The 70,441-nt window shown below is 40.5% G+C and overlaps 7 protein-coding genes and 1 non-coding gene across 9 annotated transcripts in view; 5 read left to right on the forward strand and 3 right to left on the reverse strand.

The window, feature by feature from the left end:
* LOC149298151 (H(+)/Cl(-) exchange transporter 5-like) overlaps nucleotides 1-8,609 on the reverse strand; it is an 11,914-nt gene extending 3,305 nt beyond the window's left edge. The window contains exons 1-8 of one of the 2 annotated variants that reach the window (XM_089487704.1): nucleotides 8,465-8,609; nucleotides 5,283-5,428; nucleotides 4,167-4,266; nucleotides 2,722-2,909; nucleotides 2,246-2,368; nucleotides 1,752-1,958; nucleotides 1,201-1,281; nucleotides 391-933 (exon numbers count right to left, since the gene is read on the reverse strand). In XM_089487704.1, coding sequence (XP_089343830.1) covers nucleotides 391-933; nucleotides 1,201-1,281; nucleotides 1,752-1,958; nucleotides 2,246-2,368; nucleotides 2,722-2,909; nucleotides 4,167-4,266; nucleotides 5,283-5,428; nucleotides 8,465-8,609 — 1,533 coding nt within the window. Of the gene's footprint in view, nucleotides 1-390; nucleotides 934-1,200; nucleotides 1,282-1,751; nucleotides 1,959-2,245; nucleotides 2,369-2,721; nucleotides 2,910-4,166; nucleotides 4,267-5,282; nucleotides 5,441-8,448 lie in introns of both variants that reach the window. The other variant, XM_089487705.1, reaches the window with a different exon arrangement.
* Nucleotides 8,610-12,106: 3,497 nt separating this feature from the next.
* Nucleotides 12,107-17,572, forward strand: LOC149298152 (NKAP-like protein). Its single transcript, XM_089487790.1, has 9 exons — nucleotides 12,107-12,369; nucleotides 13,277-13,357; nucleotides 13,452-13,525; nucleotides 15,472-15,540; nucleotides 15,932-15,974; nucleotides 16,071-16,186; nucleotides 16,498-16,576; nucleotides 17,031-17,180; nucleotides 17,398-17,572. Exons 1-9 carry the CDS (start codon nucleotides 12,107-12,109, stop codon nucleotides 17,570-17,572), a joined length of 1,050 nt encoding a protein of 349 aa, XP_089343916.1.
* Nucleotides 17,573-25,033: 7,461 nt separating this feature from the next.
* On the reverse strand, nucleotides 25,034-29,348 carry AKAP14 (A-kinase anchoring protein 14). The gene is made up of 5 exons (XM_089487637.1): nucleotides 29,300-29,348; nucleotides 27,228-27,322; nucleotides 26,575-26,754; nucleotides 26,025-26,077; nucleotides 25,034-25,118 (listed from the first exon to the last, which is right to left on the reverse strand). The coding sequence occupies exons 1-5, from the start codon at nucleotides 29,346-29,348 to the stop codon at nucleotides 25,034-25,036; spliced, it is 462 nt and encodes a 153-aa protein (XP_089343763.1).
* A 5,070-nt stretch (nucleotides 29,349-34,418) lies between these two features.
* LOC149298154 (NADH dehydrogenase [ubiquinone] 1 alpha subcomplex subunit 1-like) lies at nucleotides 34,419-36,735 on the reverse strand. The gene is made up of 3 exons (XM_089487803.1): nucleotides 36,634-36,735; nucleotides 36,354-36,443; nucleotides 34,419-34,439 (listed from the first exon to the last, which is right to left on the reverse strand). Exons 1-3 carry the CDS (start codon nucleotides 36,733-36,735, stop codon nucleotides 34,419-34,421), a joined length of 213 nt encoding a protein of 70 aa, XP_089343929.1.
* A 1,234-nt stretch (nucleotides 36,736-37,969) lies between these two features.
* On the forward strand, nucleotides 37,970-43,175 carry LOC149298155 (regulator of nonsense transcripts 3B-like). The gene is made up of 10 exons (XM_089487638.1): nucleotides 37,970-38,083; nucleotides 39,194-39,300; nucleotides 39,387-39,493; nucleotides 39,895-39,993; nucleotides 40,621-40,731; nucleotides 40,924-40,967; nucleotides 41,265-41,453; nucleotides 41,638-41,783; nucleotides 42,123-42,423; nucleotides 43,029-43,175. The coding sequence occupies exons 1-10, from the start codon at nucleotides 37,970-37,972 to the stop codon at nucleotides 43,173-43,175; spliced, it is 1,365 nt and encodes a 454-aa protein (XP_089343764.1).
* Nucleotides 43,176-45,706: 2,531 nt separating this feature from the next.
* Nucleotides 45,707-48,707, forward strand: LOC149298156 (large ribosomal subunit protein eL39-like). Its single transcript, XM_089487779.1, has 3 exons — nucleotides 45,707-45,747; nucleotides 46,362-46,465; nucleotides 48,582-48,707. Exons 1-3 carry the CDS (start codon nucleotides 45,745-45,747, stop codon nucleotides 48,628-48,630), a joined length of 156 nt encoding a protein of 51 aa, XP_089343905.1. The 5' UTR covers nucleotides 45,707-45,744; the 3' UTR covers nucleotides 48,631-48,707.
* Nucleotides 46,619-46,747, forward strand: LOC149298157 (small nucleolar RNA SNORA69). The gene has a single exon (XR_016272448.1). It is a non-coding gene; the product is annotated as a small nucleolar RNA SNORA69 (small nucleolar RNA).
* An 11,020-nt stretch (nucleotides 48,708-59,727) lies between the features above and the next one.
* LOC149298158 (septin-6-like) overlaps nucleotides 59,728-70,441 on the forward strand; it is a 21,874-nt gene continuing 11,160 nt past the window's right edge. The window contains exons 1-4 of the mRNA XM_089487810.1: nucleotides 59,728-59,757; nucleotides 68,016-68,130; nucleotides 69,245-69,440; nucleotides 69,999-70,185. Of these exons, the coding sequence (XP_089343936.1) occupies nucleotides 59,728-59,757; nucleotides 68,016-68,130; nucleotides 69,245-69,440; nucleotides 69,999-70,185 (528 nt within the window). The remainder of the gene's footprint in view (nucleotides 59,758-68,015; nucleotides 68,131-69,244; nucleotides 69,441-69,998; nucleotides 70,186-70,441) is intronic.

Raw genomic sequence — 70,441 nt, forward strand, 5'->3', positions numbered from 1 at the left:
TTACATGATTAAAGAATAATTTCTTGCATGCTTGAGTAGCCGAAATATACCTGATTTCTTTGGTAACACCTAGCACATTGCAAAATAATAAAGATTGTTTGAATTTTCAGCGCAAAAAGGTACTAATGCAGGACTAATTAGGAAACGGCAAAGATTTAAAAAAATCATCCAGATATAATAGCATAGAAAAGTTAGTCTCACAGTTGAAGTGGTAGAGGCCAATACAGTGAGGGATAAAGCTATCCTGAATCCAAGACTTTACCAAGGACTGATCAAGGCTTTAGTCTTAGCAGGAAAAACAGGCATGGTATGTTGGGTAAGTGTCTTCTATTTTAGACAGTTACCTTTTGCTTTCTATCACACCCATCTCCCCAATATCCATGATCTCACCTTCATTCCAAAAGTGAAGATGGTGATTACTGCCTTGAAGATCAGTGCAAGAGAGAGCTGCCACAAAGCTGTATAAACCCCTTTGCCAGCTGAACGGTCAGGGAGGATTCCTCCATTTGTGATGTTGAAATCATTATTGTAATCACAAAGTTTTGATGTGTCGAGCAAACTACAGTCATTAAAAAGTTCAGATATCAGCTCACTAGAGCTCATCCGGGTATAGTCATTGGGAAAAGCCAAGAGAGCTGTAATACCTGTGACAACAAGTACTTCTATCACTGGATACCGACCCAATTTGGTCGTCTTTCGTCTTCTGCACCAGGCAATGTTGGATCGAATGAAGAAAGCACCCCAAAGTCCCCCGAAAATTCCCAGCAGGATAAATGGGATGAGCTCCAACAGGTGCCAAGGTGTATGAAATTCAACATAGAAGAGAACTAGGCGGCTATTACCAAAAGGGTTGATGGAGCGCAACGTGAAGGCTGCTACCAGGGCAGCGAAGAATGATCTCCACAGAGTCTTCAGTGGGAAGTAATAACTGACCTATGGGAAATAGGACAGTTAATTTGTTTGCTTGGATTAACCCTTTGAAACATTTTTTTAGATAAGTAATTAGATGGTATAAAAAAATAGCAAATATAGAACATTTATTTTATTGCAGTTTTTCACCTTTGTGTAAAGTTGTCACAAACACAGAAATATTTAGAAACAGGGATGGGGGGAAAACAATGACAAGAGCGATACATTTAGAAAGGCACATCGAATCTGTTTCGCAATCTCTTCCACCGGATTAAGAGAGAAATGCATTACCTCCTCCAGACTGAAAAGAACTCCTCCGATAGGGGCACCAAAAGCCACAGACACTCCAGCGGCAGCTGCAGCGGAGAGTACCTGTTATTTTAAAGATTGTAAATATCCGTTACCACTGAAATGTGATTTAGCCAGTAACAATTTTCAACTACCCAAGCAGGTTATTCTCTTTGAAGGAAGAGCTTGCACCGGGTGTGAGAGGGCATATCATGGGGAGCATGTGTGTGTGTGTGTTTGATAGTGATGTGTATGTCTTAACGTGTGTCATTTGATCAACCAAGCCATGTCTCAGTTTAGTTGAGTGTAGTATACGTGCAGCAGAGTGCGTTTAGGGTTGAGTGTGTGCCAGTATTGAAATTTCCCACCCCATTTTTAAACCCTGGATAGTGAACTACAAGCAAAATAGAGTAAACGAGATGCAAAGTTAGATTTAGAGGCTACACAATTCTCAGATAACAGGACCTCTGTATATAGCATGTAGCATCCCTGGTACAAAAGCCAATGACATGAAAAGACACAAAATTCAGATTTGGCCCATATGCCTTTCTTACCTCCCTTCTTTTGGCTTCATTCTTGCGGTACTTGGTGAAAAGATGGCACAAGATGTTCCCACAGCAACAGGCCACATGGACCAAAGGACCTTCCTTCCCCAGGCTGAGGCCAGAAGACACAGCCAGCCCCAGGGTCATAGTCTTAATTATCAGTGTCCATTTTCCCAGGTAACCACGGATTATAAATCCACTTAAAATGCTTTTAATCTGCAATATAAGTAATGCAGATTCATGTAATAAACAACACATGAAATCTAATTTCCAGCTTTTATTATTTTAAAACATGTAGTCTTTTGTGTGCTATTGTGGGCAGTTCGGGAATCGTACAATTATAGTGAGTATTGAATCGATCATTGAACATTATATTAAAAAATCTCCGCTGGTAAACATAAATTGTCGAAAATGAATGTAAAGAAATGTAAAACTGTCTTAATCCACAAAGGGCTAAATGGAAAATACCCGCAGTTGCTCAGTTAAACATTTAATGTACTTGCCTCAGGGATTCCGGATCCACATGCATATGGTGCAAAATTACGAACCAGCAACACAGAGAGGAGCGAGAAAAAAAGAGCCCACGCCACATACAAGAAGTAATTCAGGATGTAGGGAAAAGCACCCTGTCGGAAGAAAAAGAAATCTGGAATGTAAATTTAACCAATGATTATCAGAAAACCTTGTAAATATTAACGGACACTCCAGACAAGACATGCACTTTAATCAGTGGTGAGAATCGTTGGGCCATGGAAGAGGTGGGGAGCGCCAGAGCTGCAGCTTCTACCCAAAGTGCTTTTATATTTTGTTTTTCTTAAGGTATACATATTGCTGTAGAATTTCCACTCCTTCATTGGGCCACGATCAATATTTTTGTTAATTAGTTTTGGGGTTTTTTTTTTCCTTTCTTACACATCCACAAACATTTTATTTTGCAGCTAATATATAAACACCAACGAACAAAGACCGGATACATCACCTCAGACTGGCTGATCAGGAGCTGGGACCAGCTTCTCCACTCTGGACAGTTATTTGGGTCTTCAAAGGTCACATTGTCCGACTTCCAGCAGCACTGTTCATGATTGAACCAAAACCACTCCACACAAATGCCCTCTTTAAGGTCTGTCATCCAGTGAGAGGATATGTCAATCAAACCTGCCAAGGAACCTACAATTTCCAAAAAAGTTATATTATAATTAATTGATATATTTATTATACATAAACATACAGATCTTATTTGTTGTCATATTTTTATTTCATTGCCATAAACCTATTGATAAAGCATTTTAAAGATCTCCAGTTTCTTACTTGACAAAGGTGACACATCTAGGGACCCAACAACCAACCTCCTTCAACAAATGGTCTCCATATGTTTATGTTGTGTGTGTGGGTGAGTGTTAGTATGAGGGGCTGGGTGTGTGTGAGTGTTAGTACCTGGTCCTGGGTATGTGTCTAGTTGTGTGAGAGTATGTGTGTTAAGGTGAGTCTCAGTGTGTGTGTGTGTGTGTGACACGCATGTGTTTTGGTGCCAACATGTCAGCGTGTGTGTAAACTTGTCAGGATGTTTTGGGGTGTGCATGTGTTGGTGTCAACCTGTCGAAGGGGGGGTGGTGGCGCCAATGTGTCAGCGTGTGTGTGTGCCAAGAAGCGTTGGCATGAGAGTCAGTGACTGGGTTTGTGTTTAAATGTGTGTCTGTGTTAATATGTGTGTGTTGGAGTGAGTATGCAGCTGTGTATCACCTGTCTCTCTCCTTCATTCTTCTCCCCTTCTCACTCATCCCCCCTCCTTTACCTCTACTATTCCCTTCCCTCTTTCCTTTATCTCCTCTGGCCTCCCTCTTTTTTTCTTGTACCTCTCCTAATTTTTCTCTCTTCTCTTCCATCTAGTCTCCATTCTCTTTCTATCACTTCTTTTCTATTAACCCCTCTCTCCTCACTCGTTTTTCACCTTTTTTCCTCTCTGATGAACAAAATATGAAACCATTTTTGCTCTAAATAAGGCATCAGTCCTTGTCTAGGAAATGGCTCAGTAAAAAACCTGCTAAGTTCTTCCCATGCTCCTCGACTGCCATGCCGGCTGCATCTTTACCACACTGTTGGATCCAATATAGCTTTAAATAAACCCCCTTCCAAAGTACGCCTGAAAATTAGAACAAATCGTATGCACTCCTGTAGGGTCTCTGTTACAGCAACGGATCCCTCTGCAGATTTTAAACGCAACAGCACTCGGCAAGTGCCGTTACATATAAACAACCTGGGACACATGGGACAATACGCTGTCAACATATATCCAACAGGTTTACGTACTGGCCTAGTTATAGCTGTTACCCTGAGATAGCAACAGCCATAGATAGCCATGACTTGAGTAAGAGAGAGAGGAGGCCGATCTATTCTATACGGATCATTTTAGTTAAAGTAGCTTACCAGCAAAAAGGCCAATTAGCAGCATGAGCATCCATCCAGAGAAAGCGTCGCTGACACTGTGTAAGAGGGCCCATGTGGACTCTTTACTCTTACTCAGGATCTAAGATAAAGATCAAACCACAATTTAATACACAAGAAAGGGAAATGGCGAAATCACATATTGCAATGGGGAAAGTCAGACAAGAACAGCCTTCATTATATTTTGCTGTAACTGGACTAATCAATTCAAGAAATAAAGATCTGCACCGCATATCTTTTGGTTTCTAGTAGACTACAGCAGTGTTATTATCGTTTCCTCTATCACTAAAAAAAGAGAAGAATAAGAAAATATAAATGTTAAAAAGTAAAGCGCCCTTTTTGCATCCCGCGTGCACTCGCACCTGGCTAAGGGTGGCGGGAGTTGTAGTCCACACCAAAAAAAAGTCAGCCTTTATCAAAAAAATTAAAATCTTGGCTAGTGTTTATTGAGGAAAGCCAATTTAGAAGGTGGCTTAGAAATACGGTAAAATAAATGTATTTGGTGCAATATTTTAGAATATTTAATAATTTATAGCTGGTCAAAATAAGCTGACCCTTTAAAACAAAAAAGTGAATAATGTAGCAAAGGCATATTTTACTTATAGCAAGTGTTGCCATGGGATAAAACAAAGGGGGAAAAAAGCATTTCACTGTAATAGTCACTGCTACCGATTCAGAAAATGTAATGGTTAAGGAACAAGGGATTTCACATGAATTACGTATGAATGAGGTCCATTCACCGAAGGAGGCAGAAGAGTTTGCATGGGAGTTGTGGTTTTAATGCTCACTGCGTTATGAAGAGCAAATATTATTATCAAGTGTCTCCAGCGTTAAAGGGATGTTTACCTTGCATTATGAATAATCCAATGCGGAAGGAGACATCCGACTGACCGGACAATACATTATCCAGAGCCAGCCCAGATCATCCAACGGCAGGAGCTCACTGGCGTTCGCGCTTCATTACGTACAATGAAGTAGAGGAGCTGAAACCGCGACTCTCCTGCCAACTTTAGGTATCACGAATAAACCTCAAAGTCTATGAATGAATTATTATTAAAGGCGATTACATAAAAAAAGGATAGTTTATTGGACACTCACTTCTCTGTGCCTGTCTCTGTCTCTTGACTTCTCCCTCATCCAGTCTATTGTGTTAAAGTCCTCATATGTACCCACACCAGGTACGTCTAGGAAGTCCATGACTTTATTTGACCCGTTTACTCCATCTCCATTATATGATGCAAACCCTGCAGGAAAAAAAATATCTACAATAAACAAACATATGGCGTATTATGCATTTTGGGTTCAGTAGCCGATTTGTAGCTAATTGTACCAAATTACCTAAAGAGAGCAATCCATATACAGAATGGTTCATTTTCTGACAATGAAGATACTTTCAATACTCTTCAGTAGTATATACTCTTTACTTATACATGTCTGCGTTACACCAGACTACATCATAGTCATTCTGCTTTCCGTTAATAAATAAAATTGTGGAAAAAATAAAGTTTGCATATTAAAGAAAAATATTTAGAAACAAATAATAGCACAACCGAAATATTTATTATTTCTTTGTTTCAATCATTTTGAATATTTGCAACACTATCAATACAATCTACAACCTGCACATTTGCTACCAGCTTCCGCCAATTCCATATTTAAAAGTTCATTAAAGGAGGGATGTGCCCTGCAAACAAAATTCTCATTAAACATAAAATACTCAGCTTTTTGTAGTAATGTCGGTTACTATTAACAAAAAAAAGTTGTTCCAGTATATTTCGTAATCGGCAGACCTCGAGGCTGCCATTTTTGACAGTCGTGTCATATTTCAGGTGGCTTTCCTGCTCAAACACCACATTAAGCAGTTCTAACAAAGTCCGGCTGGGTGATTAACAACGAGCCATTCCATTGTTTACGCAAACAGTCTAATAAGGGTGTTTACTCTCCAAAGAGAAAGTGGGCATGAGAGTTTGCAGGAGGGCAATTTCAAGTCTTTGGCTTCATTATAGATTATGAAGGTCCACAGTCCACAGGGCCATTCAAATCTTATTGCTGGAGAAACTTGCCAGCTGGCTTCATAATGAATAGTGAAGGGAGCCGAAAAATCAGACTGCAATTATTTTACTTTTTCACAAGAAAATACTAAATTCTTTGTGTGCCCTTACTGTGTTCACAAGACGCCACTGAAAGTATGTCTCCAGCTATATATATATATATATATATATATATATATATATATATATATATATATATATAGTCATATGACCTTGGTTTATGTGGCTTCTGCCTCCCTCCCCTGGACCATATATACTGCTCTGTAATAAACTGTTTATAAACTCCCGCTGATTGCTCCAACATGTTTTTTCACTCACCTCTAATCCCTGTGAGGTCTCTAAATGAGCACAAGAGCAAACTTTATCTCACAAGGCCAAGTGATTTCCTGCTTGACCAAAGGTCTTTGTCTTGCCCGCCTCCTTTTTCTTGTTGCATTCACAACCCTTTGATTTTAGAGCAGATTTACTATCCGATTGCCTGTGAAAGCTGCCTCTTCCCATTTTCCTTGATCCGCTCATATAACGAGAGTACATTTTGATAGAAGGGATTGAGTCATTACATTTATGGTAGCCATAAGTGACCCTAAGAGGGGCAGCTTCTTTGTCTTGTTGTAGGTTAAAGAGATGAATTCTTGAAGCACTGCAGTCACTGGTAATGGTCTGGTTATATGTTACTTATTCACCAGCAGAAACGCAACAGTGGTCAGCAGAACGTATCATTGTTTAATGATTGCCTGTGAATGCATCTGATAGCTACGTGGACCCATACGCATTTGCCCCTCTCCCAACCCTCCACTAAACACAGTGCAGGATAAATCTCCCTGCAAGGGATATACTCACCTCCAGTCAACTCCAACACAAGCTCAGAGAAAGCTGGGGGACAGGAGTCTGTTCAGAGCTCAGTGTGCATGCGCAGAAAGCACGGCCATTGAATTTAATGCGAGCACTTCTCTGCCAGCTTCAAGCAGCCAATCAGATGCATTAGAGGAGATGGCTGCTGTCGCAGGGCAGCCTCCTCTAGATCAGGTAACAACTTAGTTTTTTTATATAAAATTGCATATTTAAGAAATCAGAGTACTTTAATATGTATTCTTTACAAGTGGCCTTGGGGACAGTAAACCGTCCTTTTCAGTTGTCGGAAAGATAAATCGAGCAAGACTTGTATTGGACTTTACGTCAGGAGTAGTCAAACTGTGTCCTCTGGCTGTCTTGTTACACCATATAAACTGGAGAATAATGGGCGCAGTAGACCATTGGAGGCTGGAGAGCCAAGTTTATTACGTCATATAATACAAATCTATTGCCCCTATAATGTTTATCTGTCGAAACAGCTACTCGATTCTCAAAACCGCCATTAATTAGCATCTACTATTCTATTCTACGCAATTGCATTAAAATAAACTGAAATGGAGAAAACATTAAAAAGGCAGAATTGTTTTAACAACATTTAACAAACCGTTATAATATAAAAATGTTTTGTACAATACCTTAAAAATGCCCATGCAGATGTAGTTAGTACTTGTAAGTATATATTTTACGTATCTTATACATGAACGTGTAGGTATTTAAGGAGTTGTGCAAAACATTTTTATTATTGTGTTTTCGTGCTGTGAGTAGGGGCCCATGATTTCGCTTTAGAGTTAATACTGTTACTACTGAAGGGTAATTAACCATTCTAGCGCCATTCGCTATAGTTGGTTTATTAATTGCCTCGGCTGGATCAAGTAAACACAAGTCTGAATTCAGATGCCTGCCTAAAATACGCAATGACGCGATTAACATTTACTGTGTACCCTAACGACATTTGTGCTTTTGTGACCTAGTTGAACATATTTTATACGACTGGCTTCCACTGGTTCCGCAGTCTCCTGGCCAAGGAACCGGCAGGATGACATTCCACCTAGCTTCTGGAGATCACCTACTCTACATATAGATAAAAAAAACCATTAATATTGTGTAAAAAAAAAATAATTACTTTTAACAAGCTCTATATGACAAGCCGGCAGAAAAGGGTCACAGATGAACTGGTGGTTTGTACCAGATTTACAAGATGCCACATGTTTAGAAATGTACCAAGGTGGTAAAACGACGAGCACACTGCTGGTATCAGTATTTAGAACTGTAAAGGACTATATGTAAGAATTAGAAGCCTGCTTTACATGAGTGTTATGGAAACAGTTATTTGAGCTTCATGCTCTGAAGAAGCATCACAAGGTGCCTCCCGGTTACCTGAAACCATCTCTTTGTCTATAGGAGGTACATCATCAGATGTGGTGAAATCAAGGGTGGCTTCAGTGATCTCAACCATATCCTCATCGCTCGTACTGCTGTCGAAACTATTAAGGCTGGAACGGCGGAACCCTTTGTTGTCCATCACCACTTTGTCCTGGAATAAACACAAAGGGAAAATAAGAGCCTTCAAGGGAACACCGAAACAGGCTGCTAGGACACTGTACTGATCTACCGCACAGCTGCCACGCAGAAGGTACCACAACACATCGAGCTTTCAACCGCCCCGCGCCTAAAACGCTTATAGGCTTTACAGCACTAGGACGTACTTTTTGCCAATTACATAACGTAACACGCTCCTAAAGCGGAAAGTGTGCTTCATTATTTCTTCTAAATCTGACACTGATTAACACAGCTAAAACCTGGCAGAATTAACACCACGTATTATTGCCTTTTAGAAGCATCCTGGTTAAAAATAATTTAAGATTAAGTTGACGCTTTAGCGTTAAAGGTTTTTTTCTTTAATTTGGAATCAGAGGAAGGAAACAGCGTTTACCGGTACGGCCAAAAACAGTGAAACAGCTTCGTGAAAAAGCAAAAGTTTAGAAATGAAAAAGATATATGGGATATTATAATAACGTTGCTGAAGTTCCTAGCCATGATCCTCTAAAGCAGAATTATAGCTCCATACACTTACTAACCGTGTTTACAGACGAACAAAAACACACAAAATGTATACGCATTTGAAACCCACCTCACAGGTAGAACTGTGGAAGCAGAGACTCTAAATGACTATTCTCACAATTAATGTGATTGTTTCTATTCACGTTCCTTGTTGGAAGCTGTCCCATTACATACTGCCCATGACATGCGTGTGCCGTCTGCTGGATAGCAGCTACCACACACGTTTTGCTTGCCTGGTGCGCCCGATGACGTACATCAGGAGATGAGCCTTGGGATGGCGAGGCTCTATAGGATCTGGACTGTCACCAGGATAACAGCTACAGGTATATAGCCAGTGGTCATACACGCTGTCTTAGGGTATGGGGACGTCTGTAGTCCCGTACTCCCCGACAGATCAGATATCTGTATTAGGGCACACAATACATAGATTTGGGTTATTGTGTTGTATATGGGTTCTCAGCGAAGGTCATGGCCAGAAACTGCATGTCACTACCTTAACAGCTGCTGTATCATACAACTCCCATCACGAGAACCCAGACGCTGGTCAGGGACAATCGCAGCAAATGGAGCAAACAGAGGTATTAAACAGGCCAAGGACAAGCTTCCCCCTAACACAGACCACTAGCATTTCCTCCACAGTCTGTGTGCCAGGAGATATATATATATATATATATATATATATATATATATATATATATCACACATACATACATACATAAATATATAATCAAGGGTTGGTAAAGAACTCAACAAAAATACAGATGATGCCCCCTGATGACACTAGAGGGGCATTCACCCAAAACCTATTTAAAGCCCAAGCCCCAATTTACTTACTAGATATGCATTAAATCAAAGCATTTATTTGTTTAGACTCGGTGTTTACTCGGAGTCTCCATCAGCTGGTTTCCGTACAGGTGCAGATCATCCTGTGTAACCCGGAACTGCAAACTACACCGCTATCTGACAACGTTACCACAAATGGCATTACCACAAATGGCATCTATTTCCAAAGTGAATATTCTATATGTTTAACTGAGTGACATTTTATTTCACAGCTGCGGTAATTTAGTAGACACTCGCCACTCTACTATCTTCAAGCGAACACTCACCAATGCGCATGCACTTCCGACGGACGAGCAAAGGAACGGGATGATTCGCCATAGACGCGAACGCGCAGGCCGTACTAGTACGCATGCGCCAACCTGGCACTTTTCGGCAAATGAAAAGCGGGCAAAAATACAAACTGCGCATGCGGCACAAACACTCATCTCCTGATGCAAGTATCGGTCTATTATGCAACATCCTGGTTCGTTCTTGGAAACAAAACACCTCTTGTGCAGAACATCTCTCTAAAAATTACCGTGAACGCCTTGCACGTCTCGCTGCAGTTTCTGTATCGTTGCTTAATATATTCTAAACCCTCATCTCGGTTTGTTACATTTATTCTATATTAACACACCGTGACAGACCCGAATCTGCCTTATACTACTTTCCCAGCGGCAATTATCCCGCTGATCGCTATATTTATGTCACTCACCCCTAATCTCTTTAACGTCTCCAAATGTCTCCATGAGAGCAAGTTGTATCTTTTGCTCATGAGGCCAAATGACTTCGCACTCAGTGAGAGGTGTCTGTCTCGCCCGACTCCTATATGCTTTTATGACCCTTCAGTCACTGCTATAAAAAAAAAAATCTGTTCTCATTGTCATTTCCGTGATTGCTCTTACTTCCCATTTCCATGGATCTGTGATATAAACTTTTTTTGCCAGATTCGCGGCTAGTTATCTCCGTTTATCTGTTGTACGGTGTTGTGGAATATGACGGTGCTATATACACCAATAAATAACGTTAAAGGTGTTTGGGTCAATTAATCACATCAACCACAACAGCGGCATCTTTACAGTATTATTAGGGAACATAAAATTCATAAAAACAGCACATTTTTACAACTTTAAGTGCTAATGGTCCGCTGATCTGTTACTTATAAAACATTCCTATACTCTTTGGGAGTCTACTCTTCCGCTGTGGTCTTTGCTTACTTGTTCAATGTTGGATCGCTATTTTATTTTCTTTTTATAGTGAAGCTCTGCACCGCGTGCTCCCTTAAAATGTGCTGGTTTTATAGATTTTTCATTATTATTTAATCTGAAATCAGAGGAAGGAAACAGGTTTTTCTGGCTTGCTCCGAAATGCTGAAGTGGCTTTTAGGAGATAGCAAAGACCCAGATAGCCTCGCCGAGTAACAACGTACGGTATACTACGGTACTTTATGAGAGCGTAACGTGCATTCTTTCAAAGGATACAAAAATACTGTCCAAGCCATAGGAAGTAGCAGCAGCTCCCCACCTTTTTTGGGGTCCGACAATCCTTGCCGCTGATTGGCTGCTATTCAGTGCCAGCGCTAGAGCTGACTGGCCTTATGTATATCACCTCAGGTGGGGAAACGATTAACACCCCCCATCTATCTGCGGGGTGCAGTTATCATATACATTAAAGTGCATATTACAGTTGGATTGTATCTTCACATAACATTAGCAATGTTATATTACCATCATTAGTTGTGGGACTAAGGGGTTACAGTTTGTCAGAAATAAGTATATATTTATATAAATATATATATTCATAAAACCATTGTCATATATCTATATATATAGATATATATTACAGTTTCCGGGACCTTATTTAGAGGAGAATAAGACTGAACAATGTGTGTCTGCGATGCCCCCTCTGGTTTTGGCGGATGTACTGTGCATTCATTCGGCTTTACAGTTCTACTCTTCCCTGCGTGCTTAAGTGTGCCAGTAACAATGATGGCCGCCACGTTTTCAAGTTAGCACGTGATATATACAGGATGTTACTTTATTACGACAAAAAAGTGCGTCGCTTTCTATGGGTTTCTAGGTATACAACTTCCGGTTAGCTTGTTGGTAGATAGTTGAGTAGGGGATGGTGTAAAGCATGCCGCCGGTTTATCGTCCGAGGAGCCGGAGCTCCAGTGCTTCTCCAAGGAGGAAGCGCTACGGGACTGTCAACAGATCTCCAGATAAGCAACCACGGAGATCCAGATCTCGCGAGCGGGCCCATGCAAATGGTCACCGCCGGAGCCGTTCCAGGGACCGGGTTTCCTCAAGCAGACCTAACCACGTAAAGCAAAGGGATGATTACTACGAGAAGGAAAAAGAGGAGATGCTGAGGCAAAGACAGGAAGCCTTTATCGCGAGGTATGGAGCCATTTCCATGTCTGTGGGGATTCTGCGCTTGTAACTCCTTGGCTCACTCCCTTTAATGGCAGCCAATACTTCAAAATATTATGCTCATCACCGACCTCTTCTTCTTCTCCTCCATCTTTCTCCTACACACATTCTTACCGCACCAGCCATTGTGTTGCTAGGACACACGTACTTCTCATTATGCTGAGTCCCAGCTGTGATGGCATGCATCTACTTCCGGTAGAGCAGCACTTTACATGTGCTGGGCAGGAATATTAAAACTCAACAAACAATGACATACGTGGTCATCCTCCCTTTTTGTCTGTTGCGGTAGAATATGAGGGTAAATACGAGTTTTTGAATGAGGGCTGGTTATCTTTGGTAGTCCGTCTTGTTCTGCGTCCTCTTAACTTGATGGTACTGGCTCAGTTTGTGTTTCTTCCTGTATAATTATTGCTTTATTAAAATTAGAATTTCTCGCTTTCATTTCTACGTTTAGCTAGGAATTAGCGTCATTTCCTTTTTTTAGGGTGCTGGACAGATGTGAGTGTTATGGTGCAGCCACTGAAAGAAACTGCCCTGAGTGTTTCTCAGTGCCTTGTTTTTTGTAGGTAATTCGTTAAGCCCTGCTTTAATTAATAAGTTAATTTCTATTCTGTTATGTAAACAATTTTGGTTTTGTAACTGTAGAAATAAAATAAATGTAACTGTGTGGTATGTATTTTTGAGAAGACCTGCCTCAATGTGCCAGTAGACATGGCCTGGCCATGTTGGCGTGTTGCCATGGTCTTTATCATGTGTCACCTTCTCAAAAATAAATTACTGACCCAGTAAGGTTTTCCTTATACCATATAGTTGGGCAATTTGGTTCTCTAATCTGCTTCCCATTTTAAAAAGATTTCATTTTTAATTTTTTCAGACGTTTAAATGAGCGAGAGAGGATCGGAGAGCTTGGAGCCCCAGAAGTTTGGGGTCTTTCACCAAAAGTTCCGGAACCTGAGTATGTTCTTCTCCACTTTATCTAGTAATAAACAATTATTGAGCAAAACAACTGTTTTATAACAAGCTATCATTTTCATTCTTCTAAAATGAAGCTCCGATGAACACACTCCTGTGGAAGAGGAGGAAAAAGCCAAACAGAGCAGCAGTTCAGATTCCTCTCCAGAAGGTAAAATGATTGTTTTATGGAAACAGATCTATCAATAGTTAATGTCTAATGGACAGTATTAAAATGTCATTTTAGTTGTTGGAGCTTTACTTTGTAGCTTCGGCATTTTAGGAAGGTTAATTGTTATTTTTTCAGAAAGTATTAAATGCATATTAAAGTACTTAAGTATTCTAACATGTATTCTGTATGGGTGGGCCTGTATAGGACATACATTTCAAAAGTCACAAACCATGACTGGTTATTTTCTGGAATTACAATTTAAAAAAAAAAAAAGCACAATGTCACTTGTATAGAGGTGAAGGTTACTTTGGGCAAGTAGTTAGCTGCAGTGACTGAGATAAAGTCTGCCTGGAAGCAGCAAGGATTACTATGCAACAAAGCGACTACTAAAAAGTTGGTGAGGCCTGCGTTTTGTAAAGTTTAGACCCTGAGTATTAGGGACATCTATGTTAGAGTTTAGATGAGCTAGAATTTTGTTTCTAGGAATTCTGGGATTTATGCTTATGTTTACTGGTGGATTATCCAGTAAGCAGTGGCTTACCATTAATTCACAAAGTCTGTGCCTTTTAATACCCTAGAGCAGGGGCGTCCAACCTGCAGCCCTCCAGCTGCTGCAGGACTACATCTCCTATCTTCCTCAGCCAGCCCCTGGAGATGTAGTCCTGCAGCAGCTGGAGGGCTGCAGGTTGGACGCCTGTGCCCTAGAGGACCGTGCTGTTTGCAAGGACGTGGTACATTGTGTGAGTGCAGGATCACACTGTGTGTGTGTGTGTGTGTGTGTGTATATATATAATATACCGTATTAGTTCGATTATAAGACGACCCCCCAAAATCTGAATATTAACTTAGGAAAAAAAGAAAAACCTGAATATAAGACGACCCTAAAAGAAAAAAGTTTTACCAGTAAATGTTAATTCATGTAAACTATTTTTTTAAATAAAAGCTATGATTGAGAAAAATATTTTTTTTTGTTTTTATTTCCTTGTATTTTCCAACCTGTCCCCCAGTTACGCACATCTGCCCCCAGGCTTGCCACACCAATATGGCACTGTGGCCCATGATATGCCTTTTAACCCTCTATATGCCACTGTGCCCCATGGTATGTCTTTTGACCCCCCTATGTGCCACTCTGCCTCCAGAAATGCCTTATACCCCTATATGCCACTCTGGCACTTAGGGGGTTAAAAGGCATATTATGGGGCAGAGTGGCATATAGGGAGGTATAAGGCATTTCAGGAGGCAGAGTGGCGTTAAGGGGGCATTTAATAGAGCACTCTGCCTCCTGAAATGCCTTATACCTCCCTATATGCCACTCTGCCCCATAATATGCCTTTTAACCCCCTAAGTGCCAGAGTGGCATATAGGGGTATAAGGCATTCCAGAAATGCCCTATGCCCCCATTTAACGCACACACGCATACACACACACTTCCAATTTCCTGCTGTATTGCCGGGGCAGTGGGTTGACGTCTCCTTCCACTGCAGCCGGAAGGAGGTGGAGTTGGCAGCGGGGGTTTGTCTGCGTCCGTCGCGGATACCTTCCCCGGCTGTCGCACCGGTGCGGGGAACTCTGATCTCTGACAGTCGGGGAAGGTATCCGCGACGGACGCAGACAACCCCCGCTGCTAGCCACACCTCCTTCCCGCTGCAGCGGACGTTGTCTACGCGGATCGTGTAGACGTCAACCCGCTGCCCCGGCAATACAGCAGGAAGCACCGGTAAGTGGGGCGGGGGGGGGAGACAGGAGGATCCAGGTCCCCTGCAGCGGTGCGGGGGATCTGGATCTTAGTCTCATAATCAGACCTCTATTTGAGGTCTGATTAGAAGACGACCCCGATTAGAAGACGAGGGGTATTTTTCAGAGCATTTGCTCTGAAAAAAACCTCGTCTTATAATCGAGCAAATACGGTATATTAAACACATCAACTTATTTTTGTCATCTTGTAGAAAGGAAGAAGAAAAAGAAAAAAAAGAAGAAATCATCCAAAAAGAAGCACAGAAAACACTCAGAAGATAGCGACAGCTCCACCGAGTCAGAAAACAGTGGTAAGTTATTAGCGCTTGTTCGGCTGTTTGTTTTGTTAATATTAAAATGAGATTTCAGTTGTGTGATAGTTATGTTCTCCTGTATGCCAACCAGTCTGTGTACTTGTTTTTCTAATTTTCTGATCTGTCATAGTTTTAGCATATTGGTACCTGAACTATAGAGAGTCAACTTAGTCCTTCTTACAGAATCCTTCTTCGTAACATATAATAACGTTAAAATAAATGTGGAGTTTATAATTTACGATATACAAATATCTTTCATGAGGTTTACCAGGTATCTGGTGGGTTTTTTCCCGTTTTTAAATGTAGAAAAAAATGTTTTGACCATTTATATCCTAAACATCTCGTTTTGTAGATGAAGATAGTAAAAAGAAATCAAAGAAAAGGAAGAAAAAGCACAGAAAGTAAGCGACTATTTAAATCAGGTTCTTCGCTGTACATTTTATTGGTTAAAAGTTGCCAAAACACAACTCATTATCAAAACATTATCTTCATTACAGAAAGAAATCTAAGAAGAAGAAAAGCAAGAAGACGAGAAAAGAAACCAGCGAATCAAGCAGTGAAGAATCCAGTGATGAACAGATGGAGGAAGGGGGAGAATGGGTTGAAAGAAAAAGTATGCATTGGAATTGGGCAACCTTCTTTTGATAAATCTGTGTCTTGAGACAGTTCACTTGGCCAATGCCTGTTGGGGCAATTAACGTGTGGTGTTTTTTTTCAATTCCAAAATGTCTTAAATGAACAACCTACTTGCACATCTAAGTGTCATTTTCTGACATGCCTTACTTTGCATGTGGGGTTTTGGGGTCCATGCCAAAAAGACTGACTTGCACTTATTTAGTTTGTCTCTTGTACACAAGAATATTTCATCTACACCATACGGTTTACTGTTTTAGAGTAAATGTTTTCTGTTTGTGTGCCTCACAGAAATTGACGCAGATGACTCTGGTTTTGTGGGTCCTGAGGCTCCAATTACACACCTATCACAAGATGATAAACCCCTAAAGTAAGTAGCCTATTGATTAGTGAAGGTTATGCATACATCGCAATTGTGGTCAAAGTGGCGTCTGTTGTTATGGTGACTGCACCACACAGTTTTTTTTATATCATAAAAAAAAATCATTGAAATACATTTTCAAGCTGCTGGATACGTGGTACACGGTAGAACTTTTCACGGTAGAGTTTTCTAATAACGTTGCTGTATACACAGGGACCCAAATAAAATCAGCCATGATTCAATGCATATGTTTTGTTCTTACACACTCCTGTTTGTACAAAATCATTGCACCTTCTCCCTGAAGCTGATTTTAATGTTTTTTTCATAATTTACCATTGCTCAATGTATTTACTAGAGCACGCAGTGACGATTCAGACTCCGCTTAAATCATTTGTAAAACAGAACTACCCTTCAATTGTACTTACATTACCTGTGTGCGTTAAAACATTTCTCCCTCTTAAAGCTACGGACATGCTCTGTTGCCTGGTGAAGGTGCAGCCATGGCAGAGTATGTGAAGGCTGGAAAGCGTATCCCAAGAAGAGGAGAAATTGGTTTAACCAGTGACGAGATTGCATCATTTGAGAAGTCTGGCTATGTGATGAGTGGTAGCAGGTATGTATTAGATGCCAACCTCTGGCTTTTGAAGTCTTTGATCTAGAATATGGGCAGACTGGTGAATCTCTGTAATACAAGTACATGAGTCTTAACATATTTAAACGTAAGTTAGTGAAACATTTTCAAACAAATTCTATATGAGATTTTAAGCAGGACGTTAAATGTGTTTCCACTTTCAAATTTATAAAAAGCTAAATGATGTATTTCTGTTTAGACATCGACGTATGGAGGCTGTGCGTCTGCGTAAGGAGAACCAGATTTATAGCGCAGATGAAAAGAGAGCCTTGGCTTCCTTCAACCAAGAGGAGAGGAGCAAACGGGAAAACAAGATCTTATCCAGCTTCCGGGAGATGGTTTACAGAAAGACCAAAGGGAAGGAAGAAAAATAGGCATTGAGACATAATCGGCTTATACATCCTAGTATGGAGCATTGAGTAAGATGATTCCTCTAAGAAAAAAAAAATTTACTGATTTGTAATTGGTTTTAGCTTTTAGGGGTTGGGGGGGTGCAAGGTCTTAAACATACTACATCACCACTCTAGAGCAGTCGAGTAGAAGATTTCATTAAGTAATATGTTGTAAGAATATCTGCTGTTAATACTGTAAATATTTGGTGAAAATAAACTTTTTAATAAACTGCATTATTCATCTTAGTAATTCTTTATTTTTTGCAAGTTAAAGAGAAAACACATGGAACAAATTCATATCACCGTGACAGCTTCAGACACACAAAACCTGCAAGCAACATAATAGAGGAGTCCAAAGCCCTCCCAACGTCAAACGGCAAGCTCCAACAAAACAGACAGAGCAACATGTGTCTAGAATTTTGTCCATCTGGTGACCCACTTTTAATATATATTATACACACATATAATAAAATGGAATACATAGCCAAATGTAGAGTGTCGGGGTGTAAAAATAATTGATAAACCTCTTGACATAGCCACTGTGTATATTTGTTCCTTGTTTTTTGGTTCCTTACATTAAGAAGCAGGGGTTTTTGTTTGTATTTTATTAAGAGTGCAGTTAGAAATGCGAGCGCAGTTAAAATGTGATATTGTCCATCATATCTGGCTTTCGATAATATCCTTCTGCTTTCTCTCTCGAAATCTTGTTTGTCCAGGCCTAATGGATGAAATAAGATGAAAATTCACATTAAAATGGTAACAGAGGAGTTTAGTTCTGGAATCTAGGCCATTTCATGCTAATTTACTTTCACTTCTGCAAAATCTTTGGTAAAGACTGAATTGGAGTCCACTGTAAGCCAAAACTGGAAGTTGTAATCACTGACCTTCTTGATGGAGACTCTTGCCAGTGGTGGCCCTTCGTAATGAATAGTGGAGTGAAACATTTGAAACGAAATGTCTCTCTTTAGTAAATGAACCCCTTTGCTAGGTTTACACTGGAGATTGTTTCACCATAAAGGTATTATCACAAATACAAACTATCTAAAACGTGATGGTGCAGCAACATGTCAGTTCTCATATACAGCACAACAAAAAGTTAATGATCATTTGTAGTTTAATAGAAAACAAGTATTTTATAATTCTAACATGTAGGGTCAGCTGTTTGCTTTGCAAAAAGTCCTCAAAGTCTGCAATAGCCACCTTCATATTTCTCACAATCAACCGAAGCCCAAGCAAACCTGCATACTTTGCTAAAACCCCTTCACTCTACTGAATCAGCGCTAACAAAAGTCTCCAATGACTTGCTCTCTGCCAAAGCTAAAGGTCACTAAGTATTCTAATACTATTGGATCTCTCTGCTGCTTTTGATACTGTTGATCACCACCTTCTTCTAGACTCACTTGCTTCTACAGGCATTCGAGATACAGCTCTCTCCTGGATCTCCTCATATCTGTCTAACCGTTCCTTCTCTGTCAACTTATCTGGCAAGACATCATCACCCGCTATCCACTTTCAGTTAGCGTCCCCCAAGGTTCAGTCCTTGGCCCTCTGCTGTTCTCTCTTTATACTTCATCTCTTGGCAAACTAATCAACTCATTTGGCCTCCAGTATCATCTGTATGCAGATGATACCCAAACCTACCTGTCTTCTCCTGATCTCTCTCCATCTCTCATGTCCCGTATTACCAATTGCTTGCCTGCTATTTCTTCATGGGTGTCACAACACTACCTGAAACTTAATCTTTCTAAAACTGAACTCATTATCTTCCCTCCCTCCATCTCCACTACCTGAATTCTCTATCACCATTAACAACACGACTATCTCTCCTACTAACCAGGTCCGATTCCTTGGGGTCATCCTTGACTCTAACCTTTCCTTCATCCCTCACATTCAGTTCCTTGCCAGATCCTGCCTCTTGCACCTAAAAAACATCTCTCGCATCCGCCCATTCCTCACCCAAGAATCCACAAAAACTCTGGTTCATTCACTTATCATTTCCCGTCTTGACTACTGCAACACTCTTCTGGTTGGCACTGTCTCGATTTTCTCCTCTGCAGTCTGTCCTAAATGCTGCTGCTAGGCGTATCTTCCTTGCACGTCACTCCTCTTCTGCTTCCCCACTCTGTGACACCCTCCACTGGCTCCCAATTACCTTTAGAATTAAATTTTAAATCCTGGTACTGACATATAAGACCATCCATAATACTGCTCCTCCGTACATTTCTGACCTCATTAGCAAGTAGGAGTGTGATTGCTGTTAGCAATTCTATATATATGTACAGGGACTTTTTTTTCCTGAGCTAGTCAAGTATTGTACAAACACACACAGAAGGGCAGAAGCATTGCAGATCACATAACACGATGTTACGTGATCCCACGGTTATATTTTTTTCTTGAGTGATGTGTGGTTGATTGGGGGATAAGCCTAATGTGTGATAGATGTGATGAGAGTGATTTGTGGTAGGTGTGAGAGAGTGAAGTGTTATGTGTGATAAATGTGAAGTAGTGAGGAGTTACGTGTGAGTAAAGATATGTGTGAGTTGTGAGAGAGTGAGTAAAGTTGTGAGAGAATGAAGTGTGATGATAAAGTCAGGATGTTTTGGTCCATCTTTCATGGTATGTGTGCCTTCTACTGCATATATTGGCTACAGGGTGGAGAAAGGAAGGGACCTAGAGGGCCACTCAGATTGACCTATCCAAATGCCAGAGTGTGCCAGCCCTCCCATGGTTGATGCCATGTGTGTCGGCAAAGACCAGCACCAGACACTCTACCAACATGCTCATAGATGTAACACACATTTTAATTTTCAATACAGAACACACAGTCTCAAAACCATTAATATGCTTTCTTATTTATTATCAACGACCATATGAATTATAAAACAGTGCTATACTAAAAACTCCAGCGCTGCTGTCATCATCAAGTACTCCCTTTAGATGGCTGAGTGGCGCTGTGCCTTGTGTTTGTGGTTTTTAACTGCACCACTTCGGTATTTATGTCCAGCAGGCACTGATGACATTTTACAAATCTGCTTGATGGCTTCTGCTGTAGGAATTGCAAGAAAGGCCAATGGTTTGGGCTGCACCGGGGCAAGATCTGGTAATCTGGAGTAAATGGTTACAAACTTGTGTGAGAGATTGCATACATATAATGTTTTTTGATACCATTCTGTAATAATGTCTCACTGTAATTCGTAACCCCTGTACTTCTTTATAAAAATAATATCACGGAATAAGGACAGCAAAAAGTGTCTGAAAGTACAGGTGTGTGGAAGGGGAGATAATATTTGGCTAATTTACCATAAAATTGTTAAACCTGTGACTACATACAAAGTGACCAAATACTATATATCACTGTGTAATATGATGGTGCTATTTGAAGCAAATAATAATAATAATATAAATGAATTAAGTAAAGGGCCGATCACAGAAGACTCTGACATTTTTAAGACAGATGTCGCCTTTTACAATTATTTTAAAGACATAAGAACAGCTGTGGTGCATATTTCTGGAGTGGTCGACTAAATGTACAATTACTTGCTCTGGAAAAAGGTTGTCCCTCCTATTGCCTCCTAACAATCGTATCAAAACAAGACAAAATAATGTATTACATAAAAGGAACAGCACATACTTTGGCACAGCCTGAGGCTCCTTCGTTGGAGTAGTCATCCTAATTCCCTGCACCGGCATTATCTGCCGCCATGGTGGTAATTGCGGCTTGAAGGGCAGGTATCTCGGGCATCTACAAATAACAGATAAAGATTCTGAGTTGTGAAAGGGCAAGCGAACTGGGTATCAAACTATCATAAGTGTGGTATTATCCAGCTGCGAAGACAGCGTGAATACATAGTTACTCCATATTAATGCAGTGTCAATAGAAGAACTGGTCTAATACCCCAATGATATTAGTGAGCATATGACATCAGAGCCCTGACATCATGCTATGGTGCCACAAGCAGACTAAGAAGCTGGGAAAGTGAAATAGCTATAAAATGTGTAGATTTGGTTTAGTCTAGTGTTTCACATTACACTTACCTTCTGTTCTCTTCATATAGGATTGCACTCCTGCTCATGATTTCTGTGCCACACCTGTTTTTAGTGGGATATACCGTTATCACTGGTGGATGTTTCACTCCAAAACGAGGTGGGATCAGGGCTCTATAGCTATAGAAAGAAACAACCATCAAAGCTAAGAAAAATGTCACTTTTAAGATCTTAAAACAATGTTGAGTCTTTTAACTGCTTAACTCCATTCGATCAATCAAGTTAGCATCAGAATTTTAAAACAATATTTACCTAGTAAACTCAGGTCCACGTTTGTCCAAAGGAGCCTCTATCACCAGCCTTTTAAACATGTGCCCTTCATCTTTAAATGTCAGCTTTGCCTTTTTTGACTTATACAGCGTCAGTCGTCTCTGGGGATTTGGATCTAGGGTCAAGCCGCTAATTTGGAGCCAAACAAATAGTATTAGATAATATTGAACAAAAAAAAGATATGTTTTCTTTAAAATCTATATTATGTGTTTGGGGCATCAGAGAGAGAACCCATGCGTAGCACATTCACAGCATACAAGATTTAAACAGCTTTCATAAGAGAGGACACAGGGGGCAACATGATACAATGTTGGAAAAGAATACCTATTATATAAAAGTAAAAATTCTTCAACTTATAGGGCATGAATGTGATTCTGAAATGATTCTTGGTGAACACTATAAATGACCTAGAATGTTGACTGTGGGTATTTTCATGATACTTTATTAGATGTTTCATAGAAAGTTAATATAGGTTAATGGTAATTCTCTGTCACTTACATTTTGTTCTCTTCAAATAGACTTCCCCACCGACTTATGGGTCCCGTGCCACAGATGTTTCTAGTGGGACATAGCTTTATTGGAACAGATGGCGCTGGTGGACTTTCCGCTCCCAAATCAACATAAGATGGGATCCAGGCACTATAGACATTGAAAGAAACGACCATCAAAGTCAAGAAAAAAGCCAGGTAAAGCACTTTAAAATGTTCATTTTAGTCACTTGAGTTTTTTAAACAATATTGTGTCTATTAGTGATTTAACAACATGTGATCAATCAAGTTCCCATAAGAATGTTGAAACACTATTTAATTAGCAAACTGAGATTGATGATTGTACAAAGGAACCTCTACTGCCAGACTTTTAAATATTCTAGTTTCTCCTTCGACATTCAACACCAGCATAAAGATTTGCTATCATACTGTAATGTCAGGTAAATCATCCCAATGGTTATCCCATCAACCTTTATATTCCAGGATTTTATGTTCCCTCCTCTCAATATATCACCCCAATCACCTCTTCTCTTACCTGGCTGAAGGAGGCTGAGTGGGGTTTTCCTTCTTCTGGTATTTGTTGTTCCTCTTATTAGAACAATTTTTGATTATGTCTCTAGGTGAAAAAAAACACCTCATTAGCCAACGGAATACCGTCAGCAAAAAATTGAAAACAATCTCCATTTTCACATCTCCTCAAGTCAACAGTTTTCACGTCTCTTGCAAGCAACACGACAGAGGTAACTGAAACGCTCCGTGTAACAGTTACATTGTGATGTCATCTGTACAGGAGAGTTCAAGTGAAGATTTGTGAACATCATGGCTGCTCAAATAAACAACAATGTTAGATTTCAGGATCCGCTTAAATCATTTGTAAAACTGGACTACCCTTGAATGATACTTTGATTACCTGTGTGCATTAAAACATTTTTTTCCTCTTAAAGCTACGGACATGCTCTGTTGCCTGGTGAAGGTGCAGCCATGGCAGAGTATGTGAAGGCTGGAAAGCGTATCCCAAGAAGAGGAGAAATGCGTCCAAGCAGTTACGAGATTGCATCATTTGAGAAGTCTGGCTATGTAATGAGTGGTGGTGTATTAGACGTATAAGACGCCAACCTCTGGCTTTTGAAGTCTTAGCACATTTTTCCAACCTAACATATTTGAATTTTAGTCAGTGAAAGAGAATTATTTGTTTTATATGTATGCGTCATTTTAAGATAAACTAAAAAAAAAAAAAAAAAAAAAGAAAATGTGTAACAAAACTTAGCTTTTAATGCATATCTTACTAGAAAAAATGTCATATTAGATAACCATCTCTATGCCAAGACTAAACTGCAGTCCTAAAGCTAGTGAGGATGGTAGTAAACACAGGGGTCTCCTAGTAAATCTAACTCACCTCAATATAGTCTTGACTAGATTCAGCTTGCACTGCCTAGGAACTACTCGTAAGGGGAGGTAGACATCAAGTCATAAACCCTGCCTAACTACCCAAACTATTCTCTGGACTGCCACATCTGAGACTCAGTCAGGAACATAAATCATGTGCTTGCCGCACGTTTCACACAGCTCAGTCTGCTGTCTCATTAGAGGAGCAGCAAGCAGCCGCAGGCAGACTGCTGCAAACTTAAATTACCCCCAATTTGTCCTGATTAGATGGCTCCGTACACCCCCCTGGCCATTGATTGGATAATGAAGGCTCACTTGCTTCATTATCCAATCTCATTGTGAAAGGACCTCATGGGAAACTTCCCTGGTACCATCAGCTGCATGGAAAGTGTATCAGCTGAGATGCACGTTTATTCAAATCCACACTCATAGTCATCACACGGATCCCTTTCTTTGTTACCACCACAACCATCATCTTCACAGCTGTTTATGGCACCACTCTTTTAACGATAATTAGATATGCCTGTATATATATCTTGTCCAGCTTCTTGAAAAGACCAAGGGCAAGGAAGACATTGAGACATAATCAGCATATACATCCTAGTACAGAGGCCCCGATGTTTATAGACTTGTGTGGCTTCACACTTTCCAGGTTTATATGTAAAGAAAATTGATTATCAGATCCCCTATTCTCCTATTTTCATTGAGTAAGATAATTCCTCTAAAAAACATGTACTGATTTGTAATTGGTTTTAGTTTTTAGGGGTGGGGGGTACAAGGTCTTGAAGATACTACATCACCACTCTAGAGCAGTCAAGTACAAGATTTCATTAAGTAATATGTTGTAAGAATATCTGCTGTTAATACTGTAAATATTCTGTAAAATAAACTTTTTAATAAACTGCATTATATATTTTAGTAGTTCTTATTTTTTGCAAGTTAAAGAGAAAATACAACACATGGAACAAATTCATGTCTCCGTGACAGCCTCAGACACGCAAAACCCGCATGGAACACAATAGAGGAGTCCAAAGCTGTCCCAACATCAAACGGCAATCTCCAACAAAACAGACAGAGCAACATGTGTCTAGAATTTTATTGTCCATCTGCTGACCCACTTTTTAAATATATTATACACACATATAATAAAATGGAATACATAGCCAAATGTAGAGTGTCAGGGTGTAAAAATAATTGATAAACCTCTTGACATAGCCTTGTTTTTTATTAAGTGCAGTTGGAAATGCGAACGCAGTTAAAATGTGATATTGTCCATCATCATAATCTTGCTTTCGATAATATCCTTCAGCCATGTCTCTCGAAATCTTGTTTGTCCAGGCCTAATGGATGAAATAAGATGAAAATTTACATTAAAATGGTAACAGAGGAGTTTAGCTCTGGAATCTAGGCCATTTCATGCTAATTTACTTTCATTTCTGCTCAATCCTCAGTAAAGACTGAATTGGAGTCCACTGTAAGCCTAAACTGGAGGTTGTAATCGCTGCTTTAGGATACTGAGCATGAGTCTCTATAAAGATTAAGCACTTACAGAGAGTTGTGGTTTAAAATCCATGATTTCATTATACATCATAAAGGTCCAGACCCATTGATCTGGCCCTGCAAAATGCATAGAAGAAATATTGCTGGTTTTACTAAGTCTTCTCACTCATTGAATTATGCATTATCGGGGTCAGCTCAGACCTTTTTGATGGAGACTCTTGCCAGTGGTGGCCCTTCATAATGAATAGTGGAGTGAAACATTTGAAGGAAATGTCTCTCTTTAGTAAATGAACCCCTTTTCTAGGTTTACACTGGAGATTGTTTCACCATAAAGCTATTATCACAAATACAAACTATCTAAAACGTGATGGTGCAGAAACATGTCAGTTCTTATATACAGCACAACAAAAAGTTAGTTATCATTTTTTGATTTTTAATTTAATAGAAACTGTGATTATGTGACAATGTGACAGTTTTTCTTTAAATTCTTCAGGACTGTATCAATAATGTTGGTCCTTGAATGAATAAGGGCTTTTGTAAACCCTACTAAAATAATTTAGTAAAAACTAATAGATAAGACATAAGTAAAACAAATCTAAAACTGAAAAATGTAGTAGTCCTGTTATAGGCTTTCTAGTCAAGGGAACATAATATTACAACATGGATGGACTCCTTTTCAGGTCGACACAGTGTTTATTTTCAAACTGCACTGATACGGAAACATTGTTGCATTATCATATTCATACCTGTGCACGAGTCTGGTTGATTCAAAGATAAAATAAACCTGTACAGGTAAAGTCTGCAAAAAAAGCATAATATGTTTAAAAAAAGTCTTAACACTTTTCAATTCAAGCCAATTTTTGCTATCGCTGACAATACAAAGCACTCTTATTAGGCCTTAAATCACCAAGAGTGAAAAGTGTCAACATTGAAGGTGGCAGACCTTAGTGTGTATAGAGAGCCGTTTTCTTTAAGGCTCTGCCCAGCGCAGACATGGTTATTATATATTTTTTCTCATTTTATAGCCATCACCTCTGAGAAAATCCATACGTGAAACACGACAGGTGTTTTGTTCCGCAGATAAAAGATCCACCGAAGGCTTCATTTAGAATTCTTGCATTTCCATTATATGTATGTAGTGTAGATACTTACGCACGTTGTATAATATTTATTGCATTTTACTTTATATATTTTTAAGCCTGTCTATCAGATATCTGTAACAACATCACACACCACGTAATTGTACATTTGGAAACACAAAAAAACAACCACAATATGTTGTGATAATAAACTTACAGCAGGTTTGATTTTGGAGATTTTTATAGTGAAGTACACACAAGCCGTTGCTCTTGGTATAGGTCTCCGGCAGGTTGGGATACTCCATGTCATTTTATAATGGTATAGTTTACTAAACTCTACCTCTTCTTCTTTCAAAAAGTCTGTGCAGTATAACCAGCTTTCGTGAAATTCCCATGTCTAATAACAACACAAAACCAACATTAATTATAAACAGAACACGACTGAGCTTCTCTCAATTCCCTTCGCAGTTTGGTTGTATTAAGCAGTTTATAATAAATGTGGTCCTGGATCATGCAGGGTTCCTGCTCTTGAACGATCTCACCAAGCTCAAATACTCCGTTTTTTAAGTGGGTTTCCTTAACTCTTGGTTATCAGAATCTGATGATTAAAACGTAACATGGGCAAAGAATTTGGGGTTTTGTGAGAAGGGCATTTTAATTGTAAGGTTCCAAGTATAAACATGGCAAGTAGTGAGAAACGCTTTTGCATTTTTAAACAATTGGTTATTTTGATAGCTCAGGTCCGCATCTGGTAAGAGCAGAAGAGTGAACATTAATAAGTGACGCATAACATGGACAATTACATTCAATTTGACGTTATTTTAAGTAAATAGTACAAACAAAATACCAACGGATGCAGGTTTGTCTTACATTGATGTACTCTTCAATCTGTTTCTTTCCTAGCTCCACCGTGAAATCCTTGCATGGGAGCCACTCGATGTTCCTGATGACTCGATGTTCCTGTTCTGGAAACAAGATAAAGATAAGATAAAGCAATAACCCTAAAACAAAGGCCAAGCCGTATAAAAGTGTTTTGTTGGAGTAGCACCTTCGTGTTTTTGCAGTTGGTATTCCGTTCTCAGGCTTTCTTGGGCATTGTTCATAGCGCTTTCAACCAGTGCGCACGCTGCTTCTCTTATTGCGGCAAGGTAGCCTACTTCAGACTCCATGGTACTCCTGGTAAAAACAAATAAAATCTGTTAAATATCTGGCCCCAAATACTTTGAGCGATTTCACCCGGCCCCTACGTGAGCTGAAGACTTTATTACTTTACCCTTCAGGGCTTTTTCAAGACATGGATCATTTCGAAATGAATCAGCATGCATTGAGGTTTTTTAGGCACTCTGTGTGCCACAAACGTTTTAACAGGAACTCCGACGTATTGGGGACAGCGCAGATGTTTATACACAAAACATAACTGGATTAGGAGTATAATCATCAACCACCAGCCCGGCGCCTCCATACAGTTCTATGGCCAGGAATGCCCACCCGACAAAGAGTCACTATTTCGGGGTGATCCCAAGAGAGCGTCGTCAATCCCAGTGTACCAATGGAGAGCTCAGGTTCTGAGGTAGTTAGGTTCCAAATAGCGACGTTGGGACCATAAGTGACATCGTCGGAAACGTCCCTGGGAATAGTCCGCACAGTAGCCGGGTCAGAGTTCCATAGCTGCGGCTTGGAAAACCCCGGTCATAAAGATGAGTAATACAACTAGGATTCCCAAGTGAGCTTCCTCTCTGAGAACACCCCCGAATGTTGCCCGCCACGAGCATAGTGTAGCCCCGAAAGTGCGATCCATTTCGGAAGGAACGTATTGAGGTCACACCGGGCCCCCGAGAGGTCCAGGCCACGTCACCGCTGCGACCCCTGTAGTTACGGCACTGCATTCAGCCCATTTAGTCCACCCATTTTCTCTTATGTAGACTTTGGTCTTGGCTTAAATTCAGGATAGCTTTATCCACATGATTAAAGTCCCTCACTGTTTTAGCTTTAACCACTTCTGCTGGGAGGCTGTTCCACCGTCCTCTCGGTAAAGCAAAAAAAACCAAAAACCCTATAACCCTATACTAGACAGGGTGTGATGCCCAATATTTATACCTTAGATAGGTGTTTTTTGTATGATATTCGCTGGGTATGCGCTAAATTCTTGCTTTGTTCTATACTAGATGCATGGTTAAAATATTATATGCATTTCTCTCCCAATCTCATGCTCTATTGCTCTGACGTGTCTGATATGCTACATCTATCAGTGATTTTTATTAACACCACTCATCTGCTGCTTTGTGTCGTAATTCATGAGAAATAACAGAAACACATACCAGATTTCTCAGGCGGGCGGATTGGAGTTGTGGGACTTTCACTTGCCGTACGTCACCGTTTGTATTGGGTTGCAAGGAGCAGTGTTTGAACACGACAGTAACCATGGAGATAAGATAGCCAGCCAATGGCTGCACCTGTACAAAGCCTCCTTTATCTGCAGTGGTGAGTTATTGGAAGGCTGGTCTGCTGCATAGATATTCTGCCCACAAAATAAACTACACAAGCATGGGATATGTCAGAGATGGGAAAAAACATTATATATTATTATTTTTATTATTATTATTATTATCTTAGAACCAACTATTTACGCAGCTCTTCTTGCAATACATATATTCAAAGGGTCTGACAAAACTAGAACTGACAGACATACAAACCAATACATTAGGTAAAGGGGGCTCTACCCGGGAGCTTACAATCTATGTGTTAATTATAAAATGCCATAAGTCTAAATAACATATTTTTACACACTGGGTATTAATACGGGAACGATGTATTTAAAAAGCTGGGAACTTAAGTGTCAATATAATAAAACACTTTGATTTAATACAGTAGCACTGCTGGTTTTGAGCACCAACTCCCGGGAATCATTGCCGCTGTAAATTGCAGCATATACCATATCGTACCTACTCTGTTGATGCCCACTTTCACCTTTGTTTTCTTGGTGCTTGGCATTGCTGGGGTAAATACACCAAAGCAGTACGCTGCAATAAATTCTCGCTACAAACAATGTCCAATTAGTTGTTTTTCCAGTTCAAAACTGACACTTAGCAACCCAATTCCCTAAACACTAAATAGAATGAAAATGCCCCCTGGCATGTGGATGATAAATCAGTGGCAGATACAGAAGACCCTCTGCATCACTTACATCAACCGCCTTTACCAGATATAGAAGTGTCACAAGTAGCCATTGGGCAACTGCACACTTAAGTATCACATTGGGCACTCGAGCATTGGGCAGGAGGCGAAATTGGGCAACAGCCCACCATGAATTTGCCTGGTGTGTTTAACATCCAGTCCAGGGCCAGTTTGGCCTTGTCTTCTGCTGGGCCACAGTGCACCAAGTTTCAAACAATTACGCCTTACAATGATATCAGTGACCCAGCATGTGTTTATCTTATGACAGTTACCATGCATTTTTCAGTGACTGATTATTTCCACTAATAATTTTTTCTACACTGTGCATTAGTATGCGTCACCAAAGACTGTTGAAGAACATCCCATGACTTCAGTGTTAACACCCAGTGAATACTTTGATTCGTAATACACTTAAATCATTTATTAATAAAGTAAAATTTCATACTCAGTGAGTATGTGTTTAATACATGACAAATGGAATGGTCACGGGGCCGCGGGCAAGCCAAGGACACTTCTTCTAGATTGTTGGGTGAAATTCTTATGTATTCCATTGTCATTTTTTGTTCCAAATGCTATATTCAGAGCCGTTTTAAACATGCAGCCCTGGGGACAGCTTGTGTAGGCACACATCTCCATCCTTTGCCTGGGGCAGCTACCGTTTTCCCCTTGTGTTATAGATAACCCTGTGTTATAAGGATAAATTAATAAACTAAATGTTGAAGAAAACAGAAGGGTGGCTTTAAAAATTTGATTTCATGCAAACATTGATTTCACAGAATATTATGGCTTACGGAACAAGTATCCTCCCCTTTGAATCTATGTTGATGGTTAAAGATTGATTCATAAACTGTAATGACAGAAGTCTCTCACTGCCTGAGCGTCAAGAAGGAACGCACATATCCCAAAGATGACTCTGATTGTTCTCTCTAAAATACTGATTTTGATAACACTCATCAAGATGTCTTCTCAATACCCAAATGGAGCACCAATATCGGTTTGCCAGACAATGATTCCAGGTCATCAAGGAACCTTTCCACAGCCAAATCCTGCTCCATATATATTCAAGATAAGCTCCAGTTCATATAAAAACGGAAAACCTATAAGAGGTATTTATATATAACCTATAAGAGGTATTTATATATAGTCAGCGATATAATAACATGCAATAGATTTTCCTGCTTATGATACATTTTTTAATGTATATTTGCCTTTTAAAGTCCAGATATTGGGTCCTGGATACAGAGGTCTCCTTTTGGAGAGTCGTACATACGATAAGACAATGCTCATTGGCAAATGGGTCTTCCCACCAAATGACACCAAGATTTTGCAGGTAAATCAGAATATTTTCAGATGTTGGGTATTTGGGTTGACAGTGATATGTAAGGAGCTGTATTCTACACCTGGGAAAGTAGGTTTCTAACAATATTTTCATTTGCAATCAAGGCAAGTGTACAAAGTGTGTGATTTACCAGAGTGCTTGGTTTAGTGCTTGGATCCATGGAGGAGATATAACTAATATGATTGATGGTGCGATTTCTGCTACCTAAAATAAATCTCTGCTATCAAATGCATTAAAGTGACAGCACTGCTAAGGTTTATTTCCTTAGCTGAATGCAATAGTACTTTTAATGATACCGTCACAGCAAAGTGTCATGTATCACCCTGTACACCTGTGTGTGGTCCCTGAAAACCGGGGTTAAACCCTTCCATTCTCAGGTACATGGTAACGGTCAATGCCAGTATCTCACAAATGTTTAATGTGTTTTAAGTGTCCAGAAAATTCTGACGGCGCAATTACTCACTCCAACACCAATTTAAAAACACAGTCAACAACCTATACGTGGATGCCGCCAGAAGAGGATTGTCCACCAATTATTTTCTTCATGTAAGTGTGGATTAACCTTTATACTATTTACAACATATACCTAATTCTCTATAACACATACAAACAGGACTCTTTCCAAAATGGGTATCTGGTCACTTATGTCAAGGGACACTTTGCACTATTATAAGCATAGTATAGAAAAACAAAAAAAAGCTAATTTACAAAAGGTGATTATTTTTAAATATTGTCTTTTGGTTTCTTAAAGAGCAACGGTAGCAGAGTCACATGATGTGTACTGGCTTGGAGTAAAATCTGCAGCTATTTGGAAAGGTAAATTTAATCCTGGAAAACAGCTAACATGCACTTTGTAACATGATATTCCATGTTATCCTCTACATTTTAGCAAAATGATCCAGTAATGTTTAGATTTATTCACACCACCCTCACAAGTCCGCTGCTGCAGAATGTACTGCTTCATTCATTTAGGTCACTGGTGCACACACATGATGTAGAAGTGTCTTTGCTTAGTTAAATGGTATGGGACCAGCAGAGCAAAACCTGCAGGGGGTGGGGGTAAGAAGTATGTCCTTACATACTGACTTAAGGACAGGCAGGGGTATGTATGTTTTTATATATGCGTGCATGAATGTCTATGCATAAGTGTATGTAAGCATGAATGTGTATGTATATCCGTGTGTTAACATGAATCTGTATGAGAAAGTTTGTATGTACGAGCTTGAACTTTGTGGGTTTGTGTGTTAGCGTATGACAGGGCTTGACAAATTTGTTGTGAATCTAGGCGCCAGGTAAAAAAGTTAGGAGCCAGGATTTTTTTAAACTAACAGTTGGTTAGGAGTGATCGGATCATCATCAGCCCACTTACTAAACTCACAGCGTTTGACCTGGAAGCACCCTGGACTTTCAGGTCAGTGCTGTTTTTTTTTATTATTGTTTTTTTTTAACTCTTTCGATGCTGATGTTCCATTGGAGCACAGCATTGACTGATATTTAGTCCCCACAAGCTTGTGGGGAAAAATGTTAGCCCCTGCAATGCCACGAATGTGTCATACACAAGTGTGGCATTGAAGGGGTTAACGCTGCACTGTTGCTCTCATGGAGCGATCAGGCAGCAGGGGGGTGTTGGGTCAGGTCCCAACACACAACCCCCTTCCCTGAAGCTGCCTGTGGCAGCTGATAACACGATTGCTGGTTTTGTAGCAACCGTGGTTTCAGCCTACAGGATCACTCCGTGGGAGTGATCTCAGGCTCGGGGGTGGGCTCTGAGTGGCTGTGCTGTCTGCCCAGACTCCTGGGCAGACAGCAGCACCCCCGTGTGGTTACTCAGCCTCTTACAGCCACATTTTTTTTATGGATGTAAGAGGCTGACAAAACCTAGGCGCCAGGACAAAATTCTCTGTCACCATGGCGACCTGGCACCTGGGATTTGTCGAGCCCTGGCGTATGAGAATGTATGTGTAAGAGGTTTGAGATGGAGTGTATTTTAGAATGGGTGTGTACATGTGTGTTAGTATGAGTAAGTGTATATGTGTTAGCATGTGTAAATGTCTGTGTGTTTATATATGTGTCAGAGTGTATGTTGCAAGAGGCAATAGAAAGCAGATAAGCGGTTTGGGGGCAATGATGGCGCAGACCAGCTGTTATGGGACAAAGATAGCACAGACAGAGCATTTGGTGGTTAGGAGTGCACTGATAAGCTGTTTGGGGGCAAAGGTGGAGCTGTGGGACATGTTACTTGTGAAGTTGGGGAGTCCAGGGCTATTTTCGCACAGGGCCCTGTGGTTTCTTGTTATGCCCCTGCGGAGATATGAACTCCTATAATGTGGTATGTTTAATCTTAATAAATCAATGTGTGCAGCATCTGACAAAGCTTTCAAGCAAAGTGTCTATGTCGATGAGAGACATACATTTTTGGCACCCCTCCAGACAGAAGAGATTTATTTTGAAATGTGTTAAATGCATTATTACTTTTAATTCTCTCCTTGCTACTTTGGAGATTTAGAAGGGCCTACTATATAGATATAACTGAACACTCCCTGGCCTAACATCCACTAATCAGAGCAGTTACCGCTCTAAAAAGTGTACGAGTCTCCCCTATATGACCACCCACATTGACTTATTGAGCTCTAACATACTACACTGTAAGAGTTTCTAACTCAACTTTTTTAATATGTTCTACATACTGCCCGATTCTTAAGCATTAGCTGAAGATAATTGCTTGCATTTATCCTATGGATATGTGCACTAATATTTCTCTTCAATAAATCACTGTGGAGCAAGACGTAGTGCTGTTCTTGTTTCACAGCACTTTATTACTTTGTAGGCCCAACTGATATTTACTTATGTATTTCCTGTGATTTGTGCAGCTGGCAGGCAAAAATGCATTTGGGGGAAATTCTGCAGAATTCATCCATATGTTTTCAAGGGGGACATCAAATATTTAAAAGGAACCATATATCATATGCATTAAAGTATAAATGATGGCTGGAACGATTTTAAAATCAAATAAGGGATGGGTGATGTCACACTACAGTGTACTCAAGCAATTTAAACAAAACATTTTTGGCGAAAACTCAATTTCTGCTGCAGGCTTTTCATTCTTCCATTAAAACTAATATCTTTTAAATAATTTACAGATCCGGAGGCAACATGCGGCACGAGCCATATTATCTGGGGAGGAGTACATTGCACAATTGCATTTTTTCAGCTGGCAATCTTTTTAGCATTTCAATGACACACGCAGAAATACCTACTTTTATCCTTTATAAACAATCATGTATGCTAAACACAGTGGAGCACGTTATGTGTGATTACAATACGCTTTACTAGCTCAGTGATCCCTTTAATTATAAAGCATCTAACCAAGTCTATAAGCTTAGATACAGCTCAGTGCCTTTAAAAAAAACTTTATGGGAAACATGGGATATTAGTGCTTCAAAGAAGATTTATTTACTTTAAATATGTACATGTCATTTTATTAAAATACAATAAAATGAAACGTTTGTTTGGTGCATTCAGTGTTTCTTCATGACGTATTCGGCCAGTTAGTCAATGTTTTCCAAACCCTAAAAGAGACAAATAGGAATACATTTGAAAATGTTGGTTACCGGAATACAGTATTATAAGTTTGAATATCCTTCCTTCTCACCTCATCAATCAAGTGGATGCCATAAGATCACAAGGAATTGCACCATATTTGAATTGTTAACACTAAATTTTTTACCCCAGAAAAAAAAATAAACACTTGCCATTTGAGAGTAAAAGGTTCCACATAAAGAAAGTGGCAGAAAATTACATCGGCAGTAAGAATTCCTATTCCAATTCCAGTTTAACCCCTATTCTCTCCGGAATCAGCATTAAGTTGGGCACAATATTCAATTGAGACTCAGTGAAAAATGAATGTACATGCTGTCCTACTATGAACAGATCTGTAAGCGAAGTCATCTACAAGATGCACTACGCAGTGACCAATATTTTCTTAACCGATTATCCTTGCCAAAAGCCATATTTCAAAGTATTTATTGGAAAACTCAATGTTTGGACAGGTGGAAAGGTCAATTAACAAAAATGCACAGACTGGACTCACAGTAACAGTAAGATATATGGAGTGAACCCCCAAGGAACAAGTTGCCTTACCCACTATGAACCTCTCGATTTAGCACAGTGGTGTTCAATACCAGAACCAGAAGGCTGGAAAGAGGACAGAGACTCTGGGTTCTTGGCTGAAAACAAGTACTTTAATGAAATTTTATTCAGATACCTGTGCTAAAGTGCAGATGTCCCAACATTATGTACCGTTTACAGCCCTTGATTTGAATACAAGTGGTTAAGTGTGACTGAACAGAGGTGGATGAGCTGCCTGTGGCACAGGACAAGCCAAGCCAAATACCAGCCGGCTTGACAAGTTCATGTCGGGCATGAACTTGGCCACAGGTCTTTGCATATAACTTTTGTAGACATTCATGACAGCCCTGTGACGAAGGAAGACCGGAGCCAGTACTAGTTTCAGCTTGGCTTCTGATAACCTCCTGCCCCACCTGGGGGTGCCAGATGTCAGGCCTGTCTGCAGCTCACCAAACATTACCAGAGAAATGCCAAGTGATAAATCTGAGCTTACCTACAGTAATCAAGGACAATACACATTACATATCCAATACTGTATTATTAAACAAAGCATTGCCCTATTCTGATAACATTTTTTCACAACAATGCGATGGGTTTAGAGATACATTAGGGAGCATTTCTATTCCTGTTAAGCTTTTTTTCTGCTAAGAGCACAGGATTGAACCCTGCCTGAAAGCATCAATGCCAAAGTCACACTAGCAGTCTAACACATCGTCAGATTAAAGAGAGCACATAGATTCAGCACTATTTCTGCTAACACCAAATAAGTTAAATTGTAAGCTTGCAAGAACAGGGCCCTCTTCTCCTTTGCACCAGTTTGTTATTGTATGCGTTTCTAACTCGTTCTTCTGACTGTAACAGCGCTGCGGAATCTGCCGGCGCTTTATAAACAAATGTAATGTACGGTAATACCGTAACTAGGGGTCTGTTAAGACCCTTGCGTGTAGATGTGGAAAGCAAAGAGATGTTGGACCATTAAGGAGAAGCGCAGCCGCAACTCCTGCGTCAGGTAAGTGTATACTGGCATCAGCCCTGCATAATTAGCATAAGGGGACCATAGTGACACCTCACCAATTTAACTAAAAACCATACAGGGCCAGCACAGCTCTTTTTGCAGGTGATCGGCGCTGGACCTTTATAACATATAGCGAAATGAGCTGAAACACAACCCTCAGCCTTTACTGAATGAACCCCATGAAGCCACAGACATAGGAACAAGTCGCTCCCCATAACGATGTTCCTTGGAGAGTTACTCACATCAACCATGGTTTGTTTCTAAATGAATCAAGTACCTTCTACATTAAAAGGAACCCAATTGTACAAAAACACTTAACAGAAATTCTAAAAAGCCTTACCTTTGATTTGTAATATTTTTTTTCCCCAGACACTCTCCTATCTCTCTCCATGAGATACCACTGATACTCATACCGGGCGATCCTCTTCTCCTGCACAACACATTACTTTATTAGTAACAAGCAGCCAATAAGTAACACGCCACCAAAATACCGTAAATAAACGCCAACAAAGGAGAGTTTCCACAATAATTGGTAAAAAAAAAAAAAAAAAAAACATTTATAAAACGTATGTCATAACGAGCGTTCTCCTTGAGAGAATAGAGCAATTTAAACGTATCACCTTTCCACCATTCGTTATCCGGTGTATCCAGGCAGTAGAGAGGCCAGGGACCATGAGGCATCCCGCCATGATGGCAAAGCCCGGTAAGATCTCGTACCACATAACTCTTCACCGGTTTCTCCGAGCACCCTATACGGAAAAACCCAAAGAGAAGCTGCTCAGGGTCACTCTCCCACCCCACAATGCACCACCAGCACTAGCGTCGGCGCGTCATAAATGTCATAACGCTGAAGCCGTAAGGCGGCCATATTTCTCACTGGCAAAACTAAAGCCTACAGTGAAAAGCTAAGCAAAGATTCTTTGCTGCAGAGGAAAAATGAAACAAAATGCAATATGATAAAACACCCTATTATTGTTACACGTATAAAACCTAAATTATTAGAAATTGCAGAACTAACCCTCTGACGTCATATGTTTGGCGACGCTTCCCAAAACGTACATGCGCATTTACTGGTTGCCATTCTCTCACCGCAATTTTTTATTGGTAGACCTACAACTTGGGCTTAATAAAATTCAATTTTAAAACAATTATTTTTATTATATTTTTATTGCAGTTTAGTGCTGTTTGTATAACGTCCAGCCATCTGCAATGTGGCGTACTGATTCGTCTCTGGTACCATATTTTGTACATTAGTGGGTGTATTTCGGAAGTAATATTTTGTGGGGTGTAAACTGTTAATTAAGTTGTATTTGAATTTTGAACCCAGGAACCGGAACTGAACGTAGCTGTCAGAGTAAATAAGCAATAATGAAACAAAAAAGGAGTTCTAAGCAAAACATGACACCTAAGCCTTAAACTTCGTGTCTCCGCAACGGAGACATTTTGGTTGTATCAACAACGAAGAGCGACCTTTTTTACATACGTAGTTACCGTTTAGCACTCAATTCCACAAACAAGTCATATACACAGCATCTGGTGACGTCTTGTAGCATCCATCTTGCTAGAGGAATACTTTTTAAACAAAAATCGCTGTAATTTTCTCAGGATACCCTTAAACTGTCAATGGTATGATAATTATCATGTTTTTATTTCGCCAAATAATCTAAAAACAAAACATTGTATTTTGCGCTAATCGAAGCTACGTAGCAGACCGATAACGCTCGATATTTATTTTTTTAACAGTTCGAGAAGAAATTAGATTATAGAAATACGCCGTATAGTTCTCAGGAAAATTCCCCACCCAAGATGGTCGCTTTTTCATAGCAGTTGGTAGTCACGTGACGTGTGCTTCTGTCCAATCAAAGAATGGGACTGGGGATTGCTGGGGAGAAGTAGAGCGCAGCAGTCACTTACTTCTGGTCACTTAACACTGTATTCTACCTCCAATACCGAGCCATGAAGGAAGACAAAGAAAACACAAAACCCAAGGAGAGGAAAGGGGAACAGGGATTAGGGGAGGACGGGGACAAGCTGGAGAAGGTGAAGGAGAAAAAGGAAGTCATGAGCAAGGTGAGAAGAGTGGGAGGAGGATTGGGAGGCCTGGGCCTTTTATACACACATGGGCGCAATATTATGATGACAAGTCCAGTGATCGGCTGCTTGCGAAGTGTCACTTCCTCTAGCACAGTACTGATGGCGCATAATTGCTTTGGGGAGAATGGTGTTTATTCCATATATCATTTCCATCCATAGTTCGATCATTTGCTGTATGTAATGTAAACATTTAGAAATTGGCACTCCTTTTATCCTGCAGCTGTTTGTTGTGAATCCCAATATCATCTAGTCCTCAAACACATGTGCAGGTCTCATAGATGTTTATTTTTGTATAATATTTGGGACCCTAAAATGTAATAAATACACGGATTTGATAAAACCTGAATTGTGTTTAGGTGTCACTGGACTGTGAATAGAAATATATAGTTTTGACAGCAGATAAAGAACTGTATAGGCCATCAAGTCTGCCAATTTGAACGTTATAGATTCAGGATTGCTTTATACTAATCCAATGCATGTTTAAATTCCCATACTGTATTAACCACTTCTGCTGGGAGGCTGTTCCACTTATGTACCATGCACTCTGTAAAGTAAGGCGTGTCATTGTTCATTGGTGACATCCTGCTTAGGCAATACGGGTAAAATCGTCCTCTTCACTTTAGATGATAACAGGGTGGTGTAAAAAGCAACATATATGTACAATGTTAATACATCTGCACACACGCTATATACATGTAGTAATAATAATAATAATAATACATTTAAATGCTACATTGGAAACATGTATACTACCTCTGCCCAAAACGCTCCCAGAAATAATTCACGAAGCACAATTCTGTCTCATTTCTAATTATGCCAGCACCGTTTAACTGTCACGTGACACAAAAGCAGAGATGGGCTGTTGTCATGGAAATTGAAAATACTTCTTAAACTTTTCTGTTTTCATGTGTCCAAATCCTTAGTGGCAATAGTACAATGAGACATCACCTAAGATAAGTGCAATTAATGTTTTGTCTAAGTGAAGCAACATCTTTAGAACGTCAGTGCCGGCCAAAAAACGATACCAAATCAGAAGCTTTCAAAAAATCCAGGATTTGTTCATTTCATATTTTCATGTTTTTACAGGTAGTTATCCGTCGATTGCCTCCCAGTCTTACCAAAGAGCAGTTGGAGGAGCATCTCCAGCCCCTACCGGACCATGACTACTTTGAGTTTTTTGCCAATGACTCTAGGTAACAGCCTCGTTCCTGAAAATATATTTTCTTCCTATGTCCCGCTTGATAAAACATTGTAATCCCTTTTGCTTTTTTTTCTGCAGTTTTTATCCTCATACGTTCTCAAGGGCGTATATAAACTTTAAAAGTCAAGATGACATTGTGTTGTTTAGAGATCGCTTTGATGGATATGTTTTTATTGATCACCGAGGTAAGAGCATTCTGTTTTCCAGTGATTATTATTGTTTGCTTATTAAGTCTAAACAATTAGTAGATTTCTCCGTTACATTTCCATTGGTTAGTGGATATCAACTGTTATTAACTATTGAAAAAACATGCCTGGTAAGGCCACAATAAAATCCAGAAATATCAGCAGAAACTACTATTATGGCATAAGTGGTAAAAAAATAAATAAATATATATATATTTCTTGCAGTACCAATCTTGTATTAATACGGCTGTGAATTAACTGACATCGATTATTTGCTGCCAGCACTGAAACTCATAACTTATACAATATATAAACATTATAGAAAGTTACCCTGAAAGCTGACTCGTAATTGGCCCCTGTCTTATTGTCATTGAAATATTTGTCTTTTTTATTTTTGGCAGGACAGGAATATCCTGCGATAGTGGAATTTGCACCTTTTCAAAAAGTAGCAAAAAAGAAAAACAAGAAGAAGGATTCAAAGATTGGAACTATTGAAGAAGGTAAAAATATTAAAATATTTTATTTAAACTGCACTATATATGCTGTATGCCCCAGTCCACAAAGCAAAATCCATAAAGACACGGGTGGATGAGTTTGGTGTGGAAGAACTTGACCGGCCGCACAACGCCCTGACCTCAACCCCATAAAACACCTTTGTGATGAACTGGAACGGAGATTGTGAGCCAGGACTTCTCATCCAACGTCCGTGCCTGACCTCACAAATGCTCTACTGGATGAATGGGCAAAAATTCCCACAGAAACTCTACAAAATCTCATGGAAACCTTCTCAGAAAAGTTTATATGACCTTCTTTGCATGCGCCTACCCAGAATCCCTTGTGGTTGTGGCAGCCCCATGAGATCATCAAATTCCGTAGCGCTGTACAATATATAGCCCTTCAGTCGTACTCATGGCAAGACGTAAAGTATGTTTTCAGTTCCTCACTTTAAATGCCATTCTAGTTTAACGATGTCATATCGATAAAGCAGAATATCTGTAACGATGGTGTTGAGGGTCTAAGTTTAGCCTTTTGATTTCCCACGTCAAGTGCCTCTGCAGATTGTTTCTTTTGATTGAATGCTGATAATATGAAAACAAAGTGTATAATCTTATTTTTCTGTTACAAAGATCCTGAATACAGAAAATTTCTGGATTCTTACAATGTGGATGAAGAGAAACTTACATCAACTCCGGAGACTCTACTGGAAGAAATAGAAGCACGGAACAAAGAAATGATAGGTAAGCGTTCTCGCGTGATGTGTAGCATATGCGGTTTTATCACCTGTCCATCTAAAGGGTCCTACTGCTTTATATATTTGAAGCCGCCGCAGTACAGTCACGTAATGAAGTGTGTGTATAGTTTGCACTGTTTATATATGTTTTCCCAGGCTGTGCTAATGTTTGGTTAATTCTTTTGTCTCTCTTCCTTAGCCAAGAAGACAACACCACTGTTAAGCTTTCTGAAAAATAAACAGGTACGGGTTCTTCATAGGTTGTCTAAGTTGTACATAAAACATTGATTGCCCTTAATACACCAAAACAGAAGGTGTCAGAAAATGTTTGACCCCAATTACTTGAGATAATGTTGTAGGAATATTGAGTGTCCCTTGTTCTAAGAAATCGGTAGATCATATTAACCAGGCTGTTGAGCTCTACAAATTATAGTTATAAATATATTGAATTACAAGCATCATTTTCTACCATCTGACATCACCACATATAAAACAATTATACGGCCATTTTTACCGGTACACTTTACCCTCTCTCCCCAGCGCCTGCGAGACGAAAAACGTGAAGAAAGGAGGAGAAGAGAACTGGAACGTAAAAGACTACGTGAAGAGGAGAGGAGGAAGTGGAAAGAAGAAGAAAGAAGGAAAAGGAAAGATGCGGAAAAACAAAAGAAGTTTGAAAAGGCTCCAGAGAAAGAGACTGAGAGGTCCAAGGATGAACCAAAAATCAAGGTAGCGTTCAGTCAGTTTGCACCCTAAGGAGAAACCTAACTTTTATGTGGTTTGGTTTCCAGTATTGAGGGTGAGATGTATCTTTCAATCTGGGTTTGAATTATGGTTTTTCGCTGGGGGTTTGGTAGAATGGCTAGAATTTCTGTAGAATGTGTAATTAAACCGAGTGTATTTACTTTTGCAGCTTCTCAAGAAGCCTGAGAAAGAGGATGAGAGAGAAACCGAAAAGAAGTTTAAACCCAGAAAAAATGAAAAGGAAAATGTGAGAGAAGAGCGGGTCTCTACCGCAAAGAGATCGGATGGGGAAGCTGGGGAGGAAAAGTTGAAAAGGTGTGTGTGTTTTGACTCCCAGGTAGTCATAATATTACCATTCATTTCTACAAGTACCCAAAACCCCACTACAAAAGCAGGGAGCATATTGTGCTCTTGGGTGTTCCTGATCTTGCTGATCCCCTGTAAACTCTCTAACCGGCTCATTTGCACGAAGCTAAACCGGCAGCGCTTCCATATTTGAAGTCACACCGATCTCTTCCACCAATAAAAATGTCAAGAAGTAATGATGTAATGCAAGTGGGCAATAAACTGATTCTTTCTTATTTGTATAGTGAGTTTAATTTTAATGTGGAAGGGATATCCATATAAATTTTAATGATCCCTGTTTCAATGCAGAGGTGACGGTGAATATGTGAAGGAATACAGAGAGAAAGATTATGAAAGAGAAAGACGACTCAGGGAAAAGGAAAAGATGAGATACCATGAAGACGATCGCCGTAAGCCAAGGGAACGTTACGAGAAAGACCGATGTTTCCGGAGGAGAGAAGATGATTACAGGAAGGAAAGGGAGACTATGAGAGACAGAGGACGGAAGCAAGAGGTTATGGATTGTTCGCACGGCACAGATAAATCTGAGAGAGTAACACGTGAAGAAAAGAAGGAGGACATGGCCAAAAGAGATCGGATTAGGAACAAGGTGGACCTTTTTAACATTACCTAGGATTGGTGCTTTCGGTGTATACTTCAAATAATCATTTATACACTTAGAAACAGGGGAAGACAGAAACAGCATTATTTTCTAGAGCGTTATTTTCAATATATATTTATATATAATACACTTTTTTTTAATAAATGAAAAATTGGCTGTATACAATAATATAGCTCTTTTCACAGATCAGCAAATGAAATCTACGAAGTTTCATTTTTTTTCAGTGCACGTAGAATAGAACAGTAATTATCCCCATATTGTTTTACCATGACAATAACGTTTCTTAAAGGAAAGCTCTACCACTTTATTTATTACAAATATCACATTAAAATTATTTTCTAGTTTTAAGATGATATGCTATTTTTCACAGGTGCATATTTATCATGCAGATGTGTTTTAGCTGTGTTACCTTAGCCCAATCTGTTACACAAACAAAATCTGTTACCTTTTTGATAAACAGCTGGATGGCTCAGTGTTAGTAACTCATCTGACCAATATGTCGGTGGAAGAAAGGATTTCCATAGCATTGCCAACATAATCTGTGTGCAGAATCAAATTATAAGGTATTAATTAGTTAATTAATTGTTTTTCAGGACCGTCCAGCGATGCAGTTATATCAACCAGGAGGAAGGAGTAGGAGCCGGCTTACACAACCCGATGAGAGTCCGGCTAAGTCTGCGGATCAGACCACAGAGAAGAAGCAAGAGAGCGAGGCCAATGCCACCCGAGAAGGAGAGTAAAAAAGCGAGACGGCTTGGTGCCCTGCCCATCATGATAACCAAAGAACACAATCTGCAATCCAGAAGTGCCTTCGTAGAGGAGGAATCGAGAACAGGCAGGAGGAGAAGTGTCAAAAGGAGAGCTTTGGGGCGTCAGTGGGGTAATAGAGGATGATGTTTGGCTAAAACAAAAAAAAATCTGGATTTGAGAAGACCATGTGTGCGACTGGACAGTCTTTAGAGCTCTCGTGGTGAGACAGATGGAAATTTCTAGTTTACAATCTCAGTATTGTGGCCTTAATGAAACACAAGTCCTCCGTTCCTGTGTTGGCAGAGGGTTATGACAGAAGAATATTTTTGAATGTCCTTTTCAGCCTGATCTTAACAAGGGCTGAATACACAGAGGTAGCCCAGTATTTCAGTTTTGCAGTGTAGATGTTAAGATGTTGGCTTTTTTGATTCGTTTACCATGCAATCAAGAGGTGTTTTCCTAAGAAAGTATAATCTCTGCTGTAAAGATGTGAAATAACTGTTGCAGTGTGTTTGGTTTTTTTGTTTTTTTCTCCTAATTATTTTCATATAAATCTTTATTACTCACATTATGAGGTCTGCTTTGAGATAATCGCAAACCATTGATTGCTTATTTTATCAGAATGCCTCCATTATATAAAGAGTTGATTGATCTTCTTGAATGAAACCTAAATGTTTTCTTAACTTTTATTTTCTAAGCTAAAAATAAAAGGAACTTTGGAAACTCTGATGGTACATTTCGATTTCAATGAACCGCTTCATAGTATAAACCTCTGGGACTTTCCAACAGATTCAGCTGTTCTACGGTGAAGAGATGCCGAAAGCCCACGCTGCTTCAACTAGTTAAGATACTCACATTAAGGAACAATATTCTGCTTGGTCCTTCGATTTAACAACTATAGTTATTATGAAGTGTGCGTCCACCAAAAAAATCCCTTTTGTATGTACATATATTTTTATTTAAAAAGTGACAATTTGCAGTGTAATAAAAGGTACAATCAGTGCAGCCATAAAAGTCAACTTTTAGCCAACTTCAAAAGGGAATACAGATAATACTTCTTTCGTTTAAAATGAAATCATAAGGAGTTGGGGAGAATACAGTCTGCATGCGCAAAGACTTTCCGAACAGTATTGTAGGAGACATACTGCTACGTTTGGCCAAGCAGGCGGTGAGAAGCTAGTGAGCAGTTTTGCTATATGTACAAAGTTCATATGTCAACCAGAACACTGTAAACAACCAGGGGAATATTAAAGACAAATGGATTAAATTGTGTGTCATCCAAAAGTGTTTTTATTCTGCAGTCATACGTAAGGCTGCTAGTGTTGAGCCAGACCACAATTTCACACCATGTTTACTATGAGGTGGTATATCATGCATTATTAGAACTAAAAGACATTGATTCCTTGCCTTTTATTTGAGAATCAAAAGGTATGATGTAGAATGACAGCCTTTAAGGTCCTGACTTCATTGGTCAAAACTCTGGGCGTTCTAAAGAAATATCTGGGGCTGAATATAAAAGTTTACCCGCTGAGTCTGGATGTTAAGTAATGAAGACTGTTGAGAACTGCTGAGTAGTTTTCTCTTACTGGTCGCCCATCAGAAGTCTTGCACTCATACTTTGTGATTACACTTTTACGATTTTCAGCTTTCCTTTCTAATAAAATAAAATATGATTCCCTGTATTTAGAAAGGGATTGGCTCTCGGACCAGACAACTACCTGCAACATGGTAACAACTGATGTATTGCCGGATCCGCTTGTCGGTGTGCAGGTAATATTGTTTGATCCCCGCTAATATGAAGAAAGACATCGTAACATCTCAGGTGCCTTTCCATTAAAAATAATTAGTCCTGGAAACACAAATAAAATGTAAATCTATTTATTTTCATCACAAAAAAAGCAAAAATTATTTTTTGTGGGCTCCCTTGGCCAGGATTATGAGGGTCTTGAGAGCCGGTGTCGCACAGCGTATGTCATGTTGTTTACTAGGTATGGTAATATGTCATATGCTGTAATCATCTGTTTATTATTATTTAATTATTAGGAGAGGTACATTTATTTATGATGCTCGTACTCCTCTGTTCATAGGGATGCCACTATTTGGATGAGAGGTGCATTGTTTAATACCCCAAGGAATAATATTGGTGCCCGCTATTTGGTTCAAAGCCATTTGGCCATCTAGGTATAAATTGTAGGATTTATAAGCTGTGTGTAAATTAAAATAAAACTTACTATTTGTCAATGTTTATGTGATATACTACTTTTGTCCTGTCTACCCATTGTACAGCGCTACGGGATATGCTGGCGCTATATAAAACAACAATAAATAATAATTTGGCCAGAACAGACCTACAGACACCACGAAAGAAGAAATAAAGTACGTAGCGCTGCTAAGTGCCTCAACACCAGCAGGTGGCGCACCTCCCTCCAACCTCTGTCCCCACGGAGAGGCTAGCTAGCTCTGACTCTCTATGGTTCCGCACCAGTAACCTCTGCCCTCCGGCTTCCGTCTTTCTCTTTTTCGCCCGCCATTGTGGTGATAGGGCTGCATAGATTCACCATGGTGAGTGAATCCGATTCAATCCTCTTATTTAACGTCGTGTGGCGTTCTCAGACCCGCAGCCGGGGCTTTGTTCCTTAACGCTGCGTGTGTTCTGTCGGGTATTGACCAAGCATATGTGAGAATATAAATGCAGATGTCTCGGCGACTGGGTCTTCGCCGCCTCTCCGTGCCGTTTCCTAATAGGCTTGTTTAGGAGCGAGCGATCTGTGGATCTGTCCCGGGCGATCTGTCAGTGGGTTCGAAGACCGAGCTTCGTACCGTAACATCGGAGCTTAAGCTGCCATTGTGTGCATGGCACCGTTTCTTCTCCGCGTATTCTGTGCGGATGAGGCAGTTCTAGCGGCCTTAGTAACTTTCGTATGCGAAGTAAATCATGGTTCGGGCACCCCTTGCTGTAGTGCTTGTCTTGCTGTAATGCTTTGGTATTATTGTGTATTCTGCATGTTCTGGGCATACAGAGTAGGTTGTGGCTTGAGTGTTGTGATTGATCGTGTAATTACTGTAAGTGTAGAAGTTTGTAGCAGAATAGAGGCATTTCAGCCAAGCTAAGATCTCTACCCATCAAACTGCTTCATTCCGTACATGTCTTCATTCTTGCACTCTTGTTCCTGCAGTCATCCCACAAGACGTTCAAGATTAAGAAGTTTCTTGCCAAGAAGCAGAAACAGAACCGGCCAATCCCACAGTGGATCCGCATGAAAACCGGCAACAAGATCAGGTATGATACTGGCCCAATAATTGTTACTTTGGAGTCGCTAGAAAATGTTTTTACGTTCTTGTACAGAGCATTCGTTATGTTTTATGGGAGCATCACGTTTGGTAAATAATGTCCTCTGCTCTTTGGCTTGTTTGGATGTGGGCTACAAACACTGAAGCAGGTTGCAATTGCAGTTCTTCATTCAATTGGTTTGCTGCCATTATCCTGCTGAGAGTAAAGATGCCAGTTGTCTTTCAGATTTCCCCTTCATGTAGGAGAAATCATACATTGGCATTGACAGTGAACACAACGCTGGTCTTCTGGATTAATATTCAGGCAAATGGTCCACCAAAAAACTTGTATGATGGTGTTGGTAAAACTTTGCATTGCTTTTCCAGCAAAAGCAGATATAACTAAAGTTTGTACCAGTTTCTGCCATCTTTAAGCTGCTGTAAGATTCTTTGGGGGGGAATTCTCAGTCCTTCCCTTTTTATGTTTAAGTGTATACTAAGGCTTATTTAGCCCTAGCAGCCCTGGCTGGCGTTTTACTGGCTTATTTTGAGACCCATTCATGGCCAAGCTAACACCCTGTTGATCCCGTAATGTCTGTTCCCTTAATATACAGGGAACTGTTGAGGTCTGCATTTCATACAGTGTACAAAGAAGCTGGGTACTACATGACCCCGATAATAAGCCATAAACATATGAAGCCAAGTAAACCCAGTACTTGAGTCTTAAGTGTTGACATTAATTTCTGCCTTTATCGTTTTTTAATCTGTGAACTCATTGCCTACTTGGTGTCCTTTGGATAAAATTGGTGCAGATTTACTTATTTTTAAATGTTAAGAGCCAGCTTGGCTGTTACTGCAGAATACTTTTGAGTCATTGTATCTGCTCTCCCATTTATTACATCCCCTATCGCGAACCTAACACGTCACAGGCCCTTTATAAAAAAAATGTTTAGGTCTATCATCCTGACATTTCTTATTCATTTTCATGTAACGTGTTGGTGTCAAAGATAGTAACTACTAGGGCTGAAACAACTAATCGATAATGAAAATCGTTGTCAACGATTTTCATTATCGATTAGTCGAATCGATTTTTATCAATTATAAAGGTTTTTTCAGAGCAAATGCTCTGAAAAGCTCCTTATATAATCTGACCTCAAACAGAGATCGGATTATAACACTAGAATCCAGATCCCCCCACAACGCTGTCGGCCGGTCTCTCACTTCCGTCTCTCTCCCCCCTCCCATACACCCCTCTGCCTCTCTCCCGACTCCCTGGTGCTTTGTTAACCTCCGTTGCTGACAGGCACTTTCACTGCAGCTTCATAGAGGCCTCAGCGTAAGTGAAGGGCAGTAACGGAGGCTGGCTGTGCGCATCGCGCAGACCCCCACCGGCTGACAGAGAATCATCCTCTCTGTCAGCCGGTGGGGGTCTGCATCGCACAGACAGCCTCCGTTAATGCCCTTCACTTACGCTGAGGCCTCTATGAAGCTGCAGTGAAAGTGCCTGTCGGCAACGGAGCCGGGTAGAGAGGCAGAGCGATTGTATGGGAGGGGGGAGGAGTCAGAGGGGTGTATGGGAGCCACCCTCCCATACACCACTCTGGCTCCTCCCCCTCCCATACTCCACTCTGCCTTTCTACTCGGCTCCCTGGTGTCTTGTGAACCTCCGTTGCTGACAGGAGGCAGAGTGGCGTATGGGAGGGGCGAGGAGGCAGAGGTGTATGGGGGGGTATTATGAATTTCAGGGGGTATAAGGCATATCGATTTTAGGCATATCTGGGGGTAAAAGGTATATAAGGAGTATAAGGCATATCAGGGGGCACAGTGGAATCTGGCATATAAGAGGTATAAGGCATATATGGGGCAGAGTGGAAGCTGGGGGTCAGATGTGCATAACTGGGGGCAGTTTGGTAAATAAAAGAAAATATAAACAAGGCTTTTTTCGCATTTTTTTTATTAAATATGAAAAAGTTAACATATGAATTAATATTTACTAATCACTTTATTAAAACCTAGTTTGAGAAACACCGTGTTTGGGTTCTTGTAGCTTTTACTTGTACTTGTGTTTAGCTGTAGTTTTGAAGCAAATTCAAGATAAGACCTGACACTTTTCTGTTTTGGTACAGGTACAACTCCAAGAGGAGACACTGGAGAAGAACCAAGCTCGGCTTGTAAATGTGGTGTGGATGGCGGACCAAGCACTTTGTGGCTTCTTTGGAAAAACCTGGTCGTCCTGTTGTACAATCTTTGTCATCACTTCATAACAACATTTGATGTTTCCATTTGGAAATAAAATGTAAAAATCTGCCCTTGTGGTTTCTACAAGCTTTGTTTTGTGGGCAATTGGCTTGGGTAAATGTATTAGGCATGGTATTGTGATTTAGCCAACTCTCTCTTGCTTAGGTAGGCATAGACAGATTCTGTTGACACTTGCTACATAGCGGGAGGTAGATGCATTTAGACAGGGTGATGGAAGGTCCACAAACAGACCAATATTATAGAAATACTCGGTTACGCCATCTCGCGCTCTCTGCATTTTATACAAGCCTTGTGTGCATCTCATAGTACTCGGCATCCTAGTATGAGATGAAGTTGATGGTAATCATTTGAATTAATGGTTTATGTAACTGAGTGAAGGGCATCATTGGACCAAACCTAATGTACCAAGTAAGCGGTAACTGCTACTGAAACATCTGCCTGAGTCCCCAAAACTTTTAAATTGGAAAGCTTTGTCTCCTTCACAACTATTCCCGTACCTATATCATTTTATCACATCTAGCTTCTGTGTGGTTTTCAACCTGTAATAGTAACAAAAGGGATGAATAATCAGGCAGACATTGAAAACCATGAGGGTTTTCCAAAATGTCTTAACTGAATAATAAAGCCCTCGTTTACCCCAGACACGGGATGGGATAAGTCTGCCATACTTAAAATTTTGTAAACTTTGGGTATAAACTGTTTTACTGGAGGGTACCAAGCAACCCTGAGTGAGTGTATGAAGAATTTTAACCTTCCTTTTCAGCTTACCTCTGAGTGTCCCGGACTAAATACTGGTTGGGATAAATATATATAAATTAAGATATTTCTACCGTTGCGTGTATGCTTTTGGGGCACGTGGGTGTCCAAACTGACCAGCCACAGTACCGTTTAGATTATCTGACATTTGCAATAGTGCACAATATGTACCTACTACAGCCAAATGTTTAGCCTAAAGGGTTAATCTTGGCGTAATACCAGTAAATCCTATTATATGAAATCACAGGATGTGTCGTCAAAATGCCAGTAAAATTGCCTCTAGGCCGTATTGATTATATTTGTGGGTGTTTTGCGTTTAGTTTTAAAAAGCCAGTAAAGATCTTCTCAATGTGATGGAAGTACTGTTCCCCAAGTCTGTTACAGACACTTTATTTGAAGCTAAAAACACTTACATGCATTTAATCAAACTGAAATTTGAGTGACGGCACATAGTTGCAGCAATATTGTTTTAGATCGTATTTCATTACTTAAACTTCCATTGTATTAAAGAAACACTCTAGTGCCTTACCAATGGTCAATGTTAAAGCAATTTAAGTCTGAAACTGCGGTGAACTTCCCACGATTTGGCTTCTCGCTGTAGCAAATCAGACAAGGTGCTCTTATTGAAGTCAGTAGAAGCACTTTAAGCACATGCGCGTTGTGGGTCTCTAAACATCCTGGAACTCATGATATCCGGAACTAGAAGTAACTTCTGTGCTTGTGTATTGCTGAGGCCGGCGCTTGCAAGGGAAACCAGATGCATAGATGGAGTTCTGACAACTGCATTTGAATGCGAAGGCGGCTCTCGTCGGGTACCACTCAGCTACAGCATGTTAGAAGGCTTATGGAAGCTTCTGCATTCAACAATCAAGATGTTAGCAAGTGGCTTCCGTTGGGTCTTACCCAAGTTCATGCAAAATGACCTGTATGCGTGAATAGCTCTTGTGTGCTTTTGAAAAGTAGGTCCCATGTTAAGGTACAAAAAGTAATGTGTAATGGTACATTTCCATTGGCTGCCTATTACATTTTAAGTAAACATCGGCACACCCTGATCAGAAAGTATTTCTTAAATGTTTACACTTTTGAAATGAGGAAGTTTTCAAAGTTTCCTGCGCAGGATGTGCTAACACCCTTAATACAGCGGAGGAAGTCCTTCTAGACATGATAAACTAACTTCTTTTTCAGGCATCTGAAACTTGGATCTCATGCTTTAAAATTTGGATACAATAAGTAATGAACTAATTGTGATTACTAGAGTACAGCTTGTAGTTTTTATTATATAAAAACTATCATGTGGCTATTCCGTAGTAGTTTTCTACCTGTCTATGTAATGATCTCCCTGCTCAGGCCAAGCATAGTGTGATCTACTACGTGACCTATTGGGTTCTTCACAAGTATAGAAATCATGAACGTGAGCCTGCTAGCGATGTATTCGCTGGGTGAACACTGCTTACTCTGCAGTGCCTCTTTACTGCGTAATGTTTGAGCAGTTTATCCTATGGTTACCTGTCATTAGCTTAAATCAGAGCGCGGTCCAAAATCCAGGGTTTATCCCCCATCTCTTTATTTTGAGCATCAGAGCTACAGATGGATAATGTTGCAAGATAGTTAAGAATGGGCAACTTCTGATGGGTGGGCACCATTCTGGTATTTTGTCAGACATGTCAAAAACTACACTTTGCTCCATAGAAAGCATTTTACGCAATTTACTAAAAGTCATCAAAGTAAGTAGGTTGGCTGCTGGATTTCATTGCAATTTAATATAAATTTATATCCTCACCAAAAACAAACTGAAAGCCAATGTAGAAACCCCCCACACACATTGGACTGATAATGCAAACAATGGTTAGGGACCTTCCTAAAATACTTTGACTGTAAATACAATAATTTAGGACAGGTCAACAAATACTGCTGTGTCAATTTATCAGTGTCCAATGCATATTTTGGCCTTAGAAAATTGCAAAACCTAGTGCGATGGGGTAAAGACACCAAGTCAGTCACCCTTAATGCAAAAATCACCAGAAGGTCCCATTGATTTGTTGAGCTAAGATGTTGCTAAAACCAGTCACAATCTGTATTGTTTGTAAGCAGCTGTAACAATATCGGGGGCGGCTGTATGTCATGTGTCATCTTCCTCAAAAATATATATTAAAAAAAAAACAGGCATATTTAATGCCATTTATTCAATTTCTGTCAGTACTTTAGAGTGCAGAAATTCTATTTTCAATATTTTATGTATTGTATCTTCACATGATTATTTGTTAGGGCACCGCTGTCAATGGATGGGTTGTATAACTTTCCCTGAAATCATGAACCTTTAAAACTATGATTTCATATACGGTAATAGAATTTATTAGCATATAATAATGCATCCAGTGAGCTAAGCCGTTTACACCTAATGTATAGTAAAGGCAGGAAGAATATGTGAACGTAAACTCGCTGTTTCAACAATACATTATATGGGGCCGGCCATAGGTCAGATTTTCATACCTTATACTAAAGTAGATGGGAAGCCGGAATATCGATTCTGCTGCAAATCCCCCCCATTGGTGAATAAACCCCCATTGGCCATGTGGTGTTCGCAGGAAGACCAGGGATACTGAAAAGCCACTGAGATCCACGTCAGACATATGGGTCGTATGGACATTTTCGTGAATGAATAATGTCTAGTTATTAAATATCACTATATCTTCATTTATACAGAACAGCAATTTCTATTTGACATCTGTGTGTAACAGTACTATGTTATTTTAAACAATAACCCGGTAACGCGTCAACACAATTCTCTCGGAATTCACATTTTAAAGCAGATAAGTTTAAGTGATTTTTGCATTTGTTGATAAAAATAGAACTGCAAATTATGTCACGCCCTCCAAAGAGTCATCCCGTGATCCTGAGGGGTTTATTTACTAAAACAGCAATTAGATGATTAAATTAAGGGACCTATTAATGATTAAATACATTACTGTCTAGGTACCAAATTAAGACCCTCAGGGCCCCTAGGAACAGGCACCCACGGTCCCATACTTGTAATCTCCGTTGCAGTAGTCCACACAGTGAAACTACTGCTAGGCGACCAATAGTGGTCTGACATATTTTCCTTTAGTGCTTGGGGACCTAATGGGGCAACCCCAGTGACTCATGGAAAAGTACCAGGTTAGCCCTGGATTATGTAAATTTAAACGGGTAAAATTTCAGATGTACCTAAAAAATTAAACAATGCATAAGCAAAACATATCAGGGTTCATCCTTTGTAATGCTGAGTGGAGTTGAAATGTCATAGCTCACTACAATTCAACCTGAAAAAACTTCTAGGCCACCTTATGACTACAGTTCCCATCATCCACAGTGAGTCCCTGCATATAATACACAGACAATATGTTGATAGTTACAGTTTTTACAGCCCTGCCTTCTAGGAAAAACTATCCATTCCAGTTCAGCGCCATGTGATTTCTTATCAACAACTGTACCTTGGAACAGGAGTTACCAGTTCTTGAAGAATCTGTAGGCAGTTCTAAATAGCCTTTGAAAAGGTTCTACTGTGATTGGCATTCTAGGAGCAGAGTCCACCTCATCGGATCTCGGGTGTGCCGTAGAGGTGGTTGAATGGCAATTATTATTACTGTTCATTAGAAGAAAAGCCCCATTCTCCTCATCTTCAGGTGCCCCCAACAGTTCCTGAAACTGCCTAGCAGATCCTGGTCGCAGGTATTGCCAAGGTTTCCTTCCATTCTGGTCCCTGACATGGACATCTGCATTATATGCACCAACAAGCACCTTTATAAGCATGCCATGCCCTTGCATGGCTGCTATATGTAGTGGTGTGAGCCCACCACTAGCACGGGTATTAATATCCAGCGGGTAACCATTTGCTCTTGCAAAGTCCATGACGCTAATCAGATCCTCATGGTGACCATGCTTGACTATCCAATGGATTACAGAGTAGCCTGTCACAAAGTCTCTCTTATACAGGAGGCTTGGATCTTTTTGCAGGGACTCCTTTAGCTCATCATAGTTACCCTCTGCAGCCATTAACATCCATGCATGCTCAACAGGGTCTAATACAAAGCTGGTGTCGCCAGAGTCTAGTTGCTGGTCATCTTTTCCATCAGAAGTATCAAAACTAGCTGCAGAAATCCAGGCTCCCCCAAAGGGCAGTGACCCTGTAGTATTCCAAATGCTTCCTCGAATGCCTTTCTTTCTCTTACTTATTGTAGCAGGCGATGGAGTCCTGTTCAGGCTCTGGGCATTCCTCATCTTGGGAGACCTTGCCGCAACACTCCCTTGTGTGTTAAAGTTGGAATATTTTAAAGAGCTGTACTTTGGCAGAGTAAATGAGGCACCAGCTTCTTTCTCATTATCCTGCCAGCCTATAGATTCAGGTTGTAGCTCTTTATCCATTTCCACTGTTCTGCTAGGCAGTAGTCATTTAAATAAAGGTACTTTGCAATCCTGGAAGTCCACCTGCCTCTGGCGCATGAATTACAATTCTGACAACAGAAAACAGATAGAGACAGCTTCTTCAAGATGTGATCTGGGCAACTTCCTGATTCTGCTTCCTAACGACCAAAAATAATTGAAAGGAGGAACAATTTGTTTTTCTTAAAGAGGCAGTAAAGTCCCTTTGTACACATTAATAAACACACAAAGTCTTACTATGCAGAAGAATTCAAGATTAAACAAAAGCATGGGGTGGATCTGGTGGGTCAAGGAACTCTTATCGATGGTGGACTGAAAAACTAGGTACGGAACTGTCGCAAAAGTTAAGTAAACCTAAGGTTTAGGTTATCTAATGATTAAAGACAAAAAAAACAATTAAAATTTTTTTCAAATTGAATTTTTACCAAACCTAGTTGATTTCACACATACAGCCCTGGTATACTGGGCACTTCTCCAACCCTGTTCCACCCTCTCACCTTTCAGAGACCGCTGTCTTCACTGTAGCTGTATTACAACGGGCCCAGGTAACGCGTGTTTCGTGACCCTGCTGAATGCCACCTGCCTTAGCATGTCCTAGAGCAATACTGTGCCCAAAATACATACTATCCTACGAAAAAACTGTATCATGAACATGCAATAACTTAAATCTGTCACACATTTTAAACTTATAGCATATTGTATTTCATTGTTTTAAAACCATTGCCTTCATGACATCTGCCTTCTACATCAGGCCATTATTATACATAATCCCAGACATACATACGGGTTTTCTTTACAGGTGAGAGCGCTCATTAGAACTGTGCTTCCAACCTGAGCTCAGCACAATGTTCAGCGTCCCTCCCTCTTCTTGCCTTTGTCTCTTCCGCCTTCCACTCCGAGAAGCTGCCAGTGCACACACATACCAGCAAATACATAGATATCCGAGCCACGGCCTCTATAACAGCCTAATAAACAGGTTTGGTGTGTTGACTTCTCTGGCTTTACCTTCCGACAGGATAGTGGAGAAAGAGCAGCACAGAAACTAACATGTCCCCAGAAACAGAGGTCACATGTGAAGGACCTTAGTGTAATTGCTTACTTCCTTCTTCAGTCCTTGGAGAAAACAGCCACTGCTTCAACTATCTGTATAAATAAACTGCTTGGTAATGATTAATCCTTATTCATAGGACATAAAACAATCGCAAGAACATTCTCTATTTTGAGTTTGTAGGCATGCATCTTAGCTACCATTCTCTTTCTTCATTATATTCATTCTTGGCATTTGCTCGGCCCATATCTATGTATTGATAGTCAGTCCCAGGAAGCAACTACACATTATTGTAGTCCGTTTGCTTGATTTCGCTGGTTTTAATGTATTTTTTATTTTATTTATTGTTTTATATAGCGCCATCAAATTCCGTAGCGCGGTACAAAATGGGTGCCAATTCTTTGTATTATAGAGCAATGGAAACAGCGTACACAGATATTCACACAGATATTCACACATTATAGCATCAATGTAATGCGCACGCATAGCCCTTTAACTTTATGGGATGTTTCCAAAGGCAATAAAATGCAAACTGAAATTAATGAATGAACAACCCAGCTTTAATTATATACCATATTTAATGTTACTCTAGTACTTAGCAATTCATTTAGTATCCATTTTGTTGAAGGAACAATTCTCTGAAAAGCCATTTTAAGTACAACATTTTTTTAATAATACCCGCATAATTAGATTTATTTGGGACCGTAGTTCAGAGGGTTTGATTTAAAGAATAGTTTACAGTAGCATCCTGAACATTTTATATATTAAAAACCAGACAAGGGAAATTCTTGAAAAGTATTACTATCTCCATTTTTTTATTGAAAAAGATTAATATTATTATCTTTTATTTATATAGCGCCAACAATTTATGCAGCGCTTAATACAATACATATATTCAAGAGGTATGACAAGACAAGAATTGACAGACTAAGACAAACCGATACATTAGGTGAAGAGAAGTAATAGAAGTGTTTTATGGGTGAATCCATGTAGTATCCAGAAACTCTTAGATGTGTCATTAAACAAATTAATTACATCAAGAGAAGATTTGGGGTGTACATTAAATATGAGTTTTGTCCTCTCTCTGTACTTTATTCATTAAAGAAAGAGTTGGCTGGAAAGTTGTGTTTGAGCTCTTTGAGCTTCTTGAAGGACCAGTGAGCTTCTGCTGCAGAAAAAGCTTAGTTGCCCAATATAGGTTTCTTCAAAGCCTCCTGACACATCGAATTATGCATTATACAGGGTCAACTCAACCCTTCACGCTGGAGTAAACCCTTCATAATAAATAGCGAACTGAGGGATTTGAAACAGTTCTCCTGGCAACCACTCTGTGTCAGAGAACTGTGCATTACAAACAAAATATTCTCCATCCCTAGTGGGAGATGCACTATGGTATGATATAACACAACATTTCCACCCCAGTGATAAAAATACCACCTGCTCTTATGTTATTCCATAAATGCAATGAGTTATACACCGATCACCCATAGCATTATGGCCACCTGCCTAATATTGTGTAGGTCCCCATTTTGCTGCCAAAACAGCCCTGACCCATCGAGGCATGGACTCCACTAGACCTCTGAAGGTGTGCTGTTGTATCTGGCACAAAGATGTTAGCAGCAGATCCTGTAAATTGCGAGGAGGGGCAATTGGATTTAGATCTGGGGAAGTTGGAGGCCAAAGTCAACATCTTGAACTCGTTGTTGTGTTCCTCAAACCATTCCTGAACCATCTTTGCGTTGTGGCAGGGCGTGTGAATTATTCCCCGGGACGTTTCCAGCCCTGTCGCTCAGGGTTCCAACGCTTTTTTTGGAACATAACATCCTTGGACCCTGACCTCTCCATCAGTACCCTGGGATTGTGTATCCACTTGGGGTACAGGTTGTCCCATCACACCCAGTATGCATTTTCTGGTGTCCCAGACTCCATGGGACCATGGGATTGCAACCACAAATCCTGCTGTCCTGCTGAGCTCAACCTCTGTCCCGAAAAGCCGGACTTAGGTAGAGCTTGGCAAGACTGTCCAGTAGTAGGCATGCATGTATTAAGCATGTGACTACGATAATAGATCGAGCGGGGGCAGTAGACATTTTCTATCTAGATTGCAATAAGGCTTTAGACACTGTCTCACATAGAAGACAATGCAGTAGAGCAGCAGGTAATGCTAGCAGAATGCTTGGTTGTATAGCGAGAGGTATTAGCAGTAGAAAGAGGGAAGTGCTTCTGCCGTTATACAGAGCACCGGTGAGACCTCGTTTGGAGTATTGTGTACAATACTGGAGACCAGATCAACATGATAAAGGAAGAGAGTTTATTTAAAAGAAGAAATACTACAGAAACAGAAGGACATAGTTTTAAGCTAGAGGACCAAATGTTTAAAAGTAACATCAGGAAACATTACTACTGTTAGTAAAGAGTTAAGCCATTCATAGGATAGGCATAAGGCTATCCTAGATATAAGATAAGGCTATAGACTAAGGAAAGTATTCAGAAACTGTGCAGACTGGATGGGCCCAATGGTTCTTATCTGCCAACACATTCTATGTTTCTATACTACGAATTGGTGTACGTATTTGTACGCTATGAGCCATATATACAGTGGTTTTCACCCCGTGGTATACGCTTCCCTTCAGGTACATCCAGTACTAGGCCAACTCAGTAAAATTTTAAAGCCAGCAGATGACAATTTAAAGACTTATAGTGGTGCTCTACATTTTTACACTGCGGGGCTGCTTGCTAAAGGTGTGTAGAACAAGCTGTCAGCACCAGCCCACTGGGCATTTTCAGTTATGACTTTGGCTACTTGGACAGTGAAATCAGGTAAAATGAGAGCATTTTCACTGACTGCAAAGAGGTGAAATAAAAATGAAGGCAAGATTTTCTTACTTTCTAGAATCAGATTAAAAATATTTTTTTCAAAAATATTGTGCTGTTTTCTTTTTTAAGACTATTTCACTGGTGCACTTGGGATTGTCCTCAGAACTAATTGGTGACCCTGGCAGACGGACTGAATGCAGCGAATGTAACTTTATACTACTATCTATTTTCTCTAGTGAAACTTAAATGCTAATATCCATCAGGGGGAGCTATTTTCATGTCTTATTGCAGTTCTACACTAGTAACCAGATGACACCTAAAACAGCTTTCACATCCTACCACCTATGTCCTTGACCCTCCACACTTTTTTTTTATCGCATTTTCAACAACAAAATTAATTTGTATCCCCACACCTTCATGACCAATGTTTTTTTCTTCCATAGTGTCTGATGCTTTTTTGGCATTTTATTACATTTGTTCAATCACAATGTGTATAAGGACATTTAGGGTTTTCTTTAATACCATTTGTATATGTATAATCCATAATTTATTATGGGTAATATCCTAAATCAAATTACAATAATTAATTCCACAAGTGGAGTAGTATCGTACTGATTTTATAAGGGATCCAAGATCTTATTATAGATAACCACTCTTATAACTGTTTGTATAGTTCTATATTGCATTTGTATGACATGTCCAAGTGGCAGGTGCAATGTACAGCTCAGTGAAGTACACTCTGTACTATACATCCCAGTTGTCCCTCTTTAGAAAGGAGAGACCCTCTTTTAATTTGTTTTTAGGTTTCTGTGCCACCGTTGTCCCCAAACAGATTGTCTGTGCCATATGTGGCACCAAACAGCTTGTCAATGCCCCCAAAGAGCCTGCCTGTGCCATCTTTACCACCAAACAGCCTGCCTGTACCATCTTTGCCCCCTGCATTCAATGTTACACACATTATAATAACAAGTTGTTTGGGAACAAAGATTGCTCAGTACCCCAAACAGTTTGTCTGTGCCACTGTTGTCTACAGATTGGCTGTGCCATATTTGGCACCAAACAGCTTGCCAATGCCCCAAACAGCCTGCCTGTACCATCTTTTGCCCCCCCTGCATTAAATGTTACACACATTTGTGCTCACACAGAATTAATGACAAGCTGTCTGGGAACAAAGATTGCACAGACAAGCTGCACTGGCAATCTGGGAGCAAAGATGGCACAGGCAGGCTGTTTGGTATCAAAGATGGAACAGACAGACTGGGGGCACTGACAAGCTGTTTGGTGTCAAAGATGGCACAGACAGACTGTTTGCGGGGGAAATGAAAAGCTGTTTGGTGGCAAAGATGGCACCGGCAAGTTGTTTGAGGGCTAAGATGGCACTAATAAGTTGTTTCATGAGAAAGGGTGGCATTGTGGGACATGTTGCTTGTGAAGTTGGGGCAATTTTTGCCTGAGGGCCCTGTGGTTTCTACATACGCCTTGATATTGCCGTGTTCTACAGCCCTAAATATCACAAGCATTTATATTATTTATGTTTTGAATTGAGTAAAATACATTATTCTTCTTAGAAACGCCTTTTAAATAGCCATCAATAGGCCACTTGCAATGTTGGGAGTTTTGCTGCACACCCATCAATTAACCGCATTTATAAAGCCTTCAGCCCAAATCAAGCCAAATTCTAACATCGGTTTATTGAAGAAAGGAAGGTCCCATTGATTGCACAGTGAACACATTATCATAAGCAACCCCACGAACTGCCCCGGCAGATACCCTCTGCGTCCCCCAGCGCCTATTATCGGTGCAGAGGACATATTGCTCTTTGTGTACATTGTAGCCGCGGCGGCGAGCGGTGCGTTTGTGAAAAGAGTGCAGGGCTGTGACGGCGGACACCCCTCCCCCTTGAATTGGTAGAGACCAGAGTGTAGCCGTTTCTCTTTGTCGGTTTCCTGTTCAGTTTCTTTGAGAGCCCGACTATGGCGGCTACTGAGATAGCTCGGCAGGTGGTGAGTAGGCAGGGCCGGGCATCTTTTTGGGTTGCAGCGTCGAACCGGAGCGGCCTATATTTCTGTCTCACATTTTAACAATGGTTTAGCCATAAGCATCCCGAGCCATGCACCGTGACACGCCTGTGTGCCAGCAGCCAGCATCCTCATCACATCCTCCTGCTGCAGGCACAGGGATGGGGAGGGGGTAGAACGGGGCACTCTGCCCCACATCTCATCACCTAGCTATCGATGGGTTCATGCCATCCCCATGCTGCTGCCAGGACTATAATTCCCACAATCCAGCAGGTGTAAAAAAAAAAAAGACATGCCGTGCAGGGCGTTGTCGTGGTAGGGGCAGGATGGCACTGAGAGCTTGCAGGCAGGGGGTAAAAATCAACAGATTACATATCGCTTAACCAGGCTTTACCCCAAATGATTCCCCCCCCCGGTTTATGACTGTCACACTGTTTATTATGTTAATGAAAGCATTGTTATAACAGCTGGAGTGCAGTAACTCCAAATATTCCAGAATAATAAAACATTACACTTCTATTTCATTAACCCCTCACATACTATAGCATACATAGATCCATGGCTGTTTGGGTGCCATACACCTTTTCTCAAGCCCTATATATTGTCTGCATGCTGTTTAATCTTGTTTATATATATATATATATATATATATATATATATATATATATATATATATATGTGAGAAGGGAGTAAATAAGAGTGCAGTTATTAATATGATGATATTTTAATATATATATTCTGTGAGGGACCCACTACTCATCTATTTTCGTCAATGAAGCAGGGGCTGTATTTGTTTTTGGGGTCAATGATCACTTTGAACGTAAAGTCAAATCCAGGTTAAGCTTTGTGAATAGTAAGTGGTTGGTGTGATATAACGCTCTAAGGTTTTAAGTAAATTAGAGATTGGCGTTCAGAGCAGGTGCAGCCGAAACCTTTAAATGTGACGTTCAGGATGTATATGAACCTCTAGCAGTGCCCGTGAGGCGACGCAGTGTGTTGTAAAGCAGTTCTACTTCATGTCCAGTATATAAAATAAATTTATCCCCCTACGACGTGCCGATACCTTTTTATTGTTAAGGTAAACCTGCTTCTAAAATCCGGTTTCATTGCGATACAGTATTTGTGGGAAAAAATGGAAAAACTTGTATTCCAAAAATTGCAAAGGACTTTTGTGTAATTAGCGGTATAATGCATCCCCCAATTGGATAGATCTTGTATTTAGAAAAATATGACTACTTAAGAGAAGTAACGCAGTTTTGGGGCTTTTTCTGTGTATCTTGAGTGTTTATGCGCACAGAGTCTTCAGAATTTACTTGTGCTGCTTTGTTATAAAAAACATATTTTCATGCTCAACATATGTCTCTTATAACTGATGTATGGTTATCAAGAATATATTTTAGGGCTGCAACTAACGATTATTTTAATAATCGATTAGTTGGCCGATTATTTTTTCGATTAATCGGATAAAAAAAACAATATGCAAATTTTCCGTTTATTTAAAATAATTTAATGAACTGGATGTTAAAAAATAACTTAAAATTTACATTAACATTCTTATTTTGTTATGATGTAATAAAAAACAATATTTTCAAAGTACAAGAACCCAAACACAATATTTATGAAACAAAATAACCCCAAACATTCTGAAAAGAGGTGGACTATTACTGTTCAAGAAACTTTGCCCCAGCCCTGGCACTTTGCACCCAGCACTTTGCACCCAGCCCTGGCACTTTGCACCCAGCACTTTGCCCCAGCCCTGGCACTTTGCACCCAGCACTTTGCACCCAGAACTTTGCACCCAGCCCTGGCACTTTGCGCCCACCCCTGGCACTTTGCACTCAGCACTTTGCCCCAGCCCTGGCACTTTGCACCCAGCACTTTGCACCCAGCCCTGGCACTTTGCACCCAGCACTTTGCCCCAGCCCTGGCACTTTGCACCCAGCACTTTGCACCCAGAACTTTGCGCCCAGCCCTGGCACTTTGCGCCCACCCCTGGCACTTTGCACTCAGTACTTTGCCTCAGCCCTGGCACTTTGCACCCAGCACTTTGCACCCAGCCCTGGCACTTTGCACCCAGCACTTTGCACTGTGCCCCTGCACCCAGTCTCCAACTCTGCCCTGCCCCCACATTCTGCCCTGCACCCACTCTGCCCTGCACCCACACTCACACCCTGCACCCACACTCACACCCTGCCCTGCACCCAGTCTCCCACTCTGCCCTGCACCCACACTCACACCCTGCATCCCCACCCCCACTCTGCCCTGCACCCAGTCTCCTGCCCTGCCCCCACACTCACACCCTGCCCTGCATCCCCACACTCACACCCTGCCCTGCATCCCCTGAAACCCCACCCCCACCCCCACGAACCGCTCTGTGAGAATGGAGCCACTCGCACAGAGCCACTCGCACAGAGCGATTCGCACAGACATGAAGAATACTTACCTCCGGAACGCGTCACGTAACTAAAAGAAGGCGGAGACTGCAGAAGCGGGGAACGCTCGCGGAGGTAAGTAAACAACGAATCGATCACTCGATTAATCGATAACGGAAATCGTCGACAACGATTTCCGTTATCGATTATTATCGATTTTATCGATTCGTTGTTTCAGCCCTAATATATTTTTCCCTTTATTATTCTTGGCACACCATTAACAGTAGGATGGTTGTGTTTGTTTTCTTGTAACAATGTTCTCTTGTAGCAATACTATCGAGGATAAAGGATTGCGTTTGGGGTTTTCGGCGTGCATAGCAATGGCTGGCAGGATTTTGGGAATTATTGTGCGTTTTGTCCAAGTGTCTCTTACATTTTGTTTCTTCTGTTTCTGGGTAGGAGAGCGTTTTCTAAACAGTACCTACAATCCTAATTGTTTCATACGGTATTTTGTTCTTTTTTTATCGGTGATGCCGGGGTTGTAAGGATGATTGCACAAAAACAATGGTTATTAAACTAGCCTTCTGAGTGTCCTTAAAGGGTCAAGAAGTTTGTGTAATTGCTGGTTGAACGCAGGAGAATAAACTGGGTTTGGATAACCTCTACATTGAGGACTAAATCCAGAATAAGTTCATGTGAAAATTGTCAATGAGGATCTTAACATAGGGCTGGAAAAACTGGAGCCAGACCAGAAATAAGTATACCCATAGATATCATTATAACATGGCATAAAGAAATAAGAGCCAGATCTAAAAGTCTAGTGGCCACGGCCACCTGGCTTCTGGGATTTGTCAAACCCTTGCCTAGCAGACTCTTTGACCTTTGATGAGCAGCTCAACAAATCTTCCAGTTTTCTCAATGCCTCTTACTATACATAATCTGTAAAGAGTCTTAACTCTCCGGTCCCCCAGTACTGAGATAGCTGTACACGGCGAGCCGCGGGGAACACGCGTGTAATTTCCAGGTTTCCGTGACGGCTGTTTCTCTGGAGCAGTGACCTTGGTGTCCTGTTGAATTAGTTCAAAAGGAGGACCTAGCAGTAAATAATCATTAGCATTGCCTTCGGGTTTTCCGCATCGTGCGGCACATTACTGCTGATGTTGAGTGGGGCTGCCCAGTGGTTGAGGGCACTGTCTTTGAACCAGGGACGTTCCATTTCAATTTGCCAGATTGCTATAGATTATAGAGGGTCCTACTATAGTGGTTAACCCTTTACTTCCTACCACAGCAATAGTATAGAACATGCACTATTATAAAGTAATATATTTTAATTAATTCCATATTTTACATAAAGTATGTATGCGGAAGATGTTTACTAATTTCAACATTTTCTTTGTAACTAAAAACGGCGAGGTTATGTAGTGCGTGACGAAGACTCGCACTTTAAACGCTGTAGCCATCTATAGTGGATGTACGCCGAAACACCATGACCGCGGTTTCTTTTATAGAACAGGAAACGCTGTGCTGACTTAAACTGTATTGATGTCTGGAAGCTGCAGTTTCTCTTTAAAAGAGATCGGTTCCATTCTGCACAGCCCCACAGTCATTACCTCGCTCTGCACGGTCCTCCAGCATCTCCCTGGAAGCTGTCTATGTAATAATTTTCTTTATGTATAGCAGTGGAGATCTGTAACGATCCGCATCACTCTGTAATGTTGCAATTGTTTGTGGCGCCAACTGGAAATGTACAGACGGTCGCCGGCGAGGCAGACAGTAAGTCAGGGTAGAGTTGGACTCTCGTCAAGCCATGTGTCTGCTTAGCTAGATTTTCCCTTAAGCACTGGACATCCTTGCGCATGTCCATAAGGGCATAATACTACCAAAAGGGGGAACATGTGCTTTAGCTGGTTTATCTCTGGCTCGCAGGCCTCTTATAACAGGCTTTGGTTTTCAACCTAACTTGTTTGTCCACCAAACCACTTCCTCCATGCTTTACTTGGTATCTATGATTTTAAAGTACGATACAGACAGATCACGATGCTCACAGTTTTGCAATATAGAAATGGTTAAATCTGTTTTCTGGTCTTTGGCTTACCACACAGAAGGATCTATTCACTAAAGGGAGAATTGAGTTTGCAGAAGAGCTGTGTTTAAGCTCCTATACATTAAAAACACCCATCCCCAGTTAGCTTCTGCAAGACTAGCTTGCCTTGCCCTGTATAATGTATAGTTAAATCTGTGACATTGCTCCAAAGTCTCACCCTTTAAATGATGCATTATCATACCTCCCGATTGTCCAGCCTTGCGCAGGACAGTCTCGATTTTGCCACTTTATCCCACTGCCCTACTGAGCCAAAAAAGCGGCGCCATAGAGCTCACCAGGATTTGGAACTGGAGGACTGACCAGAGAATGCATACTGCGCATGTGCTCATGTTGGACCATGTAATGAATAGTGAAGCGAGTGTTGAAATCCCGAACAGATCCCATGATGTACAAACAGACCAGACCCTCTAACAAAGTACGCTGGTGTATTTCTTAAGGGTTACGTGTCGTGAATGCGCACTGTAGGGTGCACTCTAATCACCGTTCTAGGACAGTGAAACTTTTGCATAAACTCAAAGCATTTCACTAGAAGCCTTTCTGAAGTGCACGGAGAAAGCGCTTGAGCTTTCATATTCAAGCAAGTGTTTTTTAAACGGATTGTTCAAAGATCATGTCCTGCGGTATCATAGAGTTAACCGGCTGCCAAGCTTCAGTGGGGCTTATTCACTAAACATCAAGTTTAAGGTTAATGGAAATGAGATGAAACATTAAGTGAATAAACCCTAACGTGTTACCTCTCACCCTTTCTCTATGCCTTATGTTTGTCACCCCATTTCCCTCTAGATTGTAAGCTTGCGAGCAGGGTTCTCTCCACCAAATGTATCGGTTTGTCTTAGTCTGTCAATTCTTGTCTTGTCATACCCCTTGAATTTATGTATTGTATTAAGCGCTGCGTAAACTGTTGGCGCTATATAAATAAAGGATAATAACAATAATAATGTAGGCACTTCAGAAGACACACTGAAACACATTGACAAGCGTGTTTTATTTATCACTTCTTAGCCAAATATATATAAAAAAAAGTGTTCATTCATTTGTTAGCAGTTTGGCTTATACTGTGTATAGAATAATATTTAGTTCTTTAAAGTGCACTTTTAGCATGCTTGAATTTTACGTTCTGTCTAGTACACTTTTCCTTTAGAGGAAATGTATTGTTTAAAGTACTTAATGTGTTTCAGGAAACCTGTTCTTCATTAGCAGTCTTATTAAGGACTTGTATGCAGATTGCTGGTAGCAAGCGACAAATGGAAACCAACAATAATACATTGTAATTGCTCCCGCAAGCTAAATGGCTTTATGGAGCGGAGCGCTGTGCTGGGATTCCACTCCGGTAGCCAGAGAAGTGTAAATATTATTGTAGAATTTTCACCATGGAAATTGTATATACCGTATTTGCTCGATTATAAGACGACCCTGATTATAAGACGACCCCCCAAAATCTGAATATTAACTTAGGAAAAAAAGAAAAAGCCTGAATATAAGACGACCCTAAAGGAAAAAAGTTTTACCAGTAAATGTTAATTCATGTAAACTATTTTTTTTAATAAAAGCTATGATTGAGAAAAATATTTTTTTTGTTTTTATTTCTTGTATTTTCCAACCTGTCCCCCAGTTACGCACATCTGCCCCCAGGCTTGCCACTCCAATATGGCACTGTGGCCCATGATATGCCTTTTAACCCTCTATATGCCACTGTGCCCCATGGTATGCCTTTTGACCCCCTATGTGCCACTCTGCCTCCAGAAATGCCTTATACCCCTATATGCCACTCTGCCTCCAGAAATGCCTTATACCCCTATATCCCATTCTGGCATTTAGGGGGTTAAAATGCATATTATGGGGCAGAGTGGCATATAGGGAGGTATAAGGCATTTCAGGAGGCAGAGTGGCATTAAGGGAGTTAAAAGGCATTGTATAGAGCACTCTGCCTCCAGAAATGCCTTATACCCCTATATGCCACTCTGGCATTTAGGGGGTTAAAATGCATATTATGGGGCAGAGTGGCATATAGGTGTATAAGGCATTTCAGGAGGCAGAGTGCTCTATTAAATGCCCCCTTAACGCCACTCCAGAAATGCCCTATGCCCCCATTTAACACACACACACACACACACCCTATACCCCCATTTAACTAACACACACACACACACACACACACACTCTCCCCTCCCCTCCCCTCTCAGCCCTCTCTTACCGGTGCTTCCAGCCGGGGCAGCGGGTTGACGTCGCCTTCTGCTGCAGCCGGAAGGAGGTGGAGTTGGCAGCGGGGGTTTGTCTGCGTCCGTCGCGTATACTTTCCCCGGCTGTCAGAGATCAGAGTTCCCCGCACCGGTGCGGGGAACTCTGATCTCTGACAGTCGGGGAAGGTTTGCGCGACGGACGCAGACAACCCCCGCTGCTAGCCACACCTCCTTCCGGCTGCAGCGGACGTTGTCTACGCGAATCGCGTAGACGTCAACCCGCTGCCCCGGCAATACAGCAGGAAGCACCGGTAAGTGTGTGTATGATGGGGGGGGGGGGGTGAGACAGGAGGATCCAGGTCCCCTGCAGCGGTGCGGGGGATCTGGATCTTAGTCTCCTAATCAGACTCTATTTGAGGTCTGATTAGAAGACGACCCCGATTAGAAGACGAGGGGTATTTTTCAGAGCATTTGCTCTGAAAAAAACCTCGTCTTATAATCGAGCAAATACGGTATTTCTAACTTCAGAGGCAAGCCGCCCAAAAAGCCAACCCATCATCCCTGGTTTTAGTGTCATGGCGGTGTTCCAGTGTTTATAGTACTTTCCTAACATCTAAAGGTTGCAAATACTTGTAGCCAAACACAAAGTAAATGTTTATATTAAACGGGGATACATATTTTAATCATTGAAAGCTACGTTGACTTTGATCAAGGGTGCCCAGCGCTGGTCCTTAAGGGCTGTTGATGTTTTGGATATGTTCAGCATAGGCTTCTCCGTTAAAAAAAACTGCCAGCCCTGCAGTACGGTCGCCATATCAGAGGTTTCTAATCTTTTGCATTTAAAGGTTTAAGATCCAAAACAGTGGAATGTATGGAAAAATAACCCAAAAATGTGTTCTGGACTATTACCTCTGCAGAATGTATTGGTGACTTGCTGTTAATACAAAGGCATACCTTTGTAAACTTCTAGCGACTAGATCAGGGGCGTCCAACCTGCGGCCCTCCAGCTGCTGCAGGACTACATCTCCCATAATGCTCTTTCACCTAAGTGGCTGATAGGGGAGTATGGGAGATGTAGTCCTGCCACAGCTGGAGGGCCGCAGGTTGGACAGCCCTGGACTAGATGGATCCCACACGTGCATATGGCTCGTCGGAGTTTAACTTAAGAGCCTTAGAACCCCTTGTACCAGAGTAGCCCATTTTGTAGATTAAACGTTTTTTCTACTAGCATGATTCTGTGCGTCTAAATGTCGAGAGAGATTTGGCTACAGATCCGAAGCGGCGCGGTGGACCACATGAATGGTTTTCCATTTCCTTTTTAGCGTGCATCTGTTACGGGCCGAGTGACATTCACAATGAGCAGAGCTGTGCACCTCATCTACAGATCTGTCTCCAGCGTCGTAGAACCAAATAACTCTTGTATGTTGGGTATATAATGAAACAAGCATTTAAGTCCTTTATACACTAATTACTAAGACCGCATAGTGATTTCTTAAGAAACTGGAATCTAGGTATTTAAAAAGACATATATATATATATATATATATATATATTACAGTGACCCTTAACAATATGCTTTTGTTGTAGGGCGAAGGGTGCCGTACCATCCCTCTTTCTGGACACGTGGGATTTGACAGCCTGCCGGATCAGCTGGTTAACAAATCAATTAACCATGGCTTTTGTTTCAACATCCTCTGTGTGGGTGAGTATTTATAGACGCAGCGACTCTGTTACGAGAGGCACTGATCCAATGGCCTACATGTGTGCTTATGAATAGACGAGCTGCTAGCTCCAAATCAACACGACTTCTGTAACTGTGCTGAAGCCGAGACCATTCAATGGCCGGATATAGATGAATGGAACGGATTGTATGACTTGTTTGCTACAAGCTTAAACAAAATCACTCCCGGGGTCCATAGAGTCTGCTTAATACGGTGCTGGGATTTGGACAACACCCTGTACACCTGCTTTAGACCCCGTTACCCCAATCAGTGCCGGGCGCATTCACACAATAACACAAGGGTTACAATAAAGGTTTAAGATCATAAGCAAATTAGAGGTTTTATTGCAGAGCTGTTATTAAAAATATGTTTTATGATAACCCTGAGCCAATGGCAAAAGAATCCTATGTTCAAGAAATATGGCTAATTCTGTAAAAGGATAAGTTCATGTAGATTTGCTCAGTTTGACCAATATATTATTTCAAATCCTTTTTATGCTCAGTCTGTCACAATTGCCCTTCTTACAACAACTCTTATAACCATCCCCAGTGACTTCCCTTTTCGAACATGTTTTGCATACTAGGATAAGAACAACCAGCAGAAATAATGATGTTTTTCAGAAAACGAGTTCTACAATCATACAAGTGTTCACGTGTTTATACTGGTCTTTTTTGGCTGTTCAGATTTCATTATGTGTGTGTACAGATTTCATTGTGTGTGTGTGTGTGTGTGTGTATATACACACACACACACACACCACTATATATTTTTGGTGTGTCTCTTATGATGTCCAGGATCTGGTAAGACTAGGTGACCTTTGTTGTTGGCATAATTGTTGTTGATGATGTCTCACTACTTACTACATTTTGATAAAACTTACTTCTTCCAAGAAATGTAGAAAACTGAAAGTTTCCATAGTAACACTTTTATGGTTTGCTTTAACGAAAAAAAAATGTTAATTACAATTGAGAAATGATGCCCGTTCAGGTTTGATTTGTTTCGATGGCTCACAGAGAAGACAGACTATACGTTATAAATCTGATGCCAATCTAATACAACGTTACACATGTAATGGCTATTAATTTATTTTCTTAGGCGAGACAGGCCTTGGCAAATCAACCCTCATGGACACATTGTTCAACACCAAGTTTGAAGGAGAACCGACTTCTCATTCCCAACCTGGTGTTCAGCTGAAGTCCAGTACATACGATCTTACGGAGAGTAATGTACGGCTGAAAATGACCATTGTCAGCACGGCCGGCTTTGGGGATCAGATAAACAAAGAAGACAGGTAGGCGCTATTTTGATACATTTTGATAAAAATTCAATACATTAATACATTTTTGACATGGTTAATGTTCATTTGACCCGTCTGTATGTTTAGCTGGTTTTATTTTTATTCTTCTACTGAGCCTGCCACATGAGAAATCACACGCAGTCTTTATTTGAAATTACATTTTCTTCATTTTTTTCCAAATACAAGGATGTCCACAGAAATTGTATGTAGTGGGGGGGTGTTTGAGATTTCAAAATATTAACCATATCCAAGTGGTAGTGCGTAGACAGAATGGGGCGCCACTGTCGTAGGGTATGAATTCCACATGTAAGAGGGCATGCTTTGTGAATCTCATATCAAAGAAAATTACAAAATGAAAGTGGACTATTTTGTTAGAATAGAAAAAAATATACACAGTCCTGAACATTTAATAAGTCTATAACCAATGGTCAAATATTCTAGCAAGCAGGCAGGAAAATAAACTTTTTTTTACCAATAATGTTCAGAAAATGGTCTTATATATAATGAAAAGGAGTAGTTTATTAGTCACTGTTACTTTTTCATCTCTTCTAGTTATAAGCCTATCGTTGAGTTTATTGATTCCCAGTTTGAGGCATACCTTCAGGAAGAGCTCAAGATCAAAAGAGTCCTTCATAACTACCACGACTCTCGAGTCCACGTCTGTCTCTATTTCATTGCTCCAACTGGCCATTCGCTGAAATCCCTGGACTTGGTCACAATGAAAAAACTGGACAGTAAGGTTAGTGTGCACAATGACGATGGTTTTATGCACCTGGGCTTTTTTGCTGCTATTTGTTAACTTATTTAGCGACATTGTATTCTACAATGCTGTAGGGGTATCCGGTAAATGTCAGATCTTATATCTGACATGTTGAAGGTCAACATTGATGCATTAGTTCCCTACTGCAGACTAATAATAATAATATTTTTTTTAAAATGTGCATTTTGCTTAGTGTGTATGTGTATATGCAGACATGTGTATTTTACCTAGTAAT

The sequence above is a fragment of the Sceloporus occidentalis genome, unplaced genomic scaffold, assembly GCF_023333645.1.
Source record: "Sceloporus occidentalis isolate IW3139 unplaced genomic scaffold, rSceOcc1.0.p SCAF_34, whole genome shotgun sequence".
NCBI classification, from domain to species: domain Eukaryota; kingdom Metazoa; phylum Chordata; class Lepidosauria; order Squamata; family Phrynosomatidae; genus Sceloporus; species Sceloporus occidentalis.

What these genes read in the sequence shown, in the direction of transcription:
- LOC149298152 (XM_089487790.1), top strand. Translation starts at nt 12,107, where the DNA reads ATGCCGCCGGTTTATCGTCCGAGGAGCCGGAGCTCCAGTGCTTCTCCA. An exon ending in CCAAAAGTTCCGGAACCTGA is followed by an intron (nt 13,358 to 13,451) that starts GTATGTTCTTCT and finishes TCTAAAATGAAG; the next exon opens with CTCCGATGAACACACTCCTG. An exon ending in CAAGATGATAAACCCCTAAA is followed by an intron (nt 16,577 to 17,030) that starts GTAAGTAGCCTA and finishes TCCCTCTTAAAG; the next exon opens with CTACGGACATGCTCTGTTGC.
- AKAP14 (XM_089487637.1), bottom strand. Translation starts at nt 29,348, where the DNA reads ATGCCAAGCACCAAGAAAACAAAGGTGAAAGTGGGCATCAACAGAGTA. An exon ending in AGTGGGCATCAACAGAGTAG is followed by an intron (nt 27,323 to 29,299) that starts GTACGATATGGT and finishes TCTTGTTTCCAG; the next exon opens with AACAGGAACATCGAGTCATC. An exon ending in AGATTGAAGAGTACATCAAT is followed by an intron (nt 26,755 to 27,227) that starts GTAAGACAAACC and finishes TGTTGTTATTAG; the next exon opens with ACATGGGAATTTCACGAAAG.
- LOC149298154 (XM_089487803.1), bottom strand. Translation starts at nt 36,735, where the DNA reads ATGTGGTACGAGATCTTACCGGGCTTTGCCATCATGGCGGGATGCCTC. An exon ending in GGATAACGAATGGTGGAAAG is followed by an intron (nt 36,444 to 36,633) that starts GTGATACGTTTA and finishes TGTGTTGTGCAG; the next exon opens with GAGAAGAGGATCGCCCGGTA. An exon ending in AAAAATATTACAAATCAAAG is followed by an intron (nt 34,440 to 36,353) that starts GTAAGGCTTTTT and finishes TGTCTCTTTTAG; the next exon opens with GGTTTGGAAAACATTGACTA.
- LOC149298155 (XM_089487638.1), top strand. Translation starts at nt 37,970, where the DNA reads ATGAAGGAAGACAAAGAAAACACAAAACCCAAGGAGAGGAAAGGGGAA. An exon ending in GATTGGAACTATTGAAGAAG is followed by an intron (nt 39,994 to 40,620) that starts GTAAAAATATTA and finishes TCTGTTACAAAG; the next exon opens with ATCCTGAATACAGAAAATTT. An exon ending in ACGGAACAAAGAAATGATAG is followed by an intron (nt 40,732 to 40,923) that starts GTAAGCGTTCTC and finishes TCTCTTCCTTAG; the next exon opens with CCAAGAAGACAACACCACTG.
- LOC149298156 (XM_089487779.1), top strand. An exon ending in AAAACCGGCAACAAGATCAG is followed by an intron (nt 46,466 to 48,581) that starts GTATGATACTGG and finishes GTTTTGGTACAG; the next exon opens with GTACAACTCCAAGAGGAGAC.